Genomic DNA, 72,089 nt, shown 5'->3' with positions numbered 1-72,089 from the left:
TTTCTTCTGGATGCAGTACATATGCTAACCTGCACAATTCATACAAGCGCAGTGCGCAGGCTGACCTTCACATTTCTTTTAGATGCGTTACATAGGCTAACCTGCCCAATTCATCCAAGCGCAGTGCGCAGGCTGACCTTCACATTTCTTCTAATTGCAATGCATAGGCTAACCTGCCCAATTCATCCAAGCACAGTGCGCAGGCCAACCTTTACATTTCTTCTAGATGCAATACATAGACTAACCTGCACAATTCATCCAAGCGCAGTGCGCGGGCTGACCTTCACATTTCTTCTAATATCACTGCATAGGCTAACCTGCCCAATTCATCCAAGCACAGTGCGCAGGCCGACCTTCACATTTCTTCTAGATGCAATACATAGGCTAACCTGCACAATGCATCCAATTGCAGTGCGCAGGCCAACCTTCACATTTCTTCTAGATGCAATACATAGGCTAACCTGCACAATTCATCCAAGCGCAGTGCGCAGGCTGACCTTCACATTTCTTTTAGATGCGTTACATAGGCTAACCTGCCCGATTCATCCAAGCGCAGTGCGCAGGCCGATCTTCACATTTCTTCTAGATGCAATACATAGGCTAACCTGCCCAATTCATCCAAGCGCAGTGCGCAGGCCGGCCTTCACATTTCTTCTAGATGCAATACATAGACTAACCTGCACAATTCATCCAAGCGCAGTGCGCAGTCTGACCTTCACATTTCTTTTAGATGCGTTATATAGGCTAACCTGCCCAATTCATCCAAGTGCAGTGCACAGGCTGACCTTCACATTTCTTCTAGATGCGTTACATAGGCTAACCTGCCCGATTCATCCAAGTGAAGTGCACAGGCTGACCTTCACATTTCTTCTAGATGCAATACATAGGCTAACCTGCACAATTCATCCAAGCGCAGTGCGCAGTCTGACCTTCACATTTCTTTTAGATGCGTTACATAGACTTAGCTGCACAATTCATCCAAGCGCAGTGGGCAGGCTGACCTTCACATTTCTTTTAGATGCGTTACATAGGCTAACATGCCCGATTCATCCAAGCGCAGTGCGCAGGCCAACCTTCACATTTCTTCTAGATGCAATACAGAGGCTAACCTGCACAATTCATCCAAGCGCAGTGCGCAGTCTGACCTTCACATTTCTTTTAGATGCGTTACATAGACTTAGCTGCACAATTCATCCAAGCGCAGTGGGCAGGCTGACCTTCACATTTCTTTTAGATGCGTTACATAGGCTAACATGCCCGATTCATCCAAGCGCAGTGCGCAGGCTGACCTTCACATTTCTTCTGGATGCAGAACATAGGCTAACCTGCCCAATTCATTCAAGTTCAGTGTGCAGGCTGTACTTCACATTTCTTCTGGATGCAGTACATAGGCTAACCTGCCCAATTCATCCAAGTGCAGTGCGCAGGCTGACCTTCACATTTCTTCTAGATGCAATACATAGACTAACCTGCACAATTCATCCAAGCGCAGTGTGCAGGCTGACCTTCACATTTCTTCTAGATGCGTTACATAGGCTAACCTGCCCGATTCATCCAAGTGCAGTGCACAGGCTGACCTTCACATTTCTTCTAGATGCAATACATAGGCTAACCTGCACAATTCATCCAAGCGCAGTGCGCAGTCTGACCTTCACATTTCTTTTAGATGCATTACATAGGCTAACCTGCCCGATACATCCAAGCGCACTGCGCAGGCCGGCCTTCACCTTTCTTCTAGATGCAATACATAGGCTAACCTGCCCAATTCATCCAAGCACAGTGCGCAGGCTGACCTTCACATTTCTTCTGGATGCAGTACGTAGGCTAACCTGCAAAATTCATCCAAGCGCAGTGCGCAGGCTGACCTTCACATTTCTTTTAGATGCGTTACATAGGCTAACCTGCCCAATTCATCCAAGCGCAGTGCGCAGGCTGACCTTCACATTTCTTCTAATTGCAATGCATAGGCTAACCTGCCCAATTCATCCAAGCACAGTGCGCAGGCCAACCTTCACATTTCTTCTAGATGCAATACATAGACTAACCTGCACAATTCATCCAAGCGCAGTGCGCAGGCTGACCTTCACATTTCTTCTAATATCACTGCATAGGCTAACCTGCCCAATTCATCCAAGCACAGTGCGCAGGCCAACCTTCACATTTCTTCTAGATGCAATACATAGGCTAACCTGCACAATGCATCCAATTGCAGTGCGCAGGCCGACCTTCACATTTCTTCTAGATGCAATATATAGACTAACCTGAACAATTCATCCAAGCGCAGTGCGCAGGCTGACCTTCACATTTCTTTTAGATGCGTTACATAGGCTAACCTGCCCGATTCATCCAAACGCAGTGCGCAGGCCAACCTTCACATTTCTTCTAGATGCAATACATAGGCTAACCTGCACAATTCATCCAAGCGCAGTGCGCAGTCTGACCTTCACATTTCTTTTAGATGCGTTACATAGGCTAACCTGCCCAATTCATCCAAGTGCAGTGCACAGGCTGACCTTCACATTTCTTCTAGATGCGTTACATAGGCTAACCTGCCCGATTCATCCAAGCGCAGTGCGCAGGCCAACCTTCACATTTCTTCTAGATGCAATACAGAGGCTAACCTGCACAATTCATCCAAGCGCAGTGCGCAGGCTGACCTTCACATTTCTTCTAGATGCAGTACATAGGCTAACCTGCCCAATTCATCCAAGCGCAGTGCACAGGCTGTACTTCACATTTCTTCTGGATGCAGTACATAGGCTAACCTGCCCGATTCATCCAAGCGCAGTGCGCAGGCCGACCTTCACATTTCTTCTAGATGCAATACATAGGCTAAACTGCCCGATTCATCCAAGTGCAGTGCACAGGCTGACCTTCACATTTCTTCTAGATGCAATACATAGGCTAACCTGCACAATTCATCCAAGCGCAGTGCGCAGTCTGACCTTCACATTTCTTTTAGATGCATTACATAGGCTAACCTGCCCGATACATCCAAGCGCAGTGCGCAGGCCGACCTTCACCTTTCTTCTAGATGCAATACATAGGCTAACCTGCCCAATTCATCCAAGCACAGTGCGCAGGCTGACCTTCACATTTCTTCTGGTTGCAGTACGTAGGCTAACCTGCAAAATTCATCCAAGCGCAGTGCGCAGGCTGACCTTCACATTTCTTTTAGATGCGTTACATAGGCTAACCTGCCCAATTCATCCAAGCGCAGTGCGCAGGCTGACCTTCACATTTCTTCTAATTGCAATGCATAGGCTAACCTGCCCAATTCATCCAAGCACAGTGCGCAGGCCAACCTTCACATTTCTTCTAGATGCAATACATAGACTAACCTGCACAATTCATCCAAGCGCAGTGCGCAGGCTGACCTTCACATTTCTTCTAATATCACTGCATAGGCTAACCTGCCCAATTCATCCAAGCACAGTGCGCAGGCCAACCTTCACATTTCTTCTAGATGCAATACATAGGCTAACCTGCACAATGCATCCAATTGCAGTGCGCAGGCCGACCTTCACATTTCTTCTAGATGCAATATATAGACTAACCTGCACAATTCATCCAAGCGCAGTGCGCAGGCTGACCTTCACATTTCTTTTAGATGCGTTACATAGGCTAACCTGCCCGATTCATCCAAACGCAGTGCGCAGGCCAACCTTCACATTTCTTCTAGATGCAATACATAGGCTAACCTGCACAATTCATCCAAGCGCAGTGCGCAGTCTGACCTTCACATTTCTTTTAGATGCGTTACATAGGCTAACCTGCCCAATTCATCCAAGTGCAGTGCACAGGCTGACCTTCACATTTCTTCTAGATGCGTTACATAGGCTAACCTGCCCGATTCATCCAAGCGCAGTGCGCAGGCCAACCTTCACATTTCTTCTAGATGCAATACAGAGGCTAACCTGCCCAATTCATCCAAGCGCAGTGCGCAGGCTGACCTTCACATTTCTTCTAGATGCAATACATAGGCTAACCTGCCCAATTCATCCAAGCGCAGTGCACAGGCTGTACTTCACATTTCTTCTGGATGCAGTACATAGGCTAACCTGCCCGATTCATCCAAGCGCAGTGCGCAGGCCGACCTTCACATTTCTTCTAGATGCAATACATAGGCTAAACTGCCCAATTCATCCAAGCGCAGTGCGCAGGCCGACCTTCACATTTCTTCTAGATGCAATACATAGACTAACCTGCACAATTCATCCAAGCGCAGTGCGCAGGCTGTACTTCACATTTCTTCTGGATGCAGTACATAGGCTAACCTGCCCAATTCATCCAAGTGCAGTGCGCAGGCTGACCTTCACATTTCTTCTAGATGCAATACATAGACTAACCTGCACAATTCATCCAAGCGCAGTGCGCAGGCTGACCTTCACATTTCTTTTAGATGCGTTACATAGGCTAACCTGCCCGATTCATCCAAGCGCAGTGCGCAGTACGACCTTCACATTTCTTCTAGATGCAATACATAGGCTAACCTGCCCGATTCATCCAAGCGCAGTGCGCAGGCCAACCTTCACATTTCTTCTAGATGCAATACAGAGGCTAACCTGCACAATTCATCCAAGCGCAGTGCGCAGGCTGACCTTCACATTTCTTCTGGATGCAGTACATAGGCTAACCTGCCCAATTCATCCAAGCGCAGTGCGCAGGCTGTCCTTCACATTTCTTCTGGATGCAGTACATAGGCTAACCTGCCCGATTCATCCAGCGCAGTGCGCAGGCCGACCTTCACATTTCTTCTAGATGCAATACATAGGCTAACCTGCCCAATTCATCCAAGCGCAGTGCGCAGGCTGCCCTTCACATTTCTTCTGGATGCAGTACATAGGCTAACCTGCAGGGTTCATCTAATTGCAAGGTGCAGGCCGACCTTCACATTCCTTCTAGATGTAATACAAAGACTAAACTGCACAATTCATCTGAGCGCTTTACAATAGTAAAACAAGGAGCACAGTTCAAGACAGAATAATGTTAAGAGTAGGTTGTAGTCATGCAGGTGTGGCAAGTTGTAGTCATACAGGAGTGGCAGGGTTTTACCGGAGCACAGTAGGGGCTGTACTCCCCGCTCATGCCACCTTACCTGGTTGTAGCTGTAGGTTGTTCCGTCCGGCGTCCATGGGCGAACAGGGGCACAGGGCAGCCCAGGAAGGGAGCCCTTAGCCTGCTTCCTGGGCAAGACTGCACTGTGGGGTTCGCTGAAGAGAGAATCTACTGGTCACGTGCTATAAGCACTAACCAATCCATTATGGGAGAGGGCAAGCTGGGACGTGGGGGAAGAGGAGGGCGCGGGAGGGGGCTTAGAAGAGAGGGGACAGGTTGAAATTGCTCATAGAAAGTCCCGGTGGGAACGGGCAAGCAAGAGAAAAAGACTCACCACGCAGGATGAATTATCCTCCTCCACTTATTTAGGATGTTACGGACCTGTTTCAAGCCCAACCGGCCTTTCAGAAGCAATCTCTTTTTGTTAGGCCTCCTATTTTCACTTAATCCCAGCATTTGTATCTTTTCACTAACTGGTAAAGTGAGACACGCGAGACTGCATGCTTTATATGTATTACTCTGAGCGTTCTCTGATGTCCTGCTGGGTCATTGCTTATCAGGAGCAAGTGTGGAACGATCTGGCCTTGTGGCCTGCCTGAGAACTTCTCACACCTACTCTAAGAAGTATTCTTATTGGAGGGGGCGGGTTCTACTACCAAGCGGAGCTATCTGCCCAGATAATTAATTTGAACTATTTTAATCAACAGCACACATTTCTATTGATGTGGGTCGGCAAGCATTGGTCAGATTTATAGTGTGACCATAGCCCAAGACCATGAATGAGTTCAACAATTCGGCCCCTTGCACCAACCCTTGCAAATACAATAGTGGTTCTCTACGATAGTGACACAAGTTCCATTGATAGATGCACCAATGTCTCAAAAGTATAATAACTTTAATGAACGGCCAACAAGTGTTTCGACCCTAAACAAAGGTCTTCTTCAGGGCAGTGATATAAACACAAATACGTCCAACCACATGTCCTCCGTTCAATTCTATGTAGAATTCAATAATGGCACAATCTGCTTGAGGATGCCCATAATGTACCTGTACTTCTCCTCTCCTTCACTTTATTTCACAACACTTTCCCTGGAACTTGGGATGATAACCACATCTGTTTCTATCAAAACTATGTCCACACGGCGATAGTCGTAGAGAAAGCCAAACAAATTAACATTGACGCTCCAGCACATGGACCGGGAAACGAACTTCCTGTTAACCAAACTGTTCCAAGTATCATCAACTTAAGCTCTTGTTCCGTGTCTGGCACGCAAACGACTTCTAATGCATGGTTCTCCGCAAGAAGAACCTGTCAACTAATTAATGAAAAGGAAACCCAGCAGAGGCTGCTGAAATCGCCGATCAGTCCAGTGTTTATGACCCTACATGAAAAAAGGATGCGGGTCTCTAAGGAACCAGGGTCGTTGGACCCTGGAAACACTCGGAGTAATCCGTTTGTCCCCGCTAATCTGGAGGTAGCAAGGCTACACAATGACACCGTAAAAATCTCAGATACGGACATGACTCTCCATAGTGAGTGCCAAGTTGGCAACGCAAAGGCTTCCCTGAACGAAGCCCGACTGTCTCAGCCCAGAACGTCGGGAGGTGCCAGATGGAAGTGCCCTATCTATAAACTAGTCATCGAAAGGCTAGACTCCTCCGATAAGCTAATACTGAACCGAGGCAACATAATCAAGCTGTTACACCTTGTACCTGCCCTACGAGCCATAAGCTCAAACGATCTGATGATCGTGGAGTTCTTCGACGAAAATAGGAACGATAAGGTGGTGATCCATGTTTCATCACCCATTGTTGCTTCAACAATTCTGGACACCAATATCGCACTGTTTTCCCTTGGCTTTGAAGTCTACAAATACTCTGAAGCGGCTCATAAAACTCTGAATGGAACTGAGGTCCCATACACCCACAAAGCCACAAGCAAGGACGCGTGGGTGAGAATGTCGGAACCCATGGACCAGTGTGTCATCAACGTTCAAGCACCCCCTCGTCTATCAACTCAGAAGGTACCCCTGGTTGGAACCAAACAGATCAAACCGGGTAATTCTTGCCACGACCAGATAGTGGAGGATTCTGAAAGGGAGTTACAAAAAGAGAATATACGAATCACTATACTCGGCAACGCCAAACAAGTTGGAGCGAGCGTTGCTGGTAACAAATCCTTTAGCCCCAATGGCGGTAAGCACGAATGGCAATGGCTATCTGCAGCCTTGTGCAGCAAAACTCCCCAATAATGCCGGAATGAGGCCCCTGAAGCGCGGTGCAGATTGGCTTCGTGGAACACCCGTGGCTTTTCACACCTGTTCAACTCAAACTGGCTTACAGCAATTGACATCGCCTGTCTCCAGGAAACATGGTTACGAGAAACCCCAGTAATGGACGACTTTGAGGTGGCCTTAAACCCTGCTCCAAAATCTTTAAAAGGACGTCCGACGTCGGGCTTGGCCACCATGATTAGGAAATCCTCAGGCTGGAGAATTGTGAGTGCAACCAATTACTCCCCTTTCATCCAAGCAACGCTATTGTCAAAACTAAAACACGACGGGTCACCCACGGAACTGGTGTGTGTTGTAAACCTGTACTGGCACCACACGAATGCTGGGAAACAGATTTTCATCGATCAAATTATGGAAATAGTCGATGAACTGCTAGAAACAAATGGCTGGCCGAACATCTTCATCTGTGGTGACCTAAACATTGACCTTTTTAAACCATCAGGCACGGAAAAAACTTCTCTTGCCAAGTCGTGGATGGAGGAATTGAACCTTAGAAACGTACAACTTCTAAATGGTAACACGTGTGATGATATGCCGCCTGCCCCCACGTGGCATCGTGATGGGCAAAGGTCAACAATTGATTACATATTTGTATCAGAAGCCCTTCATCCTCGGATAACCTCGCTGAAAATTATTGAAAAGACAGAAAGCGACCACAACATGCTAATAACTGAATTTACAACTACGACAAAAAAAAAACCTGAGCTATGGCCCCATCAACTCCACGTGGTTTCCAATAGAGTAAGACTGAGCCTCGAAATACAGGATGTGGAACATCTGGTAAATTTCTACTGCAAGACCTGCCCAAACGTCGACTATGATCATCTGCTGGCACACTATAAGCCCAAGCAAGTGGGCTTTAAAAATATGGCCTTTGTACGCCACCACTGCTTTGACCGGGAACTGCTGACACAAAAGCGTCGTATGCGTCAAGACATCCGAAGGCTGAAGTGTTCAAAGGGCTCAACTTACTTACGCGAAGTAAAGGCGGTTAAGCAGAGATATAAAAACTGGCTAAAAGCTCATAAGCATATAATGGCCCAAAATGATGCAGAACAGATGTTGACGGTATTAAAAAATAAGAACACTAGAGACTTTTGGATGCTTATGAACAACCAGCACGCCCCCCAAAAAGCTATTCAGGGGTGCATGGTGTCGGAAGCTGATTGGATTAGCCACTTCGAAGATCTATACAAAGCACCTGTTCCAACCGACGGCCCTGTCATATTAACACCAAAACCTTGGGCCTTGTCCTTTTCAAAAGATGAAATAGTGACCGTCATCAAAAAATCAAAAAATTCACGGGCACCTGGTCCAGATGGCCTGACAAATTGCACTATAAAACAACATCCAGAGCAATGGGCGGAGCTCTGTGTAACGTTGTTTAATCGAGTAAATCTAAATGGCCAGACGCCCAAATCCTGGAAGACCGCGATAGTGGTACCTATATTCAAAAAAGGCGACAGAGCAAACCCAAAGAACTATCGTCCGATTGCTCTATTAGACGCCCTGGGTAAGATCTATGCCTCGATGCTCCAACAAAAACTCGTAGCCTGGTCACAAACTTCGAACCACGTGGATAAGCGTCAAGCAGGTTTCGTGAAGCAGGTGGGATGCTCGCTGAATTTACTCCTGTTAAACCTTATCAAAATGGAAGCGATAAGGTCTAACACGAAGGTCTATCTAGCTTTTATAGACTTTTCATATGCTTTTGATACCATCAATAAAGAGATCCTGTGGGGAAAACTGAAGCGTTGGGGATGCCCGTTAGATCTATTAGCAGCAATTAGAGAACTGCACACAAACACCTCCATCCGTGTAAGGCTGGATCAATCAGGGCAATTATCCAGAGCAATAAACACCTTCAAAGGAGTCAAACAGGGGTGTCCGTTAGCTGCAGTACTATTCGGCCTTTTCATCGCGGACATAGGCGAAGCAATTGGAGTAACAAAAGCATTCCCGCCGAAAGTGGCCAAATCACACTTAAATTGGCTACTATATGCTGATGACTTGATCATCCTGGACCGGACTCCTATTGGGCTCCAAAGAAAGCTAAATGCAGTTCGACAGTATGTTATTTCTAATCAACTACTGATCAACACGAAAAAATGTGAAATTCTGGTCCTGCAAAATCTAAAAGGCGGCTGGGTGGCGCGGAAACGCACCCCCAACTGGACGCTAGGCCACGAACCCTTGCAAATTTCTGCCAGTGTTAAATACATGGGAATGACCATAAGTTCTTCTTTAACGGATAGACCGTGGCAGGCTGACATAAGTAGAAAATGCAAACAACTAGCGAACCAGGCACTAATTATACATAAAAGATACGGAAAATTCTCGTTAAAACCTGTGCTGGCCTTCTACCATCAGAAGGTAATCCCCGTACTGACATCGCCGGTCAAGTGGCACAGCGAGTAGAGCGCCCGCTTTGACACCCGTGCAGAGCCTGTTAACGCAGGTTCGAATCCCGGCGGGGCCAAACTCAGCCTTTCATCCTTCCGAGGTCGATAAATGAGCACCACACACCGTGGGTAATAATAAGCAGCGCTCAGATACCTGAGGGTTTGTAGCGCTATATAAAAGCCTAATTATTATACGGGGCTGAAAATGCTTTTGGCTGTTCTCACGATATTTGGGACTCTTTAGAGAATTGCTTTTGGTCCAAAGTGGTAACACTCCCGAAAGGTGTGAAGACTGCTTGTATAAGATATGAACTGTCGATAATATCGATTCATGCCAGGATCTGCTGGAGTTTACTAAACTTGTACCGTAAGACATGTTCTAGAGCACAAATCCCTCAATTTGACATCTTCTATGATGGTTCAGTTAGTGACTCGAACGTCATCACAATGTGGTCAAACAGGTGTGAAGAGTTACTACAAAATCTCGATATCAAGAGCGAATTGCTCCATGAAAATCCGGATGCGGCAAAGCTTAAAATCTGGCGAGTCGACTGGGAGCTTACATGCACAAAGAGAGCGATGGCCAAAACGATGTGTGATGTGCCACTGGAAGCACGCGCCTTCAATACCCAGGAGCGCTATATCACCCTGTTTCCAGATCCACAAGCAAGAAGGCTGTTCTTACTGTTCAGGCTAAATCTGTTCAAAACTACTGATCGTCTTCGCTTATGGAAGAACAATGAGCACTTAAAACCTGAATGTCGATTTTGTCTGCTAGCCAAAGAGTCACTAAAACACCTAGTGCTATTTTGCCCTAAGCTGAAATCTGAAAGATCAATCAACCTGGGCCCATGGAGCGTAAACCATCCATCGTTTTGTGTCGATGACTGGTGGAATCAGATGTACCAAGGAACCGACTTGAAATTGATACTTCCACTAACATGTTTCTTGGAGCAAATTGAAAAACATCTGATGAGGGCACCATTAGGGGAACCAAATTAGTAAAACCTGACACGGTATAACCAGTACAATAACCTTGTGAATGGAACTCGCACAAAAGGCTAATACGGATGATTGTTTACTTGTATTGTCCAAGTATTGTTGTTTTGTTTGTACATGTGTCGTAACTTTTAAAGGTTTGAAAAAACCAATAAAAAAAAAATTAAAAAAAAAAAAAAAACTATGAATCCAATAACCTGGTAGGTTACACCTAGTACCCTGTTGGGTTTCATCTGCAGCGTTCTGTGTGGCAATTACTATAAGGGGTAAACTTTAGCTACATGGAAATGTGTTCTGTAAAAGTGTATATATATAAATAGTAACATTAATTCATTAAATAAGAAACTTAAATATGTTCAGAATAGATAACAGAGTGGCATGTGTCTGTGTTCTATATTTTTGTAATTGCGTCTAAAATGAGCAAATACATTTCATGTATATTTTTCAGTAAATGGCACTGGCAGTTCAAAAGAATCCTTTGCTAAGATCCCCCTCCCTTCTGCCACCTGCCAATGCAGGACTTGCAACATACACTCCTCCCAACCCCGCTTCCCCTTCACCACAGAAGCACTTAATCCACAAATTTCTGTCAGGCAGAGGCGTTGTTAGGGGGGTAGGGGAGGTTATAGCCCCGGGTCTTTTGGTTGTAGCCCCGGATAGAACGGGCAACAACCAACAATCACATGCTACAACCAAAATACTAGCTAGCCCCGAGTCCCACCAGTCCCGACTTTAGCTTAGCCCCTGATCTTATCCAGACCTGGCAACACCCCTGCTGTCAGGCAATGTTTCTTTAGACTCTGCAATGCAATTGTCTCATGTTTTCGCGTCGATCCTCTTTGCTTTTTTAGTTGAGCTGCAGGCAGCAGCCGGTGCCCTTGGGCCTTAGCAAGTAGTCGGCATCGAGCAGTAGAATAGAAAACGATTCGTCCGAAGCCGAATGTTCGATTTTCTTTGCAGAATACCTACCTGAAGCAGAAGTTTGGTACATCCCAGAACTGACTGAGATGCAACAGTCATCCAAACATCCACACAAGCAGCAGTCCAACTAGTAAAACAAAAGAGGTGACGACTGGAAGATTTAGAAGGAATCTTAACACCATGCATTGCTCTGGGCAACCCTCCAGGCCATTGTTTTACGCCTACCAAGCCATTACAGAAAGGGGAAAGACCGTATGTAGTTTTTTTAATTGTTTAAAAATGTACTCAATCTTTAACAATACTACAATTCAAACACAGCATACAGGCTCATAATACAGAAAAAGAAAATGAATCATAAAAAACAAATCAAAGAAACAGCAAATAAAGGAAAAGAGTAACAATCTATCACAAGGAACAATTCAACCTCTAAAACCAATGATGAGATAAAAGAAACAATGATAGTCGACTAAGCATCCAGTGCCGGAATTAATAAGCAAAAGAATGACATGACTGCATTTACAGTTCAAGTTGTTCTCCCTGAAAGGCAGTATTTCCACATTTGATCTATTGATAGCGTCTCGGGAGGACAGCTCCGGGGCAACGTGCTCACCTTGAGAGCAAGACGAAACCGAGCACCACAGGTTCGATTCCTGGGTCTGTGCTTAGAAACCTCTGGGTATTAAGCATGTTAGAAATAACCTATCATTTCATTTCATAGCATGTTCATTAAGGAATTCTTTCCCATGAAACACTTTTTCCTGTGACGGTTTCAGTGCTACACATGGTAGCACTAAATGCTTCCCAGTTTCTCTTTCTATCTCAATTTTACAATACCTGCAAGAGACAGAGTTGTCCGTAACCTGCCCGTATCTAAGCAATGATTCTCTCGCGCGAAGCATATTTAAACGAAATCGCAAGAAAGTAGACTAGGTTGTTTTATTAGAGTAGATTGACAGGTATGGGGCCAAAGTACCTTGTTTTTTGTGGTCATCTTTTAGCCGGGCTAGTGAAGGGTATGCTTGGAATTCTGTCACTGCATTAGACCAGTCTGCTACAAAAAGTGCTTTTTGGACCCTATTTGGATTACCTACAAGGTCCTGAACAGTACACCCTGTTTCTGACAGGCATAGTATGGCAATCACTCTAATTTTCGCCAGAGGTCTCGAGCCTCCAATTTGACAGATCAGTCATTAGGGAGTATGCTGGTGAATCCAACATCTTCATGTAAAGTGACAGATATTGCCAAAGTGCTCTGGCTTCCAATCAAATTGTACCCAACTCGTAACGAATAATGGAGTGGGGCGTAGAGTGTGGTAGGGACAAAAACCTTCTCCAGATCATTGCTTCCAGTTGAGGCAAATAGTTAATCACTGACAGATCATATCTCAATACCATATAATAACTTTGGGACAACTTTGCCTTTAAAGTATCTACGGCATGGGATGAGTGAGAATTTGGCAAACTTAGAGTCCACCCTCTGCAGTTGGTTTGCCAATTTGACACCCTTTGTGTGTAGCCAGGCATGGATGGATGTGATCGATGGTTTAGGATCATCCTGAAACCCAGATAGACAAAGCAGTCAACCCTATCCACTTCCTCAGATTGTATGTGCCACCTAAATGATGTTTGTTTTCTGGCACTTGAGAATTGCACTACCTTTGTCTTCGCAGGATTTACGGACAAAGAGTTGGTATTCACAAAGATGGTAAAGTCATTTAGAAGATGTAGACAAATCAGGGTATTATCGAAAATCAGGAAATCATCTGCATATCCTGTCCAAATTGTCCTGTCACGGTTTTATTATACGGCACACTCCATCCAGGGACTCCTTCCCCGACAATGAATGTGGCGTACAATAAAGAGATTTTTATGTGTAATAAACCACAGGTTCTTTTCTGTTTGAGTAGGCCCCCAACCCATCTCACAATGGACCAGGAATGAGGTCGGTGTGTATCAATTAAATATTTATTAATCTATTATTTAATGAAAAGGGAAATCAAACAATTTTACAGCCACTTATGTTATGGTACACAATTGCACTAATCTCTACAAAACAATTACATTAAGATATCCTGATACAATTCTTACAGTCTTTAATGGCAACACAGAAAAAGAGCAATTTTAGAAAGAGATAACACCAACATTAGCACTCCCCCTGCAACACTCACCCCCAAACATTAGCTAACTTGATTCCTTTGAATGGAAGGCAGTGGGAAGAAGTAGGGATAGAGAGAGAAAATCAGATTTGGAGTAAAGCCCATCACCCCAAGATGGGAGGCCAGCAATGAAAGTGAAAACCCGTTTTTGGAGCAAAACGGCAGAATTGGATTTTTATCATCACCAGAGGCGTTGCTGGGGGTGGGGTCTGTGGAGGCTATAGCCCCGGGTCTTTTGGTTGTAGCCCCAGATAGAAGCTCAGGGACTACAACCATAAGGCTATAGCTAGCCCCGAATCCCGCCAGACCCGACATTAGCTTAGCCCCTGATCTTTTCCAGACCTAGCAACACCCCTGATCATTGTTCACAACGGCCAGGGGACAGAATAAACGGAAATTTGTGTTGCTTGCACTTGAGATAGGGAAGTTTGGAGACTATTATTCAGCACACCAGGGCAACAATAGAAATACAATAGGAAAATCGGTTTTGGAAGGAAGCAAATGCAAAAAGAAAGATACAATGGCAAATGGAAATTCGTTTTACACTAGATTTACAATGACAAACAGCGCAAGGAAGGGGTTTAGCTCAGAATAGGAACATCGGTTTTCACTGACAAGGACCAAGACACATAACAGATAGACTTGTAGGCAAAAAGGGATTGCTCTCAATTGGACTACGGTTTGGGTTTTTACTAGGACAGATGCAAATAGGAATTTGTGGGGTGATGCACACAATACATGGACAGGCTCGTTTTTCTGTTACAAGGAGACTAATTCTTTTGAGGCAACACTTTAATTACTATAATAATTAAAGACAGACACCAGGGACAAGGTGGTTAATTTTGAATTTCAACTACCGTGTAGCGTGAATTTCAATGGGGGAATTAATTGATTTACTTAAAATATGCTAAGAATTTACACAGAAACTGAAAGATTTACCAAAGATAATATGCTAACATACACAAGCTAAACACAGATTCTTCTATGGGAAGGTGACTGAAGTACGCTGGCAACTGGGGGTTTCAATTGTTTTCAATGGGGTTTTCAATGGGGGACAAATTGGGTGCAATGTGAAAGGAAGCGCCCCCAATTTCAGCACGATCCTCCCCGCAATGAGAGACAATAAGGGACTCTCCCGTAGTGGGAATAAGACCAAGACAGAGTGCGGGTGAGCGTAAGTGGGAGTTTATCCAAAGAATAGGGCATGCAAAGAACTCTGCAACCTCCGAGAGCGCTCTGTCTGACAATAGCAAAGACAGGCGTATTTCTAATACAAAAAACGTCATCAGAACCTACACACTATAGGGGGCACAAGTTAATTGGGATTGGGTGGCGTCGACTAACTATAGGTGTTGCTGCAGCGTGGTTGGTCTTGGCGTGAGGACGTCACTGGTCAGCCTCGTGGGTTGGGTTGGGCCTGGCAGGCCAGCTTGAGGTCATCCGAGCGGTGTTGGTATGCTGGGGCAGCCTGTGACAAAGATGAATACCTTTCCTGACTCGTTTGCCCTAGGCCATGCACACTGCAGTTATTCAAGAAACGACATCTAAGTTCATCAATAAATCGCTCAGCAGTTTGTCTTATAAAATAAACGCAACACATGAGGAATGCACCTCGTGAGAGGTCCGGTGGTTGTCGGTTGGGGTGAGATTTACCTGTGTCCTATTGACCGGTATTTTAGGTCGAGGGGCTGGGCTCTGGGGCCTGAGCCGAATGATACATGTCTGTCTGCCGCGTTAGAAGTTATTATATAAATGGGTCTCTGTGTCTTGTCCCAGTGATGGGGGTCGTCATGATTCTTGGGGTGGTCTAGGGGGGGTTGTGGGATTTACGAGAGGGTGCTGGTAGATCAGTAGATTCAAACGTGGGTTTATTACCGTGCTGTAAATAACACAGGTGGCGGGCTGTGGCCTTGGGTGCGGTACCGGGGCCTCTGACTCTCTGAAGCGGCTCCAGCTTGGTTGGGGGAGGTGAGGGAGCGCGGCACATGCCTTAGCTTCTTTATCTGGCAGGCTTGGTAGGTTGGGAGGGAGAATGGCCTTGCATATATTCACAAAGGTTTTTTCCTCGTGCGTTGCTAACTTTTGAATGCAGAACTTTTATAATGTTCCGCCTTATTTTGATGTTATTTAAACACACATATATATTTCAATTTCGTTACACATTTCTTTAATACAGTCGGTCCGAGTACCTTTTCATTACCTAACATTATATTTACTACATGGTGTGATTATTTTATGTACATTAGACGTTACACGAGGTAGTTCTAGGTTATGGCCTACAGAGATTGATGCTCGCTGCTTTAGGTGATTAAGAAAACATATATGAGTTCAGGTTTCTACATAAAATTGTAAGAACACTTATACAGATAAAGGCTATACATTTGGTCGACATCTTTCTCTGTGGTTATAGCAGCACTAGTCCAGACCTGGGGTGGTATCATGTAACGTTACATCTTTATGGTTTATTCACAGTTTACAGGATCTGTTTAAACAGAGGTAGTTCGTTAATACCAATACTTGAATTATTTTCTACTTTCTTCAGATAGTGATGCTTCAGCTTTTTTCCCGTCACCCTGGCCTCGCGGACCAGGTCGTGCGGGGTGCAATATTACATTGTGAACGATAAAATGTTACAGTGTTAGCATCTCGGGTTAGCTCATACCCGACTTTCTCATGGGAACGCGCTCGCAGCGGATCTACCAGGGCTACTGCGGCGGCAGAGATGCATGAAAGGCCCTCCAAAGGTGGGGGCCTCGTTACAGTGTACTGAACTCACGCCATGTTTGCTAGACAAGATGGCTTCTAGGCCTAGCTGAATTTTGGTATATGCAGGGAACGGATACGTGTGGGCAATGTCGTCGGCGGGTGAACCCTCCTCCACCTGGGCCCGGGTGGCATGAGGGGACGGCCACCGAGTCATGGTCCTCACCTGGGGAGAAGGCTGCAGGTGAGGAGGGCCTCGCGGCCAGTCCTCCCCTACATTTCCCCCCTTTCGTTACTAAAGTAACGAATTCTTTAGCTCTTCTAATCTTCTACATTCTTGCTCCTCTATCACTGCGTCATCCCATGCAGGTGTTCCTTTTCTAGGCATCCAGGCTCTGCATACCCCCCTCAAGCTCTCACCTCTTCTAGCATACTCATCTGGTGTACATGTTAAATATATACAGTCACCAGTTTCTTCCAAGTCTACCCAGACCTCCTCATACCATTCCAGTTCCACGTCTCGTGGTTCTTTGATAGTGGTGTGCCATAGTTTATCTACTATGTACTTATCACGGTACATAGGCACTAACTGGTACCTGGGAGTGTTATCTGTTCCTGTCTGTACATGTACTTCTTGTGTCGCCTTAATTGTACCACCAGAGTTGCCCATTGTCACCATCATCATTGCACCGTTAGGAACTGCGTTAGCACAACATCGGAGGCCCACCTGGCACAGGCAGAACACCACGAGGAGGACCACCACAACTGGTATCAAGAACTTCATTGCCATTCCAAGCCATGAGGGAACCCAGGAGAAGATATTGTCGAACCATGAGCTATCTTTAGCCCCACCTTCCATCTTCATCTTCTCTCCCAGGTTATGTACTGCTTCAATGACGTGGGACAGGGACCCATTTTCTGCGTCTTCAGAAGGTACGAACGTGCAGCACGCACTTCCTATTTTTCGGCAAACACCTCCATCGATCGCTGTTAACAGGTCCAGAACATACCTGTTCTGCATGGTCATTAGTCGCAGAGCTCGTAGTTCCACCTTTATTATGTTGAACCCTTCTTCAGTGTCATTGGCCAGCTGAATCAGTTCCCACCGTGTGATCTGGAGCCATTTTGCATTTGCTCTTGCTTGGACACTTGAAACTAGTGAGGCAAAAAATGTTTCCACGGAGCTGAACAGGCGATACCTGTCTGGGATCTGTGCCAATAAATCGGATGATGCTTGTGATATGTAGTTCGATGCTCGCTTGTTCCGTGATAGCTCCTCTTCTTTCCCTCCGGAGGACAGGACATAGAGGTGCGCTTCTGCAGTGGGAGACGTCGCATCCTTGTTCACGTTTCCTTGCGTCCTTTTATTTTCGTCGACGTGACTTTCTGGAATCACCATTAGGGCCGAATGCAAAGTGGCCATTGAGCAGCTGCCACTCCATGCCTGGGGAAGGTGCAAGTAAGCCTGATTCCCGCATACCCAGTATGTGTCCATTAGTGCTGCTGTTCCTTTTTTCATGTCTGGGATGGTGAGAGTTTTGTTACAGTTTTTATTCGTTCCCATTGCCACTTTTCCTTCTCCCTTGAAACATAGTTCGTTTTGTATTTCACTTTGTAGCTTGAAGGGTTTCTCCATCGCTGTTACCCATGTTAGTTTAGAGATGTGTTCTTTCCATATTGGTAAGCACGTTTTTTCCATCCACCGCAGCTTGTCTGGTTGGACACCTTTCAGTGCTTCCGCTTTGCACAGTACTTCTTCATCTTTCCATTTGTTTTCGGAAAACAGCGTCCCTTGTATTGCAAAGAAAGGTTCTTTAAGACAGACCACTCCAGACGCTTTTGAATAGCACGTTTTGTTGTCCTGTATCATTTTGAAAGAGACATCGTGTGCTTGGAAGGTGTTTTTTATTCTACACAGCGTGAGATGAAGGAGACATTGGGCATCCACAATGGGCAATTCTCTTGGCAACAACACTTTGGGTGTGCCTGATGCATGGGGGATGAGCGAACAGACATAACAGCTTTCATTGGTTGTCCCCCTCCTATACCTTTTAGTTTCGATAGGTGAAATAATAGGCCCCCCTTTCTCATTCCCACCCCCCTTTTCCAATTCCTCATATAGGAACTTGTGTTCTGTCATCGTAATTACTTTTCCATTTTCCTCAATAAACAACAAATCGCTGTTTTGTATCGGGGCGGGAAGGGTAGTGGGGCTGTTATATATTTCAGGTAGGGACATTGTGTCATTTTCCATATCTTTATTTCTTGATTGTGACAGGGCAGCAGTGGGTGGTGCAGTATAGTAACCCCATACAAAGTGTGATCCATCCCAGACCAAAAAATCACCTTCTCTAATATTCATACTTGTAGTTGAATTCGTGCCAGGGGCAAGGGTGGTGTTACTCCCCCCTCCCCCCTCGTTCATCTCGATAGAGATGAACGCTATGAACCAATATGTCACCAGGCAAAATATTGAGATGAAGAACACAATAACACACATTGATAAACCACATTCGTATGAATATGTCAATCTATCTACTAACATTTCTCTAAATCTAACAAATCTATTAGTTGCAGGCTGCCCATTCGATGCCATAGTAAATCCTGTTTGAAACATAAAAGTGCATTAAGTACAAGCATGTAAACATTTCTAACGTTGTGACATTGTTTCGACAAAGTATGGGAGTGGGTGAGGGAGGGGGTGTGTCCACAGACAAGGTAACTTTACAATCATTACTATCCGTTCATTATTTCATATATAAAAAGGAAAGTCGAGAGAAAAAAAACTTCTCCAAAACCAAAAAAAAAAAACCCACAAAAACCTTCAAAAAGTTGTAAAAAATTATATATATATATATATACATATTTATTTCAGTACACTTGTCGTGCGCCAGTCGCGTTCAATGTTCATCACTTAATGCACACAAAATTCCCATCATTCATTCTGCACAACTTCATTGTCCGCAGTTGCCTGTGCCTCGTCCTGCACCTCACCTTCCACGGCGCTATAGGCTCTGCGTACGTCTGTCAAATGCACCCAGTATCGTAGGCCCTTCACCTTTACTGCTGTGGGTGTGCAAAACACTACCTCATAAGGGCCATGGAAACGTGGCGCATTCCACCTTCGCACAAAACTTCTGACATATATAAGGTCACCAGGCATTAGTTGTAATGGTTTTTCAGGCCGTGTTTCTGTTTCTGTTGTGTTCCCCTCCTCTCTTGTAGAGGGGGGGGCTAGTTGCTTCGCAATTACGCGCGCTGCCCGTGTCAGTTTTTTCAAGTACTCTGTGAACTCCTCTCCCAATATCGCTGCACTTCTGTGTGCATCAGAACGTTCACGGAGAGGCGAATGCGCTGTGTGCATTCTCCTTCCCGTGACGATCTCATGCGGGGACAAATGGTGGTCTTTACTTGGCTGATTTCGTAACTCAAACAGGGCCAAAGGCAGGCAGTACATCCAGGTCTTTTTAAGGGAAAAACACAGTTTTGACAATCTGCTTTTTAACAGACCGTTCATCTTTTCCACTACGCCATTACTTTGAGGATGATAAATCGAACATAATTTGTGCTTTATTCCCAATAGCGTAGTCACTTCCTTGAATAGGTCATTAACAAAATGCGTGCCGTTGTCTGAGCGAATAACTTCGCAAATCCCCCAGCGCGGGAATACTTCCCGCACTAGGAACTTCGCGGCGCCCTTCGCATCAGGGCGCGCACAGGGGCCTGCCTCCACCCACCTCGAAAATGGACATACAACCACAATCATGTAGCGAGCCCCGTTACATCTTTCTCCCATGTCTACATAATCAATGTGGAGCTCTCTGAATGGGCCATTTGGTTTTGGTATCGTTCCTCTTAGTGTGCGCAATGTCATACCTGAGTTGTAAATCTGACATGTCGTGCATTCTAAAGCCAGCCTTGTGATGTGTTCATGGAGGCAAGGTGCAAACCAATCTTCTTGTATGTCCGCCATTATGTGTTGCTTTGCGTTATGTGCGGGAAAGTGTAGTTGTTGAAATGCTATTTCTAACAATGTAACTGGCATTACCGCTTTTCCTGAACTTTTTTGTCGCCACAATAAATCAGTCGGCGATTTGCTGCATCCCCTCTTAGTCCACAGCAATTTTTCTTCTGCACTAGCTCCCTCTTGCAGCTCTATTATTTCCTGTGTGGGCATCATGTTGTATCCTGTGGGGACCTCTTGGCTTGCTGTGTGGTGCAACATGTACTCTCCTACTTCACCTTTCTGTAAATACGAAGCTTCTTTGGCAGCGGCGTCTGCTGCCGCGTTCCCCAAAGATATAAAATCTGTATTTGTAGTGTGGGCTTGGCATTTTACGATGGCCACTGCCGTGGGGTCTTGTAGGGCCTCAATCAGTTCTTTCAATAATTCTGCATGCTGAACCGGTGTTCCATCTGCTCGTCGAAACCCTCTCCGCCCCCACCGTGCCAGCCCGCCGTGTACTGTTGTTGTCATGTATGCTGAGTCTGTATATATTGTCACTGCGCACCCCTTGGCGGCATGCAATGCTTCTATTAGCGCTATTAGTTCTGCTGCTTGGGCTGAATAGTGTGATGGGAGGCGGTGTTGCACTAGTGTCTCGTATTCATCTTCCTCTAATCGTACAACTGCCATACCCACATGTTTCTCTCCTGTCTCCATGTCTATTGATGCTGACCCGTCCACGAAATACACCTCTCCCTCGTTCAGGGCATTCTCAAAAATCACTTGATCCTGACCTTCGTCACCTGTGTATGTAGCGCAGTTGTGGTTCTGCATGTCCTCTACGGTGCACGCCTCTGTGATGAATGTGGCCGGGTTCACTGTTTTACATCTTACTATGTGGATGTTTGCGCTGGACAGTATTATTTCATATGCTGTGGCGCGCTGTGTCGTCAATGTGCTCTTTGATCGCTCTAATATTGCAAAGAGTGAGTGTTCCACAAACAGTGTCACAGGACAGCCCATCACTATCGTGGCACTTTTCTCAATCGCGAACGCGGCTGCAGCTAGGGATTGCTCGCACGCGAAATGACCTTGCATTACTGCGTCTAGGGTGCCACTATAGTAAGCCAGTGGTTTGTGCCCTAACGATGTCTTTTGTGTCAGTACTGCTGTCATCAGTGTTCCTTTGCAGTGTGAAAATAAGAAGAATTCGCGCCCATAATCTGGATTTGCCAGTACTGGAGCGCTTGATATCAGCTCTTTTAGTGAGTTAAATGCTGTGTTCATCTCTTCTGTCCATTCTATGTGTTTGTTTTCCTGCTGTGCTTCTTTTAGTGCCTGTAACAAGGGCCTTGTGTACGCTGCATAATCCAATATCCATGCTCGGCAATAGTTGCACATACCCAGAAATTTCTGCATCTCTTTTACTGTTTTGGGCTCCCCAACTGTTCTAATCGCCTGTGCCCTGTCTGGTATGATCCGCTTGCCATCCTTTGATATCAGCTGTCCCAAGTATAGGACCTCTGTCAGACAGTATTGTAACTTCCCCTTGTCCACCTTGTACCCTTTATTGGCCAATAATGTCAGGAGTGTTATTGAGTCCTTTCTACACTCTTCCTCAGTTTGTGCACAAACCAATAAATCATCAACGTACTGAATCACTGTGCTTTCTACAGACAAATTCCCCAGATCTTCATGTAGTACCCTGTTGAATATGCTTGGGCTCTCGCAATATCCTTGTGGTAGTCTGCAGTGTTCGAACCTCCTCCCCCCTAGTGTAAACGCTGTTAAGTACCTGCTCTCTTCTGCTAAGGGAATCGAGAAAAATGCATTTTTCAAGTCAATAACTGTGAAGTGGGATGCCGTTTTCGGAATGTTGCACAGTATTGTCGCCGGGTTCGGGACTAAAGGGAACTCCTTCTGAATCACATCATTGAGTGGGCGTAAATCTTGTATCATCCTCCATGAACCTCCCTTCGCCTTTTTAATCGGGTAAATGCATGTGTTGCATGGGGAGTTTGAGGGCACTATTATTCCTTGTGCTAGCAGTGCATCTAGTGTCTCTCTGATCCCTTCTTCTGCTTCGCGTGACAATGGATATTGTTTTACCCGGGGTAGAATTGCTCCCTGTTTCAGTTTTATTACCACAGGCTGAACCCCATGTAATAACCCCACATCATGGGGGCCATTTGTCCATATGTTAGTGGGTACTAACCTCATGTCGTCATCAAAAAATGCATGTGGTGCTCCTACTACTGCCATTAATTCAACTTGAGTTTTTCTGGCTGTAACTACAATGTCGCACGGCATTGCTAGTTCCATCACTATTTCGCCATCTGTCTCAGTGTCAGAAAATAGCTCCTCGTCCGAGAGCTCCCTCAGTGGGATATTTGCATTTGTACACAGTACTGTCCGCCACTCACATCCTTCCATGTCAACGCCAATCACACATATTCTGTTTGCTGACACGTGTACTGCGTGTAAATCCAACGATAGCACTGACCCGGGAGCAGTGTCGGGGCTTGCTATGGGGCGGAAGAGGAATTCGGCTGGAATCCTCCAATCCATCCTTTTTAGTTCTGGTACTATGAGAGCCAATGTTCTCATGCCCTCAACAAACATCTCCTTGTTTCTTGGTAACCCTCTGATCTCTTGCATGATTGAGTGGCCGTGTATTACTGCTAATATGCGGAGGGGGCATATGCCTGGCGTCGAACATACGATACCGCTCCCTGTGAATGATATTGTCATGTTTAGTTTGCTTAAGAGATCTCTCCCTAGCAGATTAATGGGAGAGTGTTCATAGTACAGTAAGGGTGCTTTCACTGTTTTACCCCCCACTGTCACATCCAATGCCTCTGTGTGAGGAACTTCAATTACAGCCCCAGAGAACCCCTGCGTCTCTAACGTTCTATTAGATAACGGGAACCGGCCCTCTCTAATGCCTGATTTCTCCGCTCCCGAATCCACCATGAATATGAACTGCTTGTCTCCTATCTGCGCTCCTATCAATGGTTCCTCTGATGCATTGTGGGTCGTAGATAGTACTGGACACGCAAGTGCTCTCTGTGGGCTGTCCTATGCGGGGTGTCTCATTGCCCCCCCTTGATCAAAAATGTTCCCCGAAACTACTGACACCCCGCTGTAAGGTGCGGGGGCAGGCGCTCCATTAGCTACTGTGGCGAAAGTGTTACCTGGCGTGTATTGCATATTGTCATTATTCTGTGGGTGGTTTTGTGTTCTGTACTGATGTCCGTGTAGTTGTGCGTTACTTCTTTGTCCTACATTTTCTGGTTGCTGGTATTGTCCCATGGGGAGGCCGTAGGGGCTTCCTGGGTGGGGGTGACCGTACTGCTCTGTCTCCTGGAACCCGTTGTTTTGTCTGCTCCTGCACTCTCTTGAGTAGTGCCCCCATCTCCCACAATTCCAGCAGCTCCCCTGTGGACCTCTGGGACCCTGCCACCCATTTCCTCCCATTCCTCCATACCCTTGTCCTCCTCTTCGGCCCCTGTACCCACCTCTTCCCCCTCTTGGGGCCCACTCTTGCCACGTTGGACCTCCGTTCTGCTCCTGCTCAGTCCACTGTCGTTGTCCTTGTCCTGCCCAATTTGCCGCTATTCTTCCTTGTATTGCTATTTGCCCCTCCTCTCCTTCGTCTCCCTCCCTCATGAGTGGGAGCCCTGCTACCGCTGCTGCAACCTTCACCAGTTTTGATTGTACCAACTTTGCCTCGTCTGCCAACCTTTTCTGTGCTACTTCCCTCTCTCTCTCTTTGATCCTTTTGCAATGGTGCACTATTATACTTTGGATCTCTGGCCACCCCTTTGCCTCAACGCCCGCTATTTTATCGAGTGCCTTCTGCACCTCTTTTGGGAGCCCTCTCTTAATGATAAAATAAAATAGAGATGTGGATTGGTGCCAGGGCGTGCCCGTTTCCGCTCTCCACATCTCCTGCACCCGGAGAATGTAATCCATAGCATCCTCCCCGTCATTCATTGTACATTGCATTACTGACTGTAAATCAGGGGTATCTGGGAATGTCTCCCGCAGTGCGTCCCACACCCTTGCTCGTACTGTATTAAAGGAAGCCCCATCATGGCGATCACAGTCTAACGTCACGGCCGGGAAACCAGCCTTAGCCCATACTCTGTCCGCTTGATCTCCTACTGCGGTTACTAGTAGGCTTTTCACATCGCCTACTGCCAACGGTATGCCGGCGGTATGTTTCTCAAATGCATATATCCACTTGCTCGCCCCTCCTGACAGCTGGGGCAATAATTTCATTAAATTAGCCTTATCCATCTGAGCCCATGGTATATAGTTTGGTCTCCCCCCCCCTCTGTGTATCAATGGAAGTTGTAACTTCCCTTTTGCAGTTGCACCCTCCCTTTCCTTAGTCGCTGCTGACTCCAATGACGCCATCTTCCCCACCCTATTTCTTAGTCGTCCCATCCATTCGTCGTCTATAGTCCCTAGCGAACATGCACCGTCCACTTCCTCGCTTTCCCCTCCTACTGCCATACTCAACCTATCACTCTCATCCAACCCTCCTCTGACATCACATAACAAGTCCTCTCTGATCCCTCTCTCTCGTGATACATCACCAATGCTCCCTTCCACTGCTCCTACCTCTATTATTCGTGTCGGCTCTTCCTCAATTCTGAACAGTATTTCCCCCTTTTTCCATCCTTCCTCAATTTGTCTACTTTCGCTCGACGCTCTAGACGTGCGTCCTGATTGTGTAGGGGCGCACGCCGTGCGCTCACATATGTCTTTTATTCTTGAGAGTTCATCCCTTGCCACAGTAAGCCTCGACTCTAAGTCACTCGTTAGCTTCTCTATATCCACCCTCTGTGTGCTTCCCTGGGCGCGCTCTCTGGTGCTTTCGTATGGCGGGGGGGCTGTTGGTCTTTGTGGTGTACCAGTTGTGGGGGGAGGCACATAAGTAGGGTCGCTATATCCTGCTGCGGGGGCTGGTTTAGGTAATATCGGGTACAAACTAATCACCTCCGCAGGTTGTTCTGTACTTAGCTGTTCCTTTTCCTCTCTTGGAATCATCAGTGGATTATCTGTGGTGGAAGGTAGATCAATATTTGGTGCCGGAGCTTTGGGTGGGGGTACTTCCTCAAACAATCTCCAGAGGTCTAATATCTCCTTCCTATTTTGCCATTGTTTCCCCTTATACTTGAGGCTAATGCATGCTCGTACCATATCAAGAACGCTTTTGTCAAAAGACCCTCCCTCGGGCCAAATCTGGGGCAGACCCTCCCCTTTCAATTCTGTTACCCATTGATCGTGATATTTATTTATTCGTTCAGCGTATCCCGGTAAGCTCTTACAAATATGTGACAAGGGAGTTTCGGCCCCCATCCTCTAAATCACTAACACAGCCGTGTCCACCTTCTTTACTTTTAGTTAGGTGTAGATATGTGTATGTATACCTTTATGGCACAGACAAGAGCGGACGTCTCAAAGATTATCACCCAATTTTATTCACTGCGCAAATCCTTTCTCACTCACCATAGCTCATCTCCTTCCCATTCCCATACACTCTCATGTGATTTCACTTGCAACTGATCAAGTACTAGTTATGGTCAACACTCTCTGGCACCACCTCGCGGTCAACCGTTCGTCTCCAACACTCACACGGTGCGCACACCCTTCACAATGCTTTTCCACTCACACCTCGTCTTTTTTCCTCCCTTTCCTCCCTGGCCAGCTGTCCCTGTTTTTCTGCTAAGGTTACTATGTTCACGTCTGTACGTGCCACTACTTAATCCCCACTCCTACAAATGTGCTCCCTATTTTATAGTTCTTCTACAAGTATATTTACCTTATACCCTTTTCGCTTTCTCCCCCTGCCCCGTGGAATGGAAAAAAGAAATAGAGAGAGTAGCAATCACTAAAAAATATTCCCGGTGTCTCCCTTTGCCACACACCAATAACTTATTTCTTACTTCTTCATATATTCCCAGTACTAGTTTAGATAGCACTATGCGGCGCCGCCTTCCACCCCCTTTCGGAGCTAGGTTTCCGTCACTTCTACCACTTCACTTATTTCTTACTCCTAATGGCCATATGCAAAGAAAAGATAAAGAAAGTTTCAAGACCCGTCTTTAGTAGACCCCCGTTATTCTTCTCCTCTACCTGTCCCCGTTCTTCTGTTCACAATTTCCCCTTCCTTCCCCTTTACGATCGCTCGCACTCAGTACTCACGTGCCCGTCTTGAACCGATAGTCTCCGAAACTGGGTCCGTCCAGGCAGTGTCACCGGTAACTCAACGGTCAGCCCCTGGCTCCGGCGAGCGGCACTCAAAGGGGATTTTTTTCCAATCGGGATCCCGTACCCTTTCTCATTGAGTGCGCACTTCTTATTGTGCCGGTCGCCGTTGGCGGGCAGCCTCCCGGAGCCGGCTCACCGTGCGTATCCCTTCTCGACCGGAGATTCTCGTGCCACAAGGGGGTCGTTAAAAAGGAGTTAGGAAAAATAATTTGGAGATATCACGCTATCGGGGTCACCACTGAAAGGAAGCGCCCCCAATTTCAGCACGATCCTCCCCGCAATGAGAGACAATAAGGGACTCTCCCGTAGTGGGAATAAGACCAAGACAGAGTGCGGGTGAGCGTAAGTGGGAGTTTATCCAAAGAATAGGGCATGCAAAGAACTCTGCAACCTCCGAGAGCGCTCTGTCTGACAATAGCAAAGACAGGCGTATTTCTAATACAAAAAACGTCATCAGAACCTACACACTATAGGGGGCACAAGTTAATTGGGATTGGGTGGCGTCGACTAACTATAGGTGTTGCTGCAGCGTGGTTGGTCTTGGCGTGAGGACGTCACTGGTCAGCCTCGTGGGTTGGGTTGGGCCTGGCAGGCCAGCTTGAGGTCATCCGAGCGGTGTTGGTATGCTGGGGCAGCCTGTGACAAAGATGAATACCTTTCCTGACTCGTTTGCCCTAGGCCATGCACACTGCAGTTATTCAAGAAACGACATCTAAGTTCATCAATAAATCGCTCAGCAGTTTGTCTTATAAAATAAACGCAACACATGAGGAATGCACCTCGTGAGAGGTCCGGTGGTTGTCGGTTGGGGTGAGATTTACCTGTGTCCTATTGACCGGTATTTTAGGTCGAGGGGCTGGGCTCTGGGGCCTGAGCCGAATGATACATATCTGTCTGCCGCGTTAGAAGTTATTATATAAATGGGTCTCTGTGTCTTGTCCCAGTGATGGGGGTCGTCATGATTCTTGGGGTGGTCTAGGGGGGGTTGTGGGATTTACGAGAGGGTGCTGGTAGATCAGTAGATTCAAACGTGGGTTTATTACCGTGCTGTAAATAACACAGGTGGCGGGCTGTGGCCTTGGGTGCGGTACCGGGGCCTCTGACTCTCTGAAGCGGCTCCAGCTTGGTTGGGGGAGGTGAGGGAGCGCGGCACATGCCTTAGCTTCTTTATCTGGCAGGCTTGGTAGGGTGGGAGGGAGAATGGCCTTGCATATATTCACAAAGGTTTTTTCCTCGTGCGTTGCTAACTTTTGAATGCAGAACTTTTATAATGTTCCGCCTTATTTTGATGTTATTTAAACACACATATATATTTCAATTTCGTTACACATTTCTTTAATACAGTCGGTCCGAGTACCTTTTCATTACCTAACATTATATTTACTACATGGTGTGATTATTTTATGTACATTAGACGTTACACGAGGTAGTTCTAGGTTATGGCCTACAGAGATTGATGCTCGCTGCTTTAGGTGATTAAGAAAACATATATGAGTTCAGGTTTCTACATAAAATTGTAAGAACACTTATACAGATAAAGGCTATACATTTGGTCGACATCTTTCTCTGTGGTTATAGCAGCACTAGTCCAGACCTGGGGTGGTATCATGTAACGTTACATCTTTATGGTTTATTCACCGTTTACAGGATCTGTTTAAACAGAGGTAGTTCGTTAATACCAATACTTGAATTATTTTCTACTTTCTTCAGATAGTGATGCTTCAGCTTTTTTCCCGTCACCCTGGCCTCGCGGACCAGGTCGTGCGGGGTGCAATATTACATTGTGAACGATAAAATGTTACAGTGTTAGCATCTCGGGTTAGCTCATACCCGACTTTCTCATGGGAACGCGCTCGCAGCGGATCTACCAGGGCTACTGCGGCGGCAGAGATGCATGAAAGGCCCTCCAAAGGTGGGGGCCTCGTTACAGTGTACTGAACTCACGCCATGTTTGCTAGACAAGATGGCTTCTAGGCCTAGCTGAATTTTGGTATATGCAGGGAACGGATACGTGTGGGCAATGTCGTCGGCGGGTGAACCCTCCTCCACCTGGGCCCGGGTGGCATGAGGGGACGGCCACCGAGTCATGGTCCTCACCTGGGGAGAAGGCTGCAGGTGAGGAGGGCCTCGCGGCCAGTCCTCCCCTACAAATGCTACAAAAATGAATGGCTTATGCAATTTAGGGCTGGTATTATTTGTTTACTTACAAAGTAAGCCTTGGTTTGGGATTATGGAAAAAGCCAGCTGGATCTTATGACACTCTAGACAGCTAGGCAAGCGGTCTGGTCACTGCACTCTGCCTTGGTTTGGGATTCTGGATAGCCAGCTAGATCTCAGGACACTCTGGACAGCGAGGCAAGGGGTCTGCTCTCTGCACTCTCAAAGATGGTATGGTTCAACTGCCTCCTCTCCGCCCCCCTTCTCCTGTCTCCCTGGATTTTTTGGGTCTGTTCCCTGACCTATTACGGTCCCCCTTGTGTAGCACAAATGGCATCACTCGCTTTACAATCTAGGGGGAGTACTCTGTAATTTCCCCTAATGCTCCGATCGGACAGTTCACTGCTCCTCTCTCTACCCCCTGGCATGAATGGTTCAAGGGAAGAGAGCACCATCTGTCTATTTGCATTTATTATCCTTCTTTGTTCTCTTGGTCACTTTTTGACAAAAAACAGTTATGTCCCATAACTTCATAATTCTACTAGCCCCTGACATATGAATTAGATATGTGGTTTTAGTTGGTCATAGGGGATTAGGTAAGCCAATCGCCAACTCGGTATGATGTAGTGTGGCCTGGTGCCACATTTTTGTCCTTTTCACAACATGTATAAGAGTTAGAACGCTGCAAATGATCAAGTATGTTCATAATGTCATTTTCCATCTTTCCACCAATTGTCATATTTGGCCCATTTTTAGAGTAGCCAGAAAACCGTTCTAACTGGCCATTTCAGCCTCCAAGGTCCCAGAAAAAAAGCACTTTCTCTTTTTATACCCACCTGGAAATTACATAAAAACATAGCAGAAAACGAAATAATTATTTCTCATTCTAATTACTGCAAAAAATACCTAAACATGAAATCAGTCCTTTAATGTCGATTGGGAGGATCTGCCCTCCTCTGTGGGAGGGGAGCTTCCTCCTCCCAGCCAAATGTCTTTCCTGGCTCAGCCGGTGACCAGAGATTTTTATGACCCCCTTTGAAGTGTCAGTTTGTTCTTGGTAGTGGGTGCAAGAAGGAGCTCACACCTCCTAGTCAAGCTTTAGTCACACTTTCTTTCTCTGAAATCCATGAGCCCCTGCCTTCAAGTCTGGCAGAGCAGGGAATTATGATACCCTTAGTAACATCACATTTGACCGTGGAATGATTTACTGGTAGGTGTGACTTCTAGTGGAAAGCAGGGCTTTTACTTGTGAAGTTTCCTCCCTTAGTTCGAACTGTTTTTTCCGGTATTATGAGCCTCTTCGAAGGTGATTGAAGTCTTGTGGGTGGAAACATAATGTACCTTGCTTAGTCAACGCCCCCCCCAGCATATTTCCCTGACATTTCAATGTGAGCAGTGCTATCTTTTCACTGTGGTTTTTTAAAAGTCATTTTTCTTTTTCACGCCTGTGCAAGCCATTTCTGCGTCTAATGTTTGAAATCCTGTCTTGTATGTCACATGATTCTTTAATTTCGTCTTTTGGGAGTGGGTTTGCATTTGCTGTTGGCCCATTGACAATGAGGGATTTGACATGAACAAAAGAAAAAGCTAAGCCATTTTTCGTTTGCAGCGTTTCAAGTGCTGCTGTTCAAGTGAAACGGAAAGCAAAAGCCGTTTCTAGTTGTAGTGTTGAAATTCTTGCCCTCCATGTGACTTAAAAGTAAAACAAGATAGTTTTTGGGATGCCATGTATAACTTCTTGTCATTCACGTGAATAAAGCACTGCAGGGCTTTTTTTGGGTTGTAGTGTTCAAACGCTTGCCACTCATGTAAAATAAAAGCAAAGCAAGCTGTTTTTGGATGCAGTGTATAACTTCTTGTCATTCATGTGAGTTAAAAGTAAAGCAAGGCTGTTTTTGGATACAGTGCATACATTTTTGTCATTCAGGTGAAACAAAAGCACGCAGGGTCGTTTTTGGATGTAGTGTTCAACTTCATGTCATTCAGGTGAAACAAAAGCAACGCATGGCCGTTTTTGGATGCAGTGAATAACTTCTTCTCATTCAGATGAAATAAAAGCAGAGCAGGGCCATTTTTGGATGCAGTGTTCAAATGCTTGCCATTCATGTGACACGGAAAGCTCATGTGACAAGGAAAGCAAAGAACAGCTGTTTTTTGTGGCAGTGTTTAAATACAGTGCTTCAGGTGAAGGGGATTTCTGTTTAGGGCCTTTAAATGCACCCCACAATCCTGAGACTAGAGATCTTCGGGGTTGCAAAAGCTACGGTCTGTAGTGATTTGTCTAGATCGTCCATGTACAGGTTATAAAAATAAGGGTCGAGGACACAAACCCTGCCTCACAACTCTGTATGGTTTTATTTGATGCGATAATGCTCCCTGCGTATTTAAACTGACTTGGATGTGGGAGTGTGAATGAAGAGCAATTATTAATCTCAATACACCCTCTGGAATGCCCCATTTTTGAGTTTTTTTCCAAAGCAGTGACCTGTCTACACCAGCAAATGCTGCTGCAATGTCAATTGGTACCATGAACACAGTGTTATTTCCCATAGTCCAAGAATGAGATTGGATGCAATCTAACAGCACTCTGTTTATGCGGGTACCCATCCCCTTTCTAAAGCCTGTTTACCACTAAGAGATTACATTTTGGCTACTGGCCCAGGGCTCAAGATGTTCTAATAGAATACATGAGAACATTTTATAATCTGCATCTAAAATGGATATTGGTCGATAATTTCCTGGTTGGGCTCTGGCCCCACGTTTATATTTTGGGATAATATGCGCTCTATCTATCAGGGTATTGATTGAGTCTAATAATGTCCGAGAACAACATGGATAAGATTTCCACCCAGAGTTGAGGTTTTGACTTGAATAACAAATTTGAAAGCTTGTTTGGGACTGGGGCGCGCGAATTACTACTATTTCAAATTATAGTTTGTATTTTAGTAGGTGATGGAACAAGATCGAAGGACTTATCATTGGAAAGGACCACGGCCTTCTCTAGTGGTATGACTGTCACTGGGAGGGTGTATAAGGTGTTGAAATGTTTAATCCATGCATCCTCAGAAACAGTATTGACCAACCTACCACCTTCAAGCTTTCCAAAGGTGTTAATCAAAGACCAAAAGGCTCTTGTGTCACTCTGTGTCAATGCAATCCAGCATTTTCTCTGCATCCACTTGTATATGCAGTGATCTAGGGTTTATGGTCTTTCCATCAATGGAAATGCAAATCCATCAAAGGAAATCCATTGAATGCCATTGCACTGAAATGCTATCTTTGACAAGTAAAAGTGCATTTCCATCAAATATATAAATGGACAAGTTTAGATGGAAATACACTTTAAAATGTAAAAAATAGCATTTCGATGCATTTTTTTGTAACGTTAAAACGTTACATGGAGCCGTCCAGTGCTACAATTTCGGAACTGGCCAGCTCCTTGTCACATTTTAAAGTTTATTGTATATTGGGGGGTCCCCCCCCCACAGCCCCTCAAACCCCACGCACACCTCCCAACCCTAACCCAACCCTAACCCTAATCTTACCCTTTATCTAACCCTAAATCTAACCCTAGCCCCAACCCTAACCCCTAACCCAAGCCCTAACCCTGATCTAACCCTTAGTCTAACCCTAAATCTAACCCTAAATCTAACCTTTGTCACTAATCTAACCCTTCCCCAAACCCTCATTTATCCATCGAAATTAACCATCAAAAATTATTCAATGAATATGCTTTTCGATGAAAAGACAATTCAATTAATAATTTTCGATGGAAAGGTATTCAATGAATAAGTTTCAGATGGAAAGACCAGATACCGTGTTCTAGTTACAAAGCCAGTTTTGTATCCCTGTTGGACCTTCTTTAGGTGAATCAGACAAGAACTATTTTTTATTTGCCTAATCTGTCGCCTCATAAATCTTCCTCTACTGACAACCTCGTAATTATAGGTATGTGACCAGGAGTGGTATTTGGGCCTCTGAGTATTCCTATAGTGTTAGAATCAATTATATTTGCAATAAAACACTCAAAGATCTCCACAGAAAAGTAATTTGTCATTTCTTGCTTAGTCATCGTGGAAACTGTCTTGGTAAGTGAACAGTTTACTTTCCTTAACATTTGCTGTGTCCATCTTGGGCAATTTCCTTGCAAATTGGGAACAACTGACCGCCATTCAAGCTTTACAGGCATGTCCCCAGTAGGGATGGCCAATCGCTCAAAATGGGCCACCAAAAGTGAGTGGTTGCTAATCTCTGTCCTCTGCACTTTAAAACGGGAGCAGTGGTCCATCAGCCATGGGCCCACAAAGATGTAATCAATAATCGAGGAGATATGACCATTTTTCCAGGTCGCCTGGGGTGAAGTCTTTGTGGGTCGACCCGTTCAGCGGCAGAATCCCCAGCCCTGTGAGGCAGTTCACCCGAACTTTACCATTCCTTGTCTTCAGGCATTTGTTCCTCAGACATGTTTCCGACCATACAGTGGCGGTTATACATGCAGAGTTCAAATCGCCTGATAGTTGGACGTGCCCCGAAGGCACCTTGTTATGCCAATCAGCAACATAGGATGAGATGGAATATACAACCTCGGCTAGAGGAGTCATACCTCGATGCCAGTAAATTTTAATAAGGATGCTCACTACCTCTATCAATGCGAGGCTAATATGGGTGGCCAGTATTCCAAATTGCACATCGAAACAGGCCTCTACCTTGACCATAGGGGAGTTGTTCACCAGGGCAATAGACCACCATACGGTTGGCCATTGTCACCTTGCCGTACAACACAATAACCATCAATCGCTGGTTGCGTTTTGAGAAAGGTTTCTTACAAATTAACTACTATGTGTTCCCTCACTTTACGAGCCAATGAGACAAAGTTGAGTAAATGAGAATGACCATGGGAATTAAATGATACAACCGAGAAGGGTTCTGTGTTTCACTGTCTTTGAGAGTCACATCTTTCATCCTCATGGTATTTTGCCCCATCAGTCTAGTTTGCAGGTGTAGACAAAAGCCAGAACCAATTGCTGGTTTCCTCTGAGGTCAGTATCTTTCTTTTTAAAGTCAATACTTTTTCGTCCATTGATTCTGTCAATCCCACTTGTGACATAGTTCTACATCCGGCATTCTTGATAGATATGCCAGACTGGGTGTTAGATCTCTGATGGTTGATATTTGGAGGTATCAGGTCGTAACCCAAAAGTCTTAAATTGTCTTGTCCTTTAAGCAATGCACAGTTTGGTCTTAAATTGTCTTGCTCTTTAAGCAATACACAGTTTGGATTTTAGATGGATCACCACTTGATCAAGTCTAGATATGTCTGGAAAGAATATTCTGGCTATATCGCCAGTTGTTATGCATACCAGTGTGGGAATTTCTTGAAGAAGAGACAAAACATTGGTTTGATGAAGCACTGAGATGCGCGTTTCATGGATCAGGCTTTTCAATTCCACAGTTACTGTGTTTTCCTGCAGGTTTTGGTGTTTAGTCATTTGGGGTGTTAGACTATATGCAAATGAGACTTGGTCCCACCTCCAAAAGGGACAGTCCAGCTTGAACAGCTAAGACACATCCCTTCTGCAGGAGACCACAAGCATCCCCAAACATGTTTCAGCCTTGTTGGGCCTCATCAGTGAGGAATAACTTGGGTCTCTAGGCCCAGCAGGCACGGCACCCACGTCTGGGCATACCCGTCTCACTAGGGTTGACTTCAGCAAAACAAAAGAGGCGATGGCTGGAAGGTTTAGAATGAATCTTAACCTCTGGCAGTCCAACTAGTGACATCACACTCATGGCCGCATCACATGCAATCACATGCAAGCAGGGCACACAGAACTCTCACGTTTCCTCCTTCCTCGTGAGAGTCCTGTTTTTATCCTTTGTATTCTGGGACTGCTATATTTTCTTTCTCATTTCATATTTTAAGTGTAAGAAAACCTCAAGCGCCAGAATCCCAAGGAAAACAGGACTGGGTGGCCTTTCCACGTGCAATGGGAAACTTGAGAGCTCTTAAAACACACATGACTTATTGTCAATCTTTATTTTTATTCTTTTAATAAATAGAAATAGAAATGTTGCTGCTACTTAAAGAGAAAAGAGATAGGGTAAAAACGACCTCCAGCGGTCACTGGAACCCATTTTTTCAAAACCCTCGATCTGTGCCGGCTGGAGCACAGAAGAAAAAGGATCCTAAATTAGAAGTGATGGGGGCGTTGAAGGGGGAGGAGGCTGCACCGGCACCGCGAACCCCTGGACCGAGTCCAAGCTTCGGCTCGTGGGCCATGGACGCGGTCGCTAATGCGCATGCGCGGAGACTGGACAGGACGGCGCTTCGCCGCCTTCACTGTCTTCACTGCGCATGCGTAGAGCCTGAGACACGCCGGTCAGATAAGGTTAACAACTGTAAGCGGTCGTGCTCAGCTCTCGGACGTCAGTCTCGTGGTTTCTATGGTGACGGACTAGTACGTCATGGCCTGCAGGTCGACTTGGCAACCAGCCCCTACTTCGCACCCCCACTCCTCGCGCGCTCAGCCATGCGTTCCGCTGACGTCAAAGTGACGTCAATGAGGCGGCCCCGACCTGTCACCGCTGGGAGGAGGATGAGGCTCGGCGTTTGCAGCAGCGGGGCTTTCCAAGCAGGAGCGAGCGCAGAGCAGGCGCGAGACGGAGTCAGAGGCGCGAGGACACGAGCGCGAGGCAGTGAGCTTCTCAGAAGTAGCAGCAGCAGCGGCGGGCGGCGCGAGGACAGCGCGCGAGGACACCAGGCAGCGGGCGCGAGCCAGGTACCAGCGGCGCGCGGCGGGACGGTTAACGGCTCGGGCGCAGGGGCTCGGGCGACCCTGTGTGAAGTCACCCCCCTGTCCAGCCCGCGCTTTCACACTCTCTCCCCACAGTCCTTAGTAACACACGTGCTCCCCGGCTGGGAGCCCTCACCCCCACAGCCCCCCAGGGGGAGAAGTTCAGTGGGAGTCAGGAGAGCCCCCCAGGGGGAGAAGTTCAGTGGGGGTCAGGAGAGCCCCCCAGGGGGAGAAGTTCAGTGGGGGTCAGGGGGCCTCCTCAGAACCCCCACAGCCCCCCAGGGGGAGAAGTTCAGTGGGAGTCAGGAGAGTCCCCCCAGGGGGAGAAGTTCAGTGGGGGTCAGGAGAGCCCCCCAGGGGGAGAAGTTCAGTGGGGGTCAGGGGGCCTCCTCAGAACCCCCACAGCCCCCCAGGGGGAGAAGTTCAGTGGGAGTCAGGAGAGTCCCCCCAGGGGGAGAAGTTCAGTGGGGGTCAGGAGAGCCCCCCCAGGGGGAGAAGTTCAGTGGGGGTCAGGGGGCCTCCTCAGAACCCCCACAGCCCCCCAGGGGGAGAAGTTCAGTGGGAGTCAGGAGAGTCCCCCCAGGGGGAGAAGTTCAGTGGGGGTCACGAGAGCCCCCCCAGGGGGAGAAGTTCAGTGGGGGTCAGGGGGCCTCCTCAGAACCCTCGCAGCCCCCTCAGGGGGAGAAGTTCAGTGGGGGTCAGGAGAGCCCCCCAGGGGGAGAAGTTCAGTGGGGGTCAGGAGAGCCCCCCAGGGGGAGAAGTTCAGTGGGGGTCAGGGGGCCTCCTCAGAACCCTCGCAGCCCCCTCAGGGGGAGAAGTTCAGTGGGGGTCAGGAGAGCCCCCCAGCATACTTGCCAACATTCTGTGACCAAAAAGATGTAGGATTTTTCAAGTTTCAAAAATAATTCTTAGCATAACAATGACATCACAGGAAATTACAAAACATACATTGTTGGAACCACTGGAGCATTCTAAAATGCACAGCCCATGGAACAGCACAACATGGAAAGATGTTCAAATGTTTAAAATGTTTAATTGTGAATGGTAAGTTAACACCAAATTGAATTACCTAACTTCACAGAAAATAATCACAGAGAGCTGGTAGGCAACGTTTGCCACTGCTCTGTAGCAGCAGCCCGGGCAGTATTCCTGCAGTGCAGGTTGAACACTGAACAACATGGAGACTGATACCCTCCTCAGTCTAATAGGCAGATGCTGTGTGATGTTGGTATGCTCTGCCACTTGCCTACACTGGTGGTTCACCTATGGTCTGTCCCGGCATGAGTGCAGGGCAGAGTCATCTAGATGTCAAATCAGTGGATTGACCTGAGCCCATCACTCAAATGTATCACTTACCCGCCCACTGCACAGACAGATCAATTGCCTTAGAGTCACATAAATGACCTGCCACTGTAAAAAGCAGTAGGATTTGTCACCCAAATCTGTAGGCGGTAGGACTGCTTAAAAAGCAGTAGCCTACTGCCTAAATCTGTAGGGTTGGCAAGTATGCCCCAGGGGGAGAAGTTCAGTGGGGGTCAGGGGGCCTCCTCAGAACCCTCGCAGCCCCCTCAGGGGGAGAAGTTCAGTGGGAGTCAGGAGAGCCCCCCAGGGGGAGAAGTTCAGTGGGGGTCAGGGGGCCTCAGGAGGTAGAGGGACAGGGTGCCCTGGCAAAGAGTGGCCCCTGCAGCCCCCCAGGGAGGCACAGACACTCCCCACACAGAAAGAGACGGAGTGACTCGAGAGGAGGGGGGGGGTGGACTGTTACCCAGAGCCCGGGGTGGCCCCCACCCCTCCCTGTCCGTGCAAGGGGCTGTCACTCTGGAGAGTGCTCAGGCTTCTGGGGAGAGGGGCATCACCCTGTGAGGGGCAGGTGGTCTGGGGGCCACTGGCTGTGGGGGGATTCCCAGGCTGCCCTCGAGGGTCTCACTCTTTGGCGGCTGGGGGGTAGTGGCACACGCGGGGTCTCGATAGAGGGGCCTCGGCTTCTGAAGGCCAGGTGGATAACCCGGGGTGGGGGCGCACTTTAGGTGGCATTTGCTAGGGGTGGTGCCCTCTGAGGCCGGGCACCCACTACCCATGGGGCATAGAAAGGTCTCGGGCGCCAATGATGAGGTGACCACGGTGGCAAAAGGCCATGCCATCCTCCTGTGGCAGACTGACTGGTATCTGGGGGGGGGACTTTCCATGAAGTAGCCCACTTTGGCCACTAGGCCACCAAATAAAGTGCCCCCACCAGCACTGCGTGCCTTTGGTTTGGGCATTGCCCTATAGACCAGTCCAGGGCTGGGGGCATGTAGTGCCAGCAGACCAGGTGGGGGCTCCCAGAATGGCTGTAGAGAGGGATCTTCCCTTTGGGGAGCTCATGCTCACCCCAGTTGGGGGTGGGGAGCTCGTCCTTTGAGGGGCGCATGGGGGGAGCACAGGCAGGGCGCTCCCATTTACCTGAAGCTAGTCTCGGGGTCTTCCGGGGGGACACCCAAGGATCCAAGACTATCATGCTCTGTTCATTGGTGTTGAATAGTGCAACTCCTGCCGCTTTCACAGGTTCCTGGAGCCTCAGGATCTGAAGGAGGAAATGGCGGGGTGGACATGGGTTGCTCACATTGTGTTACTGCAATGTCTCCACATCTGCAAGGTTTGGGATCTGCGGGGTGTAAGCGCAGTCTGGAGGCAGCTGCTTGGAAGTGTACATTGTTGGGTTTTCTGTGATGTTTGTTTGGACTTGAGATTTGTTAAGGAGGGTGTGAAGAGTTGTTGGTGCCTCTGGGGGACTATGGTGCAGGTGTTTTATGAGGTGGTGATGCTCCTTGTATTGCCATGCTGTGTTGTGTTTGGCTGATAGATCTGTCAAAGCTTTTCCACAACAGTGACCAGACTAGGTAGGATCACTGCTTTTCCTGTGCACATTGAGAAGGTGCTGTGTGTGATTGTGGAAGCGCAGCCTGTGCATGTGCCTTCACCGGCCAGCCCCCCGGAACCCTCTGGAGCACAGTGGCTGCTGAGCCTGGGAAGAGCTGGGTGTACTGTGTGTAGAGCCAGCAGCTGTTGATCACGCTAACCACATGGAGGGTCACTCAGTGGCCAGGGCAGGCATTGGGGCCGGGAGTAAAGAGGATCGTGTAGCGGTGGATGGCAAAGCGCCCCTTGTACACAGTGTACTGTTCCTGTAATGTGTGTTACAGAACTTGCTATATGTGCTATGGTTTCCTTTAAGGGCAAGGGTGTGCGTGACAACAAGGCTGATTTTATCATGGGCCTGTTGACCACACCTGTGGTCAGTGACCTTCCTTTCTCTGCTCTTGATTCTTCATCAAGAGTCTGGTTTTCCCGTCTAGCTCCGGGTGGCATCAGTGCTCTTTCTGGGGGGCTTCAGTGACCTTCCTTTTCCCTGCTCTTGATTCTTGATCTAGGGTCTGGTTTTCCCGTCTAGCTCCGGGTGGCATCAGTGCTCTTTCTGGGGGGCTTCAGTGACCTTCCTTTTCCCTGCTCTTGATTCTTGATCTAGGGTCTGGTTCTCCCATCTAGCTCCGGGTGGCCGCAGTGATCTTTCTGGGGGGCATCAGTGACCTTCCTTTCCCTGCTCTTGATCTAGGGTCTGGTTCTCCCATCTAGCTCCGGGTGGCCGCAGTGATCTTTCTGGGGGGCATCAGTCACCTTCCTTTCACTGCTCTTGATTCTTGATCAAGGGTCTGGTTTTCCCATCTTGCTCCGAGTGGCCGCAGTGCTCTTTCTGGGAGGCTTCAGTGACCTTCCTTTTCCCTGCTCTTGATTCATGATCTAGGTTCTGGTTCTCCCGTCTAGCTCCGGGTGGCATCAGTGCTCTTTCTGGGGGGCTTCAGTGACCTTCCTTTTCCCTGCTCTTGATTCTTGATCTAGGGTCTGGTTCTCCCATCTAGCTCCGGGTGGCCACAGTGATCTTTCTGGGGGGCTTCAGTGACCTTCCTTTTCCCTGCTCTTGATTCTTGATCTAGGGTCTGGTTCTCCCATCTAGCTCCGGGTGGCCGCAGTGATCTTTCTAGGGGGCATCAGTGACCTTCCTTTCCCTGCTCTTGATCTAGGGTCTGGTTCTCCCATCTAGCTCCGGGTGGCCGCAGTGATCTTTCTGGGGGGGGCATCAGTCACCTTCCTTTCCCTGCTCTTGATTCATGATCTAGGTTCTGGTTCTCCCGTCTAGCTCCGGGTGGAATCAGTGACCTTCCTTTCCCTGCTCTTGATTCTTGATCAAGGGTCTGGTTTTCCCGTCTTGCTCCGGGTGGCCGCAGTGCTCTTTCTGGGGGGGGGGGGGGGGTCGGTGACCTTCCTTTCTCTGCTCTTTATTCTTGATCTAGGGTCTGGTTCTCCCATCTAGCTCCGGGTGGCCGCAGTGCTCTTTCTGGGGGGCATCAGTGACCTTCCTTTCCCTGCTCTTGATTCTTGATCGAGGGTCTGGTTCTCCCATCTAGCTCCAGGTGGCCGCAGTGCTCTTTCTGGGGGGCATCAGTGACCTTCCTTTCCCTGCTCTTGATCTAGGGTCTGGTTCTCCCATCTAGCTCCGGGTGGCCGCAGTGCTCTTTCTGGGGGGCTTCAGTGACCTTCCTTTTCCCTGCTCTTGATTCTTGATCTAGGGTCTGGTTCTCCCATCTAGCTCCAGGTGGCCGCAGTGCTCTTTCTGGGGGGCATCAGTGACCTTCCTTTCCCTGCTCTTGATCTAGGGTCTGGTTCTCCCATCTAGCTCCGTGTGGCCGCAGTGATCTTTCTGGGGGGCATCAGTCACCTTCCTTTCACTGCTCTTGATTCTTGATCAAGGGTCTGGTTTTCCCATCTTGCTCCGAGTGGCCGCAGTGCTCTTTCTGGGGGGCTTCAGTGACCTTCCTTTTGCCTGCTCTTGATTCTTGATCTAGGGTCTGGTTCTCCCGTCTAGCTCCGGGTGGCATCGGTGCTCTTTCTGTGGGGCTTCAGTGACCTTCCTTTTCCCTGCTCTTGATTCTTGATCTAGGGTCTGGTTTTCCCGTCTAGCTCCGGGTGGCCGCAGTGCTAGTCCTCCATCCTCCCTATACACGTGCTCTGGGCTGCAATGCCCTCCCCTGACCCCTGCCTGTCCATCGGTGCTTGTCATCAGTATCCTGACTATTGGTGGACCGAGTTCCTAGAGCTGTCCGGGCTGCAGTGCCTTTGTGGTCGTGGCGCAGCTAGATCTCTGCCCATCCATTCCATAGCTATCATCAGTGTGCTGGCACTTGGCCTGGGTGCCACTGCATCGCCCACACCCCACCCAGGCTTCATCCCCTGCCACTTCAGCTTAGCCTCCCTTGGATTGCAGATCTTGTGTGCTCTTGGCTTTGGGACACATTTAAGCAGCTTAACTACAAGTGTTGCTGTGGCTGTAACCCGAAGCGGTGGTGGGAGGGGAATGTGCGTGTGCAAGCGTGCCCACTTATAGCATCATATGGCTGGAGCAGCTGACGGCTCCTATGGGAAGGGTCTTCAGCCCAGCTGCCCGGAGGCGGGCACCTGTTAGAGGGTAGCCATCTGGGATCTTCCAGGGACCTACCAAGGGGGGCAGTGTGAGGCGCATCCAAGAGCCCCAAGTGTTATGTTACACCCCTTGCCATCAATTGCACCACATAAATGCCCTCTCCCTTCATCCTGTGCACCATGGCCGCTTGGAAAAGGGTGCGTATGAGTGGGGGGGGGGCAACCTGCTCCAAAACCTAGAGTTCATCGCACCCTCAGCCCGTGCAGGCGATCTCTTTACAGTGCTGCCCCCTTTAGTGATTTAGTACTGTCGCCCTAAGCCGAGTTTATAAGGAAAGTGGGGAGTTGCACATGAAACATTTCCAGTATTTACTCTTCAGAAGTAGGTGTTTTACTTGAAAAGGGTATATTCCTTGCTGACATCTCTGCCCTCTACACCCCCGGCTTCGAGGTGGGATGTGCTCATGAGGCCTTGCTTGTAAGATGGTGGTGGGTACTATTGATTCTGTAAGTGGCCACCAGCCCTATTTTCCGAGGTAAGGCCAATCCCTACCTGGATTAGTGCAGGACTGTTGTCCCTGGGGCATGCACTGTACAGGGCCCTTAACGCCCGGCTTCCCATTAGTATAACCCTAGTCTGTCTCAGAAGGACTCTCTTTTGTGACCTGCTGTCTGTTTTCCCCCTCAGGTGCTGTTGGTCATCTCACTGTGGATGTCGATGTGTGGACTGTGAGCCTTCTCAGAAGCACGGTGCCGGTCTGAACCATGGTCATCATGGCCGATTGCAGTGCGCCCCGGTGCCGGCCCCTCCGGGTTGGGTTCTACGATATTGAGAGGACGCTGGGGAAAGGCAACTTTGCAGTGGTGAAATTAGCCAGGCATCGGGTGACCAAAACCCAGGTGAGGAGATCCTCTTGGCCGCTGGGGATCCTGCTTGTGGGGGCTGGTTTGGTCTCTATGGGACGGTGCCCCCCTCCTAGGCTGCAAGCAAGGGGGAACCCAGCCCTTTCCATGTGGCTGGCATACTGTACACTCTGCATAGCCCCGGTTGATCCTCTGTGCAATTCCTAGATCTTCTCGAGTACGCCCCCAGCGCTTCTTGTGCTTCCATTTCTAGTGCAGTGATCCGTGCCCCCGTGCTGCTCCCTCTGCAGATTTTGGATGGGAAGTTGGGGGCACGGAGAGGCTGCCACTCCCCTCACTGCATGCCTGGACACCTAGGCTTCCTGCGGTGTGCTGCTGCCAGACACTGGTCCATCTGCCCTGGCCCTCAGGGAAGAGCAGCCGTGGAGGATGCCTGTTCCTTTCCTTCTGAGGCGTAGAATAGAGGCGAGTGGCCTTCTGCAGACTCTGGCTGGTGCAGGGATCTGCAACCTTGGGCTTTCCAGTAGCCCTGCCCGGCATAGTCCATGGTGAAGGGGCCTGGGAGGAGTTGTCCAAGTGGTGGGCGGGGGAGGCATTCCGACCAGTGATCATTCTGCCGCTTTAATTCACCAGTGAAACAAATCCAGGGTAACCTCGCCTACCTAACCCCCAGTTGCCCTTTCGTTTCCACGGCTCTATCGTTTGTTCATCGCCCTTCATCCTGATTGGCGGGAAGTGCCAGGCCTTCATGTTCTCCTTGATTTTATTTCAGCCCCTCTGTTTAGGTGTTTGCATCTGCTGCTCCATGCTTGCCACTGACGCAATCTGCCTTTTTACGTGACAGGTTGCCATCAAAATCATCGACAAGACCAGGTTAGACCCGTCCAATCTGGAGAAAATCTATCGAGAGGTTCAGATCATGAAGCTACTCAACCACCCGCATATCATCAAGCTTTACCAGGTAAGGGATATCGCCCTGGTCTCTGTCCTGCCTGCCCCTCGAGGGAGGCACCGCTGACCTTGCACCCTTGGGGCCGCGCTCGCCACATGGGAGCAGACTGCTCTTGAGGGACTGTCCAGTGTTTGCGTGTGTGCTGCTATGAGGCTCTTCCGCTGCACTGGAGGTGGAACTTTGACCCCATCCCAGATATAAATGAAACCTTCGTCTGTGGGAGGCATGGAAAGAGAAGAGGGAGGGAGGGACGGAGGGTGGCAAGAAAAGGGACACAGGAGAAATGGGGGTTTATGCTCGCCCATGAGGAGCGAGATGACGCTGACTCCCATGTGTGAGAGGACTACGAGAATGTGGGGAGCATAACCTGCCCACCCAGGAGACTTTAATGCCCTGCGGCGGTTGCTGGTGCAGCGGTGTGTGACATTACGAAAAATGTGGATTGTGGTACTGGTTGCACATACTTACCCTTGCACAAACATACACACATCCGCACAGTTAAAAAGCTATCATGATGATCCCTAATTACAACATTCAATACATCTCTAACATTTTAAAATGCAATGTATTGAATCATTAGGTAATGGGTGCCTGGTGGCCTTGCGTGTGCTTGAATGTTGTGTGGGCCACTAATCCTGCTTTTCGAATTGATTTTCCTCTGGCCAGGAGTGTGTGGTTGGTGCAGTGTCATGCAAGCCTGCACTCTTTATCTCCGGCACCGCCACCGCCAGATTGGTCACAAGCTAGAGGTTTTCTTCTGGCACCTTTAGCGTGGGGTGGCCCTTACATGCTGGCGAGTGGTGATCTGTTGGCTCTTGGCAGCTGTGTTGGTCGTGCTGTTGCTTTACCAACCTCTCACAAGTTGGAGCCCGAGGAAGGCTGCTTTCTGTGTCTTCCTTCACCGGTGGCACGTTGATGCCCTCTGTGTAAGGGAGTAGTGGCCTTTGGCGCGATCCCATGGGGTGTCACCTCCCCGGCGCTTCCAGGAGAGACTCCATGGGGTGTAACCTCCCCGGCGCTTCCAGGAGAGACCCCATGGGGAGTCTCCTCCCCATTGCTTCCAGGAGAGACCCCGGTGCATTCGTGTGCGCAGTGAACAGCTTGACTCTTCTGTGCTTTCTAGATTGGTGCATGTGTCGTGCTGACACCCTGCGGTGTGGCGGAGCAGGTGCTTCCTGCTGCTGCATGTGTGCTGGGAAACGTGAGCCGGGGGCTCCTGGCGCCTGCACAGGTCTGCTTATCGCATTAGCCATGGCACCGGGTCTCCGTAATCGGCTTTGCACTGGGTCTTCTGGGCGCCGTTGCGGATGGCACCACCCACGTGGCAGTCAGTGGGCAGGATTTGGACCCTGAGCCCCCACGTGAGGCGCTGAGCACAACGGCGGGCACTAGATCCAATGAGATCTGCTGGTGTGGACATGTACTACTCGAGATGCTGGGGTGACCACACGGTGAAAAACCCGGGCAGGCCTCACGTTGCAACCTGCGCACATTAAACTAAACTCTGAGCATGCTAGAAGTGCGGGCTATTGCAGTGGGTGTTCGTATCCACTCCCGCGGGCCTGCAGTCACTATACAGGGTTCGAGCCCACCCTGGGGTGGATGTGACGACCACTGTTCATCAGCGCAAGTCACCTCGATTTATTGCATCTCCTAAAACCCGGACGGGGCTAGACTTGCAGGCTGCGTCCCCGGCACAGGGACAGTGAGTCTGATTCGAAGCTTGTGGGTGTCGACTGCAGTGGAATAACTTTGCAGAACATTATGGGGGTGGGGCATGACCTCTAAATGAAAGGGGCCCCTGCCAAATGAAATGAGTAGGACACAATGGTGTGCCGCAAGTTTGCGGCGGGGGTGGGGGCTCGCGGTACTAAAGCAGTGAGCATCTCTGCCTGGCACTCTGGGTGTGTGGAGAGCTGAGGCAGGTGGTGTCCCAGCCTGGCAGCCTGTGGGAGTGTGGAGAGCTGAGGCAGGTGGTGCCACAGCCTGGCAGCCTGTGGGAGTGTGGAGAGCTGAGGCAGGTGGTGCCCCAGCCAGTGGGAGTGTGGAGAGCTGAGGCAGGTGGTGTCCCAGCTGGGCAGCCTGTGGGAGTGTGGAGAGCTGAGGCAGGTGGTGCCCCCAGCCCGTGGGAGTGGAGAGCTGAGGCAGGTGGTGTCCCAGCTGGGCAGCCTGTGGGAGTGTGGAGAGCTGAGGCAGGTGGTGTCCCAGCTGGGCAGCCTGTGGGAGTGTGGAGAGCTGAGGCAGGTGGTGCCCCAGCCAGTGGGAGTGTGGAGAGCTGAGGCAGGTGGTGTCCCAGCTGGGCAGCCTGTGGGAGTGTGGAGAGCTGAGGCAGGTGGTGCCCCAGCCTGTGGGAGTGTGGAGAGCTGAGGCAGGTGGTGTCCCAGCTGGGCAGCCTGTGGGAGTGTGGAGAGCTGAGGCAGGTGGTGCCCCAGCCAGTGGGAGTGTGGAGAGCTGAGGCAGGTGGTGTCCCAGCCCGTGGGAGTGGAGAGCTGAGGCAGGTGGTGTCCCAGCTGGGCAGCCTGTGGGAGTGTGGAGAGCTGAGGCAGGTGGTGCCCCAGCCTGGCAGCCAGTGGGAGTGTGGAGAGCTGAGGCAGGTGGTGTCCCAGCTGGGCAGCCTGTGGGAGTGTGGAGAGCTGAGGCAGGTGGTGTCCCAGCCCGTGGGAGTGGAGAGCTGAGGCAGGTGGTGTCCCAGCTGGGCAGCCTGTGGGAGTGTGGAGAGCTGAGGCAGGTGGTGCCCCAGCCTGGCAGCCAGTGGGAGTGTGGAGAGCTGAGGCAGGTGGTGTCCCAGCTGGGCAGCCTGTGGGAGTGTGGAGAGCTGAGGCAGGTGGTGTCCCAGCTGGGCAGCCTGTGGGAGTGTGGAGAGCTGAGGCAGGTGGTGTCCCAGCTGGGCAGCCTGTGGGAGTGTGGAGAGCTGAGGCAGGTGGTGTCCCAGCCAGTGGGAGTGTGGAGAGCTGAGGCAGGTGGTGCCCCAGCCTGGCAGCCAGTGGGAGTGTGGAGAGCTGAGGCAGGTGGTGTCCCAGCTGGGCAGCCTGTGGGAGTGTGGAGAGCTGAGGCAGGTGGTGTCCCAGCCCGTGGGAGTGGAGAGCTGAGGCAGGTGGTGTCCCAGCTGGGCAGCCTGTGGGAGTGTGGAGAGCTGAGGCAGGTGGTGCCCCAGCCTGGCAGCCAGTGGGAGTGTGGAGAGCTGAGGCAGGTGGTGTCCCAGCTGGGCAGCCTGTGGGAGTGTGGAGAGCTGAGGCAGGTGGTGTCCCAGCTGGGCAGCCTGTGGGAGTGTGGAGAGCTGAGGCAGGTGGTGTCCCAGCTGGGCAGCCTGTGGGAGTGTGGAGAGCTGAGGCAGGTGGTGTCCCAGCCAGTGGGAGTGTGGAGAGCTGAGGCAGGTGGTGCCCCAGCCTGGCAGCCTGTGGGAGTGTGGAGAGCTGAGGCAGGTGGTGCCCCAGCCTGTGGGAGTGTGGAGAGCTGAGGCAGGTGGTGTCCCAGCTGGGCAGCCTGTGGGAGTGTGGAGAGCTGAGGCAGGTGGTGTCCCAGCCAGTGGGAGTGTGGAGAGCTGAGGCAGGTGGTGCCCCAGCCTGGCAGCCTGTGGGAGTGTGGAGAGCTGAGGCAGGTGGTGCCCCAGCCTGTGGGAGTGTGGAGAGCTGAGGCAGGTGGTGTCCCAGCTGGGCAGCCCGTGGGAGCGTGCAGGGAGGTACTGCAGCCCTGACATTCTTCGCGGGCACCGCAGCGTGTGATGACGAGCAGTGGGGCAGGGCAGGCCGCCAGCTGCGTCAGAGGCCGCCGCCTTCCCTGCTCGGCCGGTGGCCTCTCTATTGAAGAAGCTGCCACATTCCTGGCGTCCTTTGGGACGTGTGCCTTGCGCAAGTGCCCTGCCGACGAGGCGCTCTGTGCTTGCTTGTTTATCCAAGGAACGTCCTGTCGGCGCTACCGGGAGCTGGGGCATTTTCCATGAAACTGCAGTATTTAAGCAGGGAAGTGCCCTCCCAGGAGGCGCTGTGTAGCCTCCCTCTCCTCCCGACTCCAGCTCTTTCGCGCCTCTGTGCCTGCAATGTAGGTGCCCTCCCTAATTTCCGGGAGGCAGCGTTTGCTGCACTCTCCATTCGTGCCCTTCTCAAAGGACAGCTACAGCTTGCGCTAAGGCAGAGCCCCACCCCTCTTGCCCCCCAACTCTGCTCTTGTACGTCTTCCAGGAGCTGCTGCCCCTCTGCCTCCCTGCTAGGTGTCCTTCCAGTAGGAACTCCTTGCCACACTCTTCCTCTAGCCCTCAGGAGACGCTGCTTCTGTGACACACCCGTCTTCTATCCATAGCCCCCCCTCGTAGCAGATTGCCTGTGAGCCTCTCCTTGGGCCGGGCACACACTCGGGCTTTCAGACGGTATGTTCTGCATTCATGAGTTTAGTACCTAGCTCCGTGCTCCTTTCCCTAGTCTTTCAGTGATGGATTTTACTTGCTCTTGCCTCTTTAATTTATACTTTCAAAAAAAGTATTTCTTTTATTATTTTTTCTTGCTACCGTCCGCCCCCCTAACCCCGTTTTCTCCTATAGCATTGGTCACTGCAATGCAAGGCACCGCTGTTTTCTCAATCTTCCCTGTCCTCAACTCCTCCTGCGAGACGTGTCTCTACGAATAGGTTCTGCCCAGGATGTTTAATAACTTGCTGGTGTTTGCAGTGCTTGGCAATGCATCAAAGTAGTTTGCAAACGAGTAACTCCTTACGTGTTCTTCTGTCTCGTTTGTTGTCTAGTTTACTCCCTGGGTGGATGCTTGGTTAAACGTCGGTGTGGAACAGGTTTGACTGGTCCCAGCGCCAGCACAACCTATCCCTCCGTTTATACCAACATTACATGCTTTAGACTACACTCCAAAGGATCCAGAAACCTATGTGGGTGATCACATCTCACCAACCAAGACGCAGATGTAACCCAGCCGAGGTACATCGCTTGCCTTGAATAGCAGTGTGATCCCTCTGCTGCGCGCTCTCTGAAAGCAGACTACCACTTGGGCACCACACTCTTCTTGCAAGGGTAGGCCTTCATAGCCTGATCTTAGTCCAAGCTCTCTTCTGACAGCATATTCCCCCGGTGATAGAGCTCCAAACGTCCCAGCCGCTTTCCTGGGCGGCCTGTGGTTACTGATTGTACGGTGCTCATTCGCTTCACCTCTTCCTCCCAGCACTGCGCAGTGGCGCAAAAGCAGCATTAAGCGCTAGACAAGAAACCTACATACATCAGACGGTCGCTGGACCATTGTTTAGCCCATACATGGCCTCTGTGGTACAGCCGAGGTCTAGCCCTCCTAGGACTGAGGCGTGTCCCTCTGCCACATACTTGCAGTGGAAAGAATGGATGTGTATGACTGTGATGGGGTCCGCCATGAGATCAGTCTAGTGAAGTAGGCTAGTCTCTGCTTTACTGAACAGACCTGTCTACTTTCTTTCAGGTGATGGAGACCAAAGACATGCTCTACATTGTGACCGAGTTTGCAAAGAATGGAGAAATGTTTGGTAAGTTCTTCTGTGTTGCGCTCTGCTGTGGGAAGAGGGGCTTGCTTGCCACTGGTTGCTGCGGTCTGTGAGGCTGGAGGGCCTGGGAATGACCTGCATGTCTGGCTCTTTCCCCGTAGATCACCTGACCACCAATGGGCACTTGAGTGAGAGCGAAGCACGGACCAAGTTCTGGCAGATCTTGTCTGCTGTAGAGTATTGTCACAGCCGCCACATCGTGCATCGAGACCTGAAAACTGAGAACCTGCTGCTGGACTCCAACATGAACATCAAAATAGCTGGTAAGTCTCTGTGTAAAGCGGTACCGTGCCGGTATCTGCATTGGGGTGGTGCTTGTCTGCAAAAGGCGGGGGCTCGACGTTACTCACCACCCTTCCTGTTTCTTACAGACTTTGGATTTGGAAACTTCTACAAATCGGGGGAACCCCTCTCCACCTGGTGTGGAAGTCCCCCGTATGCAGCTCCCGAGGTCTTTGAAGGCAAGGAGTACGAGGGACCACACCTTGATATTTGGGTACGGAATGTGAAGGCTGTAATGAACCACAAAGTGCAGCGTGTTGGCCCTGGTGCTTTCAGGATGCCCTCCAGTTCCCTGCTTTGCGTGCAGCGTGTTGGTTCTGGTGCTTCCAGGGTGCCCTGCAGTTCCCTGCTTTGCGTGCAGCGTGTTGGTCCTGGTGCTTCCAGGGTGCCCTGCAGCTCCCTGCTTTGCGTGCAGCGTGTTGTTCCTGGAACTTTCAGGATGCCCTGCAGTTCCTGCTTTGCGTGCAGCGTGTTGGTCCTGGTGCTTTCAGGGTGTCCTGCAGCTCCCTGCTTTGCGTGCAGCATGTTGGTCCTGGTGCTTTCAGGGTGCCCTGCAGCTCCCTTCTTTGGTGCAGCGTGTTTCATCCCTGTATGATGAGGGTCCATTGCAGTCTCTCTGGCAGCCGGTGCACTCACTGGGGCAATTGCACGTAGTGTGTACTCTAAAGGGAAGTCCTTGCTAACATCCTCTACTGTGGAGTGGGGTGGCTGTCCTTTTGTGACTCAGCTGGCGCTGCTCCCGCTGGTCCCTTCTGGGACACTTTATGTGCAATAACACTTGATCTTTGCCTTCCTGACGTTCATGCTCTTTCCTTCACAGAGCCTTGGGGTGGTGCTGTATGTTCTCGTTTGTGGCTCGTTCCCCTTTGATGGACCCAATTTGCCCACTCTGAGGCAGCGAGTACTGGAGGGCAGGTTCCGCATCCCGTACTTCATGTCGCAAGGTATGTTCCAGGAACGGTGAAGGGCTTAGAAGCCACGCTTCTGCCACCACAAGGGGTAGTACAAGGAAGAATTGGGGGATGTAGCGCTGTTCAGTTGTGTACTTGCACACGTCTCTCCTGATGTAACTCAGTCAGTGGCACTGCACCACACTACCCCAGGCCTGACCTCCTGCAAGCTTTATCAGTGCATGTTAAACCCATGCCCTGCATTAGGACTCGCTTTGTGCATGCTGTTGATCAGTGTGTGGTACAGCTCATAAGTAGTGTGGCCCTGATCTTTAATGGTTCCTTTCTTCCCGCAGACTGTGAGATGCTGATCCGTCGCATGCTGGTGGTGGATCCCACAAAACGCTTAACGATAAGCCAGATCAAGCAGCACAAGTGGATGCAGGCGGAGCCCGCCCTCCAGCAGCCACAATCCTCCCTGACCTTTCCCCTGGAAGAGTACAACTCCAACCTGGGAGACTACAGTGAGCAGGTGTTGGGCATCATGCAAACTCTGGGCATCGATCGACAGAGGACTGTGGAGGTGAGACTTGACGGATGCGTCTTGTGTTGCAGAGGTCCTACTTATCGGGGTAGCTTTAGAGTACAGAAAGTGGTCTGCCCTGGACTTTTAACCCTGCTCTGGCCCTATACCCTGGCTGTGCACACTGTGTGCCACTTAACATGCCAGTCTCTTATCTTGGGAGGTGGAGCAAGAACACCTCCACTCTTAGTCCTTTGTGCCCCTCTATTAAGGACCTCTGTAACCTGGGATAAAAGGACTCCTAAAAGAGAAGCCATGTTACATCTCCTGAAGTAGGTCAATTAGGGAAGGCTTAGGGCGGGGGTGGGGGGATTTATGCGTGTCTAGATGGCTGGGGTTTAGATGGGAAGCCTCGGAGTACTACACCTATGGGACGTACCCCGGGGCTTACAGAAGCTCATGGGGTGCTGGCACGTGGGATTGACTGGCGGAAACAGGTGTGGAAGGGTGTAATCCCTATGTGTGCTTCCATGATGGTTTACCAGTCTGCGCTAAGATGTTCTAGCACAAGCTTGGACCTCGCTGCAAATGCTCTAGAGCAGGAGGCAGTAGCTTCCAAGTCCTTAGACACTGGAACACTTTCCCTCTAAATATCAAAAATGAGCAATCCTTCACGGGCTTCAAAAAAGCCTTGAAAACTTGGTTATTTAACCAATACTAGCAATTAAATGACAACAGCCATAGGACTTACCAGCTGAACTATAGTCAATAGACAACATATCTATTTTAGCGTGAGCCGCTTCAATAAATGACCTCTGCATTCTCCATACCCTATGTTTTGTATTGTACCAATTGATGCCCCGATGTCTTATTCTATAACAATGTCTTTATGCAAACTTGTAAGTGAATATCCTTAAGTTCAATTAACAACTCTCTGTAACTACACCCCAATACCCGAGGGTTTGGGCGTGTAAGAAATAAAATAAATGAAGATGGTGACTTCAATTTGCTGTGGCCCGGGTCCAACTGTGTTTCTTTCTTTCCCCAGTCGCTGCAGAACTCCAGCTACAATCACTTTGCCGCCATTTATTATCTCCTTCGGGAGCGTCTTAAGGAACACAAGGCTGCTATGTCCTCAAGCCCACCGGCAAACCATCAACCGCAAAGGAAATCCCCAGAGCTTGGCATGGAGGTAGGTAGTGCTCGGTGTGTACCCCAGGGTGTTCACCACCCCCTCTTCACCTTCAAACTTAACTTTCTCCTGGCGAGCCTGACGTGGCCTGTATTTAACACTTTTAGAAGCGATGGCTCATCCACTGCTAGTATTTGGTGAGGCCACATCACATGGGGGGATGGTGGTGGGGGCTTTTCTGGCTCTTGCTGGGCTTCATGGACCCCTTTTCCACAGCATATGAATCAATAAAAAATACTAAAATGGAGGGAGGGCTGTAGCGCCTCCTCTGCTGGTGACTGACCTGTCTTCTCTGATTTGCAGCTTCCTCAGGATCACGTGACCTGCGATCTGTTTCAGGCCTCCTTCCCGTACACGCAGCCTTCCTTGCAGGCAGACCTGGACTGTGACTTGAGCACCTTACAGGTATGTGGGAGTCTGCAATGCCAATGGGAGGGATTCCGTGTCTGTGCCTCGGGTACAGTGGCAGCTGCTGGTAGGGTAGCTGTGGCAACGGGTGTATGTTGCTACTACGCGCCTGCTAGGGCTGTCTTGCTCGGGGTGTGCTATAGTGCAACTGTGCGCTCATGCTTGCATCTCTACTATGCGCTGGCTAGGGCTGTCTTGCTCGGGGTGTTCTATAGTGTAACTGCGCGCTAATGCTTGCATCTCTACTACGCGCTGGCTAGGGCTGTCTTGCTCAGGGTGTTCAATATTGTAACTGTGCTCATGCTTGCATCTCTACTATGCGCTGGCTAGGGCTGTCTTGCTCGGGGTGTGCTATAGTGTAACTGTGCGCTCATGCTTGCATCTCTTTCTCCCTTTCTCTCTTAGCCTTTGTTAGTGCCTCTGGATGTGAACTTCAACGGCCTCTTCAAGAATTCCTTGCTTTCGCCCGGTGGTGCGCTGGGCACCAACATGAGTGAAGAGGTCCGGCAAGAGCGGGATTTGCAGGAGCACCTGAACAGCCAGAACCCACTCATCACACCGTGCAGCGGGAGCAGGCGGCACACCCTAGAAGAAGTCATGGCACGCTTCCACCACTGCACCCCCCCATGTAAGTGACTCACATCTGACATCTCTGCTGCTTGTGCCCTTGCTGTGACTGGACGCGCAGGCAACTCTTATTCTATTGTACATGGGGGCAGAGAGGGTGAGTTGGGGCGGGCGGGGGAGGGGGGATGATTGACTCATAGTTGAGGTATTGTGCATGTTGGAATTATGCAAAGGCCCGTTGAGGTTACTCGGACTTGACCCTGGCAGCAAAGCCACGCTCCGCATCAGTGACTGCACAGTGGGTAGAGCTGGTGGGTTGTCTCTCTTCCACCCTTTGCACCCCATAACCAGCATCCAGCATGCACTCATTCCTTTGATGGGCATTTGGGTTTGATTATTCTGAAGGATTCAGAGCTGCCTAGTTGTTGCAGGCAGTGGTAGAGGGTGATGACTGCTGGCTCAACGCCTAATGACGACAGCCTAGGCCATCTGATGGCCTTATTGGACTATGATCGCTGCATGTTTTTTGTGCTGCCTTAGTGAATCACAAGTGTTGTCGTCTTTTTCACAGGCATAGTCATCTCTACAGCGAGCCAGGCTGACGAAGGGAGTTTGGACGGCTGCCTCACCACCTCCTCCAATGGGGGCTCGCTGTCTGCAAGTGTTTGTCTGGCGGAACAGGTGCGCATCGCGAACCAGACCACGGCCAGAATGACCACACCATTCCTGAATGCCCAGTCGGCCACGCCAGCCTTGCAGGCTCAGGGTTGCCTGGGTGGCAACTCTTTACTGCCTGTTACCTTTCAGGAAGGCCGAAGAGCATCGGATACGTCGTTGACGCAAGGTAAGGGACCCCATGCCTCCGTGCCTGTAGCAGCCGCTTGCGTGGCCCTATTTTCTGGTAGCAGTATCCCTCCAAGAGAGGGAGATTGCCTACGCTCCAAGCATCCATGGCATACCTACCCTGCCACCGTTGCTGCTGGATTATTTGGGGTTCTACCCTTAAAGTTACACGTGTGGTCCCTCGTGTGCATGCTTGCTCTTGTTGTTTTCTCTTGGTTGACAAGGGAAATCGTAAATTATGAGTTTTTCACAGCTTGGGCTATGCTCGTGTGCAACCCATTGGCCCATCAAGCCCTGACATGTATGTTCTCTATTTTTTTTCAGGATTAAAAGCCTTCCGACAACAGATCCGCAAGAATGCCAGAGCCAAGGGCTGCCTGGGGCTGAATAAAATTAAAGGCTTTGCCCGCCATGTGTGCCAGTCGTCCTCTGCTCGGATGGCACGCAGCAGTCCCCTTCAGCATTCTGCACAGAGCTCGTGCATGTATGGCTCCGGTAGCACCCGGGAGAACCGTTCCCTGCTTGAGGACGTCCTGCATCAGCAGAGGTGAGTGCGGCACTCCTGGACCAGCTGGTTGTCTTATTCTGAGGCTTGAGGACTGGGAGGTGTCGGGAGGAGCAGTGTAGCTGCAGAACGTCTCTGCTCCTTTGGGTGTTCTGGCGCCAGCTACTACTGGCACCTGAGAGAACTTGGGCAGTGCAGATTGTGGATATAGAACACTTCTCTTGGTGTCCTGGCTGGTGTAGACTGCTGCCACATCAACAGTTTCCAGCCCTGGAGAGTCTCTGGGGCACTTGCTACCTAAGGATAAGACTGGGAGAAGCAACTGCTTGTACACGGGTTGCTTTAAGGCCCCCTCAGCCCCCAGCTAGAAGTTGTGGATCTTTCTGAGGGAGCGATAGATGCATGCTGCGACAAGTCTGCCTGGCTTGGTTGCAGCCATCTTGAGGGTAGAGAAAGTAGAACACTGTTGTTGCAGGAGCTGTTTTGTAGCTTCCCATGCTGCTGGCCCCGTTTTTGATTGGTGCAAAGTCAGCACAGTCTGTGGGAGGAAGAACGACTGACCTTGCACATGCAGTTTTGAGTGATCCATGTTGCTCTTTACACTAGTAAAACTGCTGTCCTAAAATATCTAGAGTGTCTATGACATGACACTCGCCGTCTTGGATCCCAACGGGAATATTGTCTTACATGGCTTTGGTGGGAAGTTTGTGGGGGGATTTTCAGGTATGTATAAGGAAGTGGTGGGGTGCTTAAGTCCATACTGACATGACCGTCCGTGTCGTTGGTATGTCCTGCATAATAGTATATGGCGGCGCCGGCATACTAACCATGCCTTTTCTTTCCCATGTAGAATGTTGCAGCTCCAGCTCCAGCCTGCGCACCTGTCTCCTACTCACAGCTTTCCCTCGTCTGCAGAGACCCTCAGCATCTCAACCACCCTCTCCTTTCCGTCTGAGCTGCACCCTGACATCTCGCTAGTGGAGAAGTCCACAGTCCTAAAGCCGCCTGTTTTTGGGGTCTCTGTGTCCTCGACCTCCCCTCTCCTGGATTCCAAGCTCTGTGTTGCTGGAGTCGGTTCTAATGTCTCCTCTATGCCGGTTACCCACTTTCCCCAGCTGCCGCACTTCACCTTCCTGACGCCACCGTACGAGCCCATCAGCCTTCTGCCAATGGACTGTGAGATGGAAGACCTCTCATCCCTGCAGGCAGGGAAGTATGTGCTTGTGAAGTGACAAGCCCCTTCCCAGGGACCTTTTCTTTGACTATGTTGGGACTTGCACCATGCAGGAATCCAGGGTAACATTGTTCCAGACTCTCTAGCAATAAAACTGACAATGGGAGTGGTCCATGAGCCCAAACTTGGTGACTTTGCAACATACACCAGCAATATCGTTCTTGGTAGGAATCCCTACCGCTGCACTGAAGGGACGCTCCAAACCTCTGAACTAGAAAGGAAAGCCTGCGCAGTCTGTAGTTTAGCACAATGCTCCGTGTAGGAGCTTGCAGGTGTCGCATAAGGCCACCTTTCCTTTCTAACCGCCTCACTCTGTGAAGATGATTACCTCTGAAGCCATTGGCGTATTCATGGAGCACGAGAACACTGAAGGGGGGGGGGGCGGGATACCTCTTTACTGGAACTGGAGGTCCGCGTCCTGCAGGTTCAGCACCTGCTACTTGTGGTTGTGCTGGGCTCTGGATTCTGAGCTACTGGAGGAGCCCCTCAAGTATAGCAGTATTTTGTGATTGCTTTTAAAAAAAATATAAAGCCTGTGCCTAGGGCGTCTTACTCTAAAGCTGCCTCTTTGAGGGGCATATAAACAGGTAATGGAACCAAAACACCCTCCTCACGTTTTGAGTGTTACAATGTGTATGTAGATGAGCTCACCTCTTCATCAGTATAAGCAATGGCCATAGTTGTACAGAGCTTTCTCTCACTTCCCACCTGCAGCATGTCCCTTTCCCCATGAGTGTAGTTGGGCCTGCCCAACTTGTCAGTTCTGCGCGCTGTGGCGTGATGAGGCCTGTCCTAGGACATACGCTACCGCCTAGTGTGAGGTCCATGACTGACTTGAAGCAGCACAACCATCCAGTGGCTGTGCCATTTGTTGTTGGTGCTGCGTAAATAGGAGGGTTACCTATGATGCGGGTAGGGGTTGAGAGATTGCCAATAAAGCACTTTACTCTTTATGCTGCTTGCGTTTTTAAAGCATTTCAATTCAGGGTTCAACGTTAATTGCTCATTTTGGGGCATGGGTGTAGGCTGTCCCACATATTTAGAGTTGCTGACCCAAACTGGAACAAAGTAGGAAGCTATGAGTTAGATTGCACCTGTTAAGATGCAGCACTGATAAATGGATGGGAAGACCCTTTATAATATAGCTCATGCACCACCAAAGAGAAGGTCTCTGCTACCGTCTACCTCTGTTGGCATCTGCTTAATGCTGTGAACCAATCTTCTATGATCTCTCCTCGCTGCTGCCTGGCGGCAAACCGTGTGTATGCCTAGCATTGCAACTTCTCCCCAGATGCTGCTCCTGCAAGTCTGGCAGACACAACTCTTTTATCATCATTGGATCCTAGCTAAACTCGTATGGCAAAAGTTACCCCTGAATCAAGTTTGCGTCTGTACCCAAGACAACCTTCTCAATGCATTGACTGTCCATTCATTATCTGGGTGCATGGGAGAAGGGCAGGGGCACCCTGAATGAACACTGAAACTTTGGTTATGGGGCACACCTACATAGCCAGTGGCATACTGCATGTAGTGCTGTTTGATGAGAGAATGGGGCGGTTGTGCGCTGAGCATAGACTGGCTGGTGCCCCCTCAGTGAGGGGCTGCGTTGACAAGATTCCAGAAATTGCTTACAGGTTAAGACTCCTCACAGAACTTGCCCGTACCTGCACACCTGCATTATCTGCCCTGCATAAAAGGGTGGTCTGAAGGTACAAGCACAATTCCCCCATCTGTGAATAGGAGTTGGACATGTCTCCACACCTTGCAAACCGCTGTCCCTCTTGTTAGGCAAACTTCAGACTTTGGCAATTGCAGTCGATTTGGCAGCAATACAAACTACTTTCCATGGCAGTCTGTTAATGTTTCCAGAAGCAAACCGTGTAACAGCCACTGTTGACATACAGGGTAATATTAGCAGGGTAGAGGGAAGCCATTACTAAGTTTCTGTACTTGCCTGTAGGTTTAGGGTGCCAGGACCGCTTTCTATTATAATTGTAGGATCACTACCATATGCTGTTAGTATTTTTTCAAGCTCATGCTGTCTAGCAGAGACTTGCCACAGACCAGTCGGTTGTTCTGTTCTTTTGAGCTGCTGTCACTGAGGCTGTTGAGCAGTCTAGTCTATTTAAAAATAAACACTACAGGATCTTTCATCCAGTAAAGTGTATTTTTTTTTTTTATCATCGATTGTAATTAACTTGTATTTCTTATGTTTCAATGAGAAATATCTTTGAAAATGCAAAATGGTTGATGTGTCTATTTAATATTTAAATAAAAGAACGTTGAAGCCAGGAATGGTGTCCTGAAGTTCTGTGTGGGGTGTCTGGTATTGAGGCGGACTGCACTGATTAATGACAAAAGTAACCAGGTGGCACCTTGCCTTGAAGTTACTTCCACCTTGACTACTTGCAACAAGGCCTGGGCTGAAGGTGGTATTCCCCAGTCTGGTACCGTCTGCCTATCACGTTAAGAGTGCTGAACATTTGCACAAATGCAAAGCATCCATGCATAGAGCCTGCATGCAATTATGCACCTGAAATCATTTTCTGTTGGCATGCATTTTACTCTATTAAATTTAAAAAGTTCAAAACTTTAATCCTATTTCTGTTCCAGTGTGTGCATATATAATCCTACAAGAGAACATTTATTCTATGTACTTCATCACCTCAGAGTCGAGATTGCATTTAACGTTTCATCTTCCTGTTTGCTGCTAATTAACTACCTAATACAAACGTGGGCGAGCTGACTTATCCGATGAACCCACTCAAACATACCCCAAACATTTCCGAGTCGTTAAACTGAGCCCTCTAGAAAAAAACCTTACCTCCGAGCTTTGGAGGCTTTACAAATGTGTGGATGGCCCTTTAATCGCCTTAATCAAAGCATGCGCAACAATTACGAAGCAAGTGGACGTTTGTACGTAATGCTCATTTATTGTAACGCACATTTATTGTAAAATCCTCCGAGGCGGCGGATTGATGTCTCTGTAGAGTCAAACTAACACCCGTCTCCCTGAACCACACAATTTGACACATTTTATATTCATTTTTGCAACTGTTAAAACACTCCCATATTTTATTACAGTCCTCCCCCCACATGTGATTGGTTAGAATCAATACACCAAAATCCAACCTTTCTTCAAGTCCCCCATTCCCATTGGTTGCAGTAATCTTTACCATCTTCATCTCATGTGTATAACGCACCCCTTATTTAGGATTTGTGTGTGGCAGGTCATGACATCACATAGTTACACATTCACACACAAACATAATCTATCACAAGTCAGCTGGTCTGAGACCTCCTAACCGTAATCGCACATGGCTTGCACAAGTACTTTATATAACGTGAGGAGGGACAGAAAAAACAGGCTCCCTTTTGGCCGGATCCTTCTGCACCCATGCACTTAAAAAGGTTACATCTTTGCAATACTACAAAGCCATAAAAACCATGGGCCGGCCTGTTGCTTACCATCTGCTATGGTCGTAGTTACTCATTACCTCTCCTCTAGCCTCTAAAACCCTGAAAAAACATTCCCCAGTCACTTAAAATTCACCATGCGAACCCCTGACTGCAGAGTTAAACAATTTTATAAAAAAGAGCACAGTACATATAGATTTGAAAATTCCCCATGTAAGTGTGCATGCATGTTTAAAAAAAAAAGATTTTCTTCACAGTAAGTTTTCCTCGCATGCGCGTTATGAAACTCCTTGTTACCCTGTGATCTTAATAGGTCATCAAATTCTGAGACTAGATTTAAACGGTTCACGTCCATACTGTTTGCCATCTTTGGACATGACAAAAGAAACAAAGACATATAAACAATCATCCTAATATACATTATAAATTTTTTCTTAAAAAAATAAAATAAAGAAAATTGTAATTCCCGGGTTTTTATCCGCACCCCTCTTCCACTGGAATGAAATGTGAATCCTTGGGGCATACTGAACTTTGAGCCTGCTCCTGCACCGGTCGAGGGGTACCAGTATCCCTTTGTATGTCGCTGAGATGGACCCAGTTCTTGGTGTAGGCTGTTGGTGAGAAGACGCAACCTGTGAAGATATAATTTGGACACTTTTGGTTAAAGCCCGAAGGTACACGCTAAACTCCTCTCCCTGTATCTTTCCTTGATCGTCTTGCCCATTCTCTGCGGTCATATGTGTATCCAATGCTGTGTGTGCAGATGAGAGCAGTGTCTGTGTAATCTACGCCCGTCATGATCTAGTGAGTGCTGAGGTGGTGCTCTGCGTGGCTGATTACTCAAATAAAACACTAAAGGCAGTGTAACCATGGCTTACTTCAATAACCACATCTTAGCTAACCGGTCTTTACCAACCCCATCTAACCGTTCCACGGTTCCGTTGGCCTGCGGGTGGTGAAAGGGTCCCTAGGGGTCTCTAACGTCTATGGAAACAAGGCGAGTCACTACACATGATAGATACGCCAGACATGAGGTTGTATTCCCAAAGCTAGGGTTTATTGCAAAACAAAAGTCTCAGTTGGCCAACTCGATCTCACGCCCTGCGACATGTATCTCTAGACCTCGAGGGACGCAAGGGAGTGAATTAGGTACATCAGTTACATATATACAAAATGCATATCAAACAATCAGCTATGACATGTTTAACACCCCCCCTTTAATTGGGTTTCTTTGAACTTGGTGTGATGATGGACATCTCCGACAACTATGACACCTTCAAACATCTATTCTAGTAACAATTTGCAATTTGTGAGTGCGGAGGCATCTTTCAGTTGTTGAATAGAACACCGCGCTTCTGTTCTTGGAAGCGAGCTACATAGGGTGGGGGGAAGAGTTGCATTCCAGACCTTGCTATCTATAAGGTGCTATTCGTGTCCTGGGAGCCGACGCGCTTTAACGGGGATCAGCAAAGGGGGGCCGTAAGAAAAGCATAATTCATGCCTTTAGCTGTATTATTCTAACATATTCTACCATATAACGAGACTGGCTGGCAGATGTGAAATGATTAAATGCCCTGCAGCTCTGCTTCAAGGCTACATTCGGGCGGGAGCCGGGCATTCTTCCTGGCGCTGCCTACGTTGTGTTTCAACAAACTCTTGTTATCCTCACGGCCCTGCGGCCTTGTCCTTTTTACGTGCAGACAATGTTTTACAGTCGAGCAGTGTAAGCAGAAAATATACTGCGAAGCAATAGGAACAGAAAGCAATGTGCAACGGTTAGAAAACAAAATGGCGATTCTTGTTACATCAAAATGGCCGTTCATTGGCAAACTCGAAAACCTATATTCTGTCATATCGTGCATGAGACGGTTGGCCCACGGCCACCAAAATACGTTTGCAGTCACAAAGTAGAGGTATTCATTTTTCTAGACTGACAGTGGCACACTGAACACAACCTGTGCTTGATTCCCAAGAGCAAAGTGATTTCTGAGAACCAGGCATTAAAAAACGTGGGTTGTGTTGTCGGACATCAAGGCCCACAAATTCCCCACCGTGGAAATACTCCCTCAATAGAAATGTTGCTGCGTACTTGGTATGAGGTTGTGCGCATGGATCAACCTCAAGTCACTGGGAGAATGGACAAACTATGACTATATGGTACCGATAGTTGTTACATCTCAGAAGCATATTGACAAAGTCCTATATGGAGTTCCCAAAATGGCACATGGGACCTAAGCAGAACTCCCTTTACTGACCATGGTGTTTCCAGGTTTGAATCCCCTGCAAAACGACTTGCCTGTTCCTGGAGGTTTGGTATAAACCATTACTCCTAGAGTTGTGCTGCAATTTATTGTCAAGCGTGTGACGGTTAATGTAGTTGCTCTAGAGCCACAAGAACCAGTTCTACAGACATTTCTACCTTCCCCGTCAGCTCCTCTCTCCACAGCAAATCCGTGGGCCAGACACATTCTCTTTGCCCAAAGCTCCCTTTCTTCTTTAGGTGTATTTCTTTGATTTGTTGAAGCAATGGGACTGCAGTATATGGAGTTGGCAACTACATACTGGGACACGGTTTCCATTTTCTGAGAATCTGTAAATGGCAAATATGCAGCTTCTTTCGCCGCCCTGTCTGCGACATCATTTCCAAGTGCTATTGAGTTAGTACGATTAGTGTGCACAGCAAATATTTTGATAACTCTGTGGACAGGGCCAACGCTTTGATTAGTATTGATAGCAGCGCAGCATGCTGGACAAGGGGTCCTGTCAGATCACCTTAACCTCTTTTTCTGCCACCTTGTTAACCCTGAATGCACAGTGGAGGTTTCATATGCAGAGTCAGAATAAATGGTGACTGCCTTCCCTTTATCATTTCTAGTCCCTCTAGAAGGGCCATTTGTTCTGCCGCTTGGGTGGAGTAATGCAAAGTTAACCGTTTTTTCAGTGTGACCTGGTATTCCCCGTCCACAAGGCCCACAACTGCTGAATCTGTATGCTTATCACCAGTGTCTTGGTTGATTGACGATTACCCATCAACAAAACGTACCTTGCCACCCTCCAACTGGGTCTCGGAGTCCGCTATAGTATGATAAAGGTTTATGGCCTAGCGATGTTTGCTGGGTCAGGACTGCTGTCATCACCTGGCCTTTTGAGTCAGAACAAAAATAAATGTGTTTTTGTAATTGTCACCAAGACTGGACAATTTCTGATTGTGGCTTTGAGTGGCCGAATACAAACCTGGAGTCGAGCATACTATACCTTCCTCCGTGAAAGTGATCGACGTGTGGCGCTTGCTTAGAGATCTCTGCCTAAGAGATTCGCTGAAGTATCTGTGCAATACAACAAAGGAGCAGATCCATTTTGTGTACCTACCTTAATACATAGATCTTCAGTGTAAGGAAACAGGATAGCCCCAGCGAATCCCTGTGTCCATTGTTTTGCCGGAGAACGCGCCTTCCTTCATGCATGATTTTGTAGACCATGTATCGCCCATGAATTATAACATTCAGTCATCTATATGTACACCTATCTGGGGTTCCTCTTCCAGGTTGGTGGCAAGAGACAGGACTGGACAATCAGAGATCCCAGTGGGCTGTCCTACTCTTAGTTTTTATGTTTATAAAGTACACAAACAGCCCAAGGGCATTGAGGTGCTGTTACATGAAAGGACGGCTTAGTTACAGGAGGCTTACATAATGTGTTGCATATAGGGACCTTGCATATATATGTTCCATATTAGCACTGGGGAGTGAAAAAGGATTCCCTCCAAAAACATTTGCTCCAGTGTAATCCTTGGGGTAAATAATTTGTCTCCCAGGTTTGTACCGGTGTCTGTGCTGGAATGGTCGGTTGAATCACATATGTCTGTACAGCCCAGTCACTGGGTTCTGTTCAAACTGCATCTGCTGCGATTGCACAGAGCCTGAGGAATATGGCATGGTCGGGGATTACATTTTCTGAGCTCCCACGTCAAAATACAGTGGTCTTCTCTGACAATCTTGTGACAAGTGTCCCATCCTTCCACGCGACCAACACTGAATCCCATACAACCCTCCATAGTTATTTCCTATTGGCCCATTAAACCAGAGCCCCATTCCTCCGAAACCACCAAGTGACCCACATGTGAAAATCCTCCCTTGCCCTTGGAAACTCTCCTTTGCCTTGGACCGGGAGCATACTTGGCCATCCAACCCTGTGTCATACCTGATTCACTATGTTGTCCCTGCTGTCCATCCATGGAGCTGGGAATCACTGCTCCTTCCAAACAGATTTTCGCTACCTTTATCTGAACAAGCTTGGCCTCTGCCTTTTGTGCCGTTCTATACTCTCCTTTTCCTTCTCTTGCCTTATTTTATGAAAATGCACAATGTGTGCTGGAATTTCTGGCCAACTCTTGGCCTCCATCCCATCTACTTTAGGTAGTTTGTGCTGGACTTCTTTGGGAAGTCCCTTCTTTAGCATGTGGTAAAAATGGCCACATTCTTATCCCACACTTCTCCCGTCTCTGCCTTCCACATCTCCTGAATTAACTGAATATGTGTGGCAGGATCACTATTCAACTTCATCGTATTAGGTAGAGTAGGATTTATATCTGGTGAATCAGGATACATAATCAGCAGGGCCCCCCATACCTGCACCCTGTAATTATGAAAAAAACTTCAGCTACTCTGTTCTCTTCCAAAGCTCATGAGACTGTTCCCCCCCATTAGAGCCGTAAATACGCTTTTCATATCTCCTATGGCCAACCTGACACCTGCAGTGAGTGAAGGGAGAGTCTTCATCAAATTATTCTGGTCCATGTGTGACCACGAGGACAATACATCTTTCCTAGACCCTCCTGGAGCAACGGAAACTGAGTGCACCTGCCTTTACTGGAGCTTGCCCATCTCTCCCTTGCTACTTATTACAGCCATGTAAGTACCACAGCGCATTCTACGATTCCATTATATACTCTGTCCCCGCTACTGGAGCCGGAGGTGGGGCTGCTATTCCTGGTTGACATCAGATTCCCTTTTCCCATCTTCTCCACATGTTTTCCCTTCCCCTGACACTTCTACAGGCACAGAAGCATTCTTGGCACTACCATAGGGCGCTGGCACCCATTCTCCCTGCTCAAATCCTGTACCCATAGCAATACTTCTGTTCTCCAGTTCCACTTTGACCTCTTTGATAATCGATGTATCCAACCCAACAAGAACTTGTCCATTCCTCCAGCTTCCTTCCTCTGTCCTTTGCCTGTCTATTAACCTCTTCCTGCTCTTCACTTCTCTGCTGCCATAATGGCACTACCTGTTCCTAAACTAGCCTCTCCTGTGTCTACTACCAATTGCAGCCTATCCTCTCTGCTATCCAAGCAGTTGGAGTTCTTCCCTTTCCCTCTCCATTCTCAACTTTTCTTCAGCCCAAACCATTGAAGGAGTTATCCTTGCACTTTCCTCAATATCCCATTTTCTAGGAATCGTTGCTGATGGAGGCGTTACCTGTATCCGTCGCTGAGATGGACAAAGGGACACCACTCAATATTTATATTTCAATTTTTATTAGATTGAGGTACAATGCAAGACCAAGATTTCTTCACCCTGGAAAGTACTTCTAGTCTCCTCTGGTTTTCTGATGGAATATGGAGCTGCTTCTCCTCGGCTCTTATTCCTGATGGGCCCACCAGTCTTCAGTGCTTTCCTCCTGCTGCCAGCTGTCCTGCAGTGTAGGGAATGTAACCCTGTATGATATGATAGGTTATTTATAACGTGCTCAATACCCAGTTCCCGGTTCCGGGGATCGAACCTGCGTTGCTCCATGTCGTCTTGCTTCCAAGGCGAACACGTTGCCCCTGAGCTATCCTCCCGAGTATCAAACTTCCTTTGGCCTTTTATACTATTTCCCCTCCCCATCCTCCAATCTGCAGCCTCCTTGCTCCCAGGGTCCTTTACACTGTGTACAGCCCAAGCCCTGCCCCCTGCTATGGCTGCCATTCATTCATTCTTGTCCCTGGCATTTGCGGGAATGCACATGAGAGCAGGCTGAAAAGGGCAACCTTTACTGGACCTGAGGTAGTGGGTATGTGTACATTTCAGGGATCTTTGTGTATTTGACATAATCATGGTTTTGCTCTGTAATTAGGTGTGCCGGTACCTGTTGTTGCTTTGTTGTGTTTCTCTGACTGCAATGGGCAGGGACGAAACGCAGGCTTTGGATTCCAAGATGGTTAACGGTGCAACAATGGTAGAAAACTGAGTTATGAATCACCGATGATAGCCTACAAAACCAAGGAAGGCTCAAAATAGTTTTTTGTTTCGTGGAATGAGTATTTTCTCAATTGCTTTTATTTTGTTGGCTTGAGGCTGAATAATACCTCTCCCCATGACCTATACCAAGTACTTAATTTTGATAGCCCCAAAACCGTTTTCTTGGGGTTTATATGAAGTCCGGCCATCTTCAATGCATCTATCACCTTCTCAAGGTGCAAGATGTTTTCTCCAGGACTCGCTGAAGACCGCTATATCGTCTAGATATGCGGCTGGATACCCTGCATGGAGTCTCAGAACTATGTCCATTAGCCTCTCAAATGTCGCTGGGGCCCCATTTTTTTTTTACTTTAAAACATTTATATAGCGCAACCATGGACCCAAGGCCATGAGGGCGCAGAGAAGATGACAACATAAACCATAATTGGAAGCCCTATCTAACCAAGAGAATCCTCAAACAGTGCTTTGTAGAAAATTATGTAAAGAGCCATGTTTTCAGTTTTTTCTTTTTTAAAGCATACTAAAGACGTCAGACCACGGAGATCCAAGGGAAGCAAATTCCACGCTCTACGGGCTGCTATAGAAAATGCTGCATTTTCCACCTTCTTAGTCTTGCTTCTAGGCAATGCCAAATAATTCTGAATATTCGTCCTTAAGGATCGATTATTCGCCTTATTTGAGATGAGATTTTGTAGATACATGGGCATCAAGCCAAGTCTACATTTCCAGGTGATCAACAATAGGCAATAGATGATGCAAGAAGCCACAGGAAGCCAGTGCAGTGATCTTCCTGCGGCTGATACGGGATTGCGGTGGGATAATCCTACCACTACTCTTACAGCACCATTTTGCACCGCTTGAAGCCAGTAGCGTCTTTACTGATAGCGACAAAGAGACTACCACAGTAGTCTAATTTAGACCCGATAATTGCTCTGGCTATCGTTTCAGCATCAGCCTGCAAAATAAAGGGGCAAAGGTGAGGCAACAATTTGATGAAATACGCTGCCGAGGAGACTTGGCTCCCCACATGAGCATTCGTGTCCAATTGCTGGTCAAACACCACACCAAGGGTTTTTACCTTCTTCTGAGGTTTAATCGTAACCTCTCCTAGGTGGAATTCATTATATCAAGGGCCAAGCTTCGATATCATTGACTGAGTACCAACTATCATTAACTCAGTTCTTTCCCTATTGAGGTCAAGATTGTTGTGCACCATTCAATTTTCAACTATAGAATAGGAAACTGGTGGGATTACTCCCTATACTGGCTAAAAGAATAGCAGCAGTGCTGTGGGGGCAAGGGGAGAAGATCCCCAGTATCTCTCAATGGCGATCTGTCATATTGTAGTGTAATGACATGGACAATGGGTGGGGAACGTTAACCCGAAACAGGCGCAACAACAGGGATATGTGGGATGCATACACACCTGATGCTGAGGCTATGTCTCCGGCAACCATGGGGTCAGGACCATGAGCTGAAGGGGTAACCAAGACACATGAGCACTGTGTATGAGAGACCACAAAGTAGGCACTGATGCCTGCTATTAGAGAATGTAAAACTGACAGCCTCACTGTACAGTATCTATGTGATCTATGGTGCAAAGAATAAAGTAATCTTGTTATCGGGTGTTGTGCCGGTGGGAGGAGGAGGGGGATGTGATTAATTGGATGTTTGGCACATGGTACTGTTGTTTTGTTTGGGAAATGCCAATAAAGAGAAGTTAAAATATATATATATATATATTAAACTCTATTTAATTTTTCCTCATCATGAGAATAGGAGCCAACAATAGCGACGACACACTGAGTGACGTCTGCGTAATTAGTGAGCAACACTCCCTCCTGTTCCAAGGTGGCAAAGAACGGGGTCATAAAGATATATCTACAAGGGGATAGGCAGGCCCCCTGCTGGACTCCAAAGGCAACTAATAAAGGATTAGCCTCTGCCTCTTCAATGAAAACCTGGCTCACTCTATTTTCAAGAAAGAGGTAGTCCATTGAGTCACCCCAGGGGAAATATTTGCTACTTCTCCCAGCCTGTCACCCAAGATAGCATGGTCGACCAAGTTAAATGCGGCCAACCGGTCTAGTAGCATTAACATGGAAGAAAGCCCCTTATCCATTTGTTCAAGCAGTCTTGATTTTAGCTCTAAGAGCGAGGTCTCTGTTCCGAAGCCTGATTGACGGCCATTAAGAATACGGTACTGATTTAGATGATGGGAGATTTGATTATAGGCAACACGATCTAATAATTTTTGCAAAACAGGGGTATTCGTTATGGGCCTATAATTAAGGCGGTCGTCAATTGCAAGACCTGTTTTTTTTTTTTTTTTTTTTAAATCTGAGTGACCCAAGTTGATATCAGGTAGTACCTGGCCCTCAAGGAAAGAGGCATTAACAACTTTACATATGGCATTGAGTAAAATGGGAGGACAGGATTTAATAATCGTGGAAGAAACGGGATGGGCTATACAGCTCGTATATTCTAATAGTTCCACCACTACTGACAATTCCTCCACTGAGATAGGAGAGAAGTGGAATTGAGGAATAGAGGGAAATCTTGAAAATAAGCCCTTCCCAAAGTCATTACGGGCCAGAGGAAGCGCGTCCTTTTTTTGAGCAATAATCGCCGTGGTGGCATTTATTTTATTTTGCGTTGCATTCTATGTCTTGGCGCCATGCAACGCCCTTCTGTAGTGGAAGACGCTGGGTTGTTTAGTAGTTTTATTTTCTTTTAGAATTCTAAATAATTCTCTAAAATCTGATTTGGCATTTACGATTCTAGAGTTGCTGAAGTTTTTTTTGATTGCACAATTGCCAGTCTGTATGATTTAGCAACAGTTTTATAAGCGGCCAAAGCATCAAGTGAAGGATTTTTTTTCCACTTATGAAACATTTTAAGCATCAATGATTTGCTTTTTTTGTAGTTCCGGTGAGAACCAGGCTTTGCTTATTCTCCCAGTGATCGATTTTCTCTGTTTCAGCCGTGCAAACGTATTAGTAATAAGGTCCGGATTAGCAGTAGGAGCCTGGGACATAAATGCCACTGAGTCCCCACGCGAGAAGTCAGACAAGGGACTTTACATGCCCTGGGAGACAGTAGTCAGTCCCAGGGTATGGAGTCTATGGTGGGGGGTCACTATGACACCCCTGTGTTACTGCACGGAGGGTGCTGTGTAACACACATAATAAAAACACATGAGACCCTATGGAGTAAAGGACCCCATAGCCCATGAAACACATTAACAGTCAAAGGAACCCCTCAAATCATGTCCAACAGTGGGAGAAAAAGAGAATCACTCTTGGCAGGAGAAAACAACAAACTCCAGAAATCCAGCAAAGCTGCTGGAGGACTCACTAGGTTAGGAAATTCAGCCTAAAGAGAGAATTCTCCCTAACAGCCAGGTGTTATTCAGATCGAGCAAGTGCATGGTAAGGGGAAGAAGGAGAAGTGCGGGGGCAAGGGGGAGTGGGCAGTGCAGTACATGGGATAAGAAAAAAAAAAAATATATATATATATAAATAATAAATAAGAGTAAGTAAAAGTACGGCTAGCAAGTGGCAAGTGCAAGGTTAAGTGCAGACATCAAGTGTCAAGTGCTGGTTGTGGGACTGTAGGGATACAGGAACAATCCACAAGTGCGGGGGTTGTCAGGAAGGCCTTGCAGGAGTGCGACTGGCAGGGGAGGGGACCTGGGCCCGAGATCTGAGGGTGACCAGGTGACCAGTGCAATATCAGTGTCAGCAGCCATGAGGTCAGCAAGGGTGAGGAGGAGAAAAAGCTGGTCTGCTAGGGAGGTGGACAGCATGTTCATCAGCTCCCGCTCTGATGTCAACCGCCATAACTGTTCCCAGCCAACGGGGCGTAACTTGTCCAAGAGCAGGCCAGGGCTTATGATTCTTCCACAGGTTCCCCAGATACCAGTCACTCCGGTCCTCCACCAGCCCAATCACAGCCCAGAGCTCTGCGATGTCAGTAGCGAAGGTGATGTCTGTGTCAAGAACAATGACCCTGGTGAGGTCAGCGGGTAGAGCTCTAGCCAAAGTCTGCTTCATTAATCCATAAATGCCAAAGTAGTGCTCATTTGGAATCCAGGAAACCTCAGTCTTTAGGTCCTCTGCATTGTAGAAGCGTATGTACAGTGATGGCACCATCCAGGACTGGAAGAGTGTGTGGAGAATCTCATGAGCAATGACATCCGTGATCAGGTGGAATTGCAGGGGGTTCTTTCTGTGGAAGAGGATTGATTTTACAAGAGTGACAACATCCCGGCTGGTGTTATGCCCTGCTAGAACTTAGAATGATAAGGGGGGACTATAGAATGTAAGGCTGGGGGAAGTTCAGTTATGATATGAATAAAGACATATGAAGACACATACTTGTTGGCTGTTCCATGTTTAATGATAATGAGAGAAAACCATAACAATGGCGACAAGGATAAACTGGGCGTGATTTAGAGATTCATCTGAAGCAAATGGAATTGTGACGAATATGAAGAAAAGCGCCGGAGGAGTGTCTGTACAAAGAACAAAATGAAGAATAAGGGCGACACACAATTCGCAAATTTGGCTGAGCACAAGGTACAAAAAGCGGCGATAAATTAAAATATAACTTATGGTAGCGGAGAAAAGGAAGCGTGTGCAGCAAGAGGCAAACAGTGCATCATTCAAGAAGAGAAATGGCGTACCTGAAGGCACGAGCCAACGCGTGAGCAGAATGAGCATAGAAGAGGGCCTGCGATGCACAAACAAGGAAATAAACATCGAATATTAAAGAAAGGGACCCGCGGACGTCAAAATACGTGCCACCATCTTGGGGAAAGCATTTTCGTTTGATGTCGATTGCAGTAACACGAACGAAACAAACACACAGAGACATTCAAATGGGCGGAAACATAAGGAGTTACAAATCATAAACCGGAACGAAAGGAGGATAGAATGAAATAAATAGGGACTGTAAACACCTTATACTGAAACCATAAAAGGAAACAACAAAACAGTGAACAGACACACGAAGGATGAAAGACACTAAGCAAAAATAAAACAATAACATAGCAAATGAAACTACAGATGCATGATTGAGCAAAAGAGTGAAAGCAGCCATTAAATAAATACAAGAAGGGACACATATATATATATATATATATATATATATCTCAGAAAGGAAACAAACGAAGAGTTTACAAAATGTCACAGGAAGACACCCATTCTGGGGGGGACACAAATGAACTGCAAAGCATACCCCAAATGGCAACAAGCACACTAATATCAACAAATCCATTAAACTACCTTAGAAGGCCAAACCCATTTATGCTGGAGCCACAAGAAACACAGGGTCAGAAGTGGCAAGAATGGATTGAGGAATTCGAGGAGTTCCTAAGGGCTCTAGGGGATCAAAATGCTCCGAATAAAATAGACATTTTCACGAATCTAGTTGGAAAGGAGATAAAGAGTATTATCAAAACAATTCCTTTGCAAGAAAGAGTAACCTATCTACTGTTGGTGGCTGCAATCAATGCACAAATAATAATCCCACTGAACAGAGATTATGAGAGATACGTTTTTAACCAATGCAAACAAAGCCCTCATGAAACTATAGCCCAGTTTGTGTTAAGACTGCAGAAAAAGACCACATTCTGTGAATTTACCAACTTCAATGATGATGAGGCAATACGACTGAGAGTGATTGAGGGTTGTTTGTCGTCACAATTCAGAAAGCACTTATTAAAGAAACCTCTTCCGATAAGGAAAGTGCTCGAACTAGCCAGAGTATATGAGATAGTAGACGCGCAAGCGGCGAATATAGAAAACCCCAAGAATATAGAGACTGTAGCTGTCATAAATAAGAATGCTCAATGGCAAAGAAGACATCCAGGAATGGGATCAACTAGTTGTATGCGCAGAGGCAACAATGAATGACAGTGCTACCGCTGTGGCTTGGAATTTCCCCACAAAGAACCCTGTCCTGCGATGGGCCAGCTATGTCTCCGATGTGGGCAGGAGAACCATTTCCCAACAATGTGTAGAGAAAGGATAAACATGCCATTTGCAAACAATAATTACCAGGTCATGTCGAACAGAAGATACAATATCCGAAGAAATGTTGAAGGATGAAATCCTACAGAGAGGGATATGAGAACTTATCCCAGGACAAGGGGGAACTCGCATTTAACTCAGACTGGATTTGTTAGAGCCATGGATGAATTACAGATTGTAAGAGCTGATCAAAATACCCAGGATCTGGGACAGAGAGTAATAACCAATAATGAGCCACAAAGTCAAGAAGGAATAAAATATGAGGACCCATATGAGAATCCACCAATATCAACCATGTCATATGAAGAAGAAGGGGATCATAAGGCCAGACACGCTAGCACGAATGCTTTTCATGTATACTGTATTATATGACCAAAACCAATATCTGTAACAACAGTATGTTTTCCTGTAACATTCACAATGTGTCAACAACCGCTATCATGCCTGTACCATGTAACTAAGTTATTGCAAGTAACAGCGCCTCAATGCCCCTGGGCTGTTGCGCGCTATATAAATGTAAATAAATAAATAAAAAATAAATCCAATGGACTACCATAGGGAATATGAATATAATCGATACAGCAGAGAATATGTGAGGCTAATAAACAACCACAAAAGTGGTAGAAACGCAATAAGGGTATTGGTGAATTTGAATGGAGAAGATATACCATTCCTGATATGATATGATATGATATGGCATTTGTAACGTGCCTATACACAAGTGTTTACTGGATACTGGAGCTACAGTCAACGTTATGAGCGAGGAAATGTACAGAAAGGTGGCTAAACAATACCCCCTGAGAACTTCGAGAGCCACAATATATCAATGGGGAGCAGAACAGCCATTGTTGAATGTAGGACTGTTTCATTGCAACTTAATTCACATGGGAAAATGTATTCCTACCAAAATAAATGTCATTAAAAGCTCCGTCGTTGGGAGATGCCTCATCAGTTGCAAGACGGCAACTAACCTAGGTCTCATTGATGTAAAATACAATCAATCTGAGAAAATACAGGGAATTCCATCAGAACCTCAAGCTGTAAGATGCATAACGAAAGAGGAGGTGAATCTGGAGAAACTGAAAATGGAATTCCCAAAACTGTTCCAAGGGGTTGGAAAGTTGAGATCAAATGATATACATCTACATATTGATAGTTCAGTTTAGCCTGTCCCACAACACCCAAGACGTGTGGGTTTTCATTTGCAGAAGAGGGTGTCGCAGGAGCTTGAACAACTAAGAAATAATGATATCATAGAAAGAGTGGAAAATGGGCCGACCCCATGGGTTTCTCCCCTAGTGGTAGTTCCTAAGGCTGATGGACGACTTCGGCTCTGTGTGGATATGAGGATATCAAATACAGCCATACTGAGAGAGAGACATCCAGGCCCAAACATAGAAGATATGATCAATTGTTTGAATATGGCCAAGAGATTCAGTAAATTGGATTTAAATCAGG

General features: G+C 48.1%; 1 protein-coding gene across 1 annotated transcript; it reads left to right on the top strand.

The window, feature by feature from the left end:
- The first annotated feature begins 35,401 nt into the window (after positions 1–35,401).
- Positions 35,402–55,890, top strand: SIK1 (salt inducible kinase 1). The gene is made up of 14 exons (XM_069635672.1): positions 35,402–35,697; positions 41,855–42,066; positions 42,875–42,991; positions 48,412–48,475; positions 48,595–48,756; positions 48,865–48,989; positions 49,596–49,719; positions 50,022–50,248; positions 51,237–51,380; positions 51,684–51,785; positions 52,194–52,416; positions 52,927–53,199; positions 53,523–53,745; positions 54,554–55,890. Exons 2-14 carry the CDS (start codon positions 41,932–41,934, stop codon positions 54,933–54,935), a joined length of 2,301 nt encoding a protein of 766 aa, XP_069491773.1. The 5' UTR covers positions 35,402–35,697; positions 41,855–41,931; the 3' UTR covers positions 54,936–55,890.
- Positions 55,891–72,089: the final 16,199 nt, after the last annotated feature.

The sequence above is a fragment of the Ambystoma mexicanum genome, chromosome 7p (assembly GCF_040938575.1).
Source record: "Ambystoma mexicanum isolate Mex_15411 chromosome 7p, UKY_AmexF1_1, whole genome shotgun sequence".
In the NCBI taxonomy this organism is placed as follows: Eukaryota; Metazoa; Chordata; class Amphibia; order Caudata; family Ambystomatidae; genus Ambystoma; species Ambystoma mexicanum.
Note: the sequence above shows the minus strand (reverse complement) of the source record. Positions and strands in the feature narration are given on the sequence as shown.

Coding starts and splice junctions, on each gene's coding strand:
- SIK1 (XM_069635672.1), top strand. CDS start 41,932: ATGGTCATCATGGCCGATTGCAGTGCGCCCCGGTGCCGGCCCCTCCGG. Junction 48,476..48,594: donor AAAGAATGGAGAAATGTTTG/GTAAGTTCTTCT, acceptor CTTTCCCCGTAG/ATCACCTGACCACCAATGGG. Junction 53,200..53,522: donor GGATACGTCGTTGACGCAAG/GTAAGGGACCCC, acceptor ATTTTTTTTCAG/GATTAAAAGCCTTCCGACAA.